Here is a 72,089-nt window from a genome sequence, read left to right on the forward strand (position 1 = left end):
GCTGAGCAGTGGTTTAACACGCTAAATCTATGTGCCCCTAACTGAGCTGAGCGTAATATGCGTGCTGATAGTCAAATGAGGCTTAAACCAGCGTACCCTGTTTGCGCGGAGCTGCGCACCACGCAAACACGCTAACCGACGGGCAACGTTGAGCAAGCCGTATTAAAACAGCCTTTACACAGACACACCCCTCAGCTTGTCTAGACAGTCATAAAAAATAAAAAGTAGTGGCCAGGTTCGAACCCAGGATACTATACACCATAGTCAAGGTACTGAACTACTAAGCCATGACAGCAGTACCTATAAATGCAAAAATAACTAATATATAGGAATGAATACAAACTGGAGCATGACAATGCAGGTTTAGTGAAGTTGATACAATTTCAAATTGGCCAATCACAGATATGTGCGGGAAAAACGGACTATATAAGCCCCATAGGCAGGAATACACAGCATAAACGATTGTAGAACTGACTTGCAGCCAGAATGACAGTAGTAGGTGAGGGTAGTTCGAGCACTGAGGTGGGGCATTGAGGAGTCCAGGTACATGGTCTGGCTCCTAGTCCACAATCATGAGGCCCAACTCATGCAGGGCCAGGTCCTGTGGTGAGCATATAGGGCTGAGGCGTGGGACCGGTTGGCTCATGATCTCACCAGTGCCACAGGCATTCCAAGGACTGGTGAGTAGGTCCATCACCGCCATGCGGACCTGAAGAGACGCAAGCAGGACCAATTGAACCTTTGGATCCAGGAGGCCCGGCAAATGCCCAATGCCCCACTACTGAGTAAGTTACATTTAATTATGTATGTAAGAAATTAAACTAGCTGATATTATGGAGATGTGTATTCCAATATTACTTCATTTATATTACAGCTGCAGATGTCCGTTCTGCGAACCGCAGAGCCTATGGCGATAGGCTGGTGTGGTTGCGCCACCAGGCAGGTCAGTAATCCACTACCAGTAACTGTAAAGAAATATAAAAATATGACAGTCAGCAAAAGAGTGCAGTGTAGTCACTAAGTAATAAAATGTGCAAGTAACAGTGTGAAAGTGTTTGCAAGTATTGCTTGATTACAAAAGTGTGTTGCAGTCTGTAATCCAAACAGAAAAATGAAAATGTCTGACATAAATTCTGAAATAAAAATGCCCCACCTGTAAGAAAATAGTACACAACCTGCAGCAGGCTGAAAAGTATAGCTGCAGAAGATGATGAAATCACATGTGTGAAATATATCCCTGTTGAAATACTGAAACATGACAGAAGTGAGACTGCTGGAAAGGATTGCAATAACTACAGGTAAAACATGTCAATAAAGCCTAGAAGTAAGTACCATCCTGAATAGTAAAATGAAAACAAGTGAGAGAGTGTGAGAAAGTGCCATGAATCCAGCAATACAGTAGTAATAACCCCTGAATTAAGTATACTTCAGTCAGTACAGAATGAAACGCATGTGAGAATCAAAACCAAACAGCGAAATCTGCTCAAAGTGTTGCTGCATCTGGAATGTGTATCCCAAAATCTGGATATGTTGCTCTCAGTCTGCAATATGCAGATATTATGATTGTCTGATATACCAAACATCCACACTTGACTATAGCTATATAAAGCAAATGTAGCAGGATGATGTAGCTGAACAAAGCTAGATATTAGTGTGTATGAAGAACAATAAAATGTATATTGATGTTGCAGTAACAGTCCTATCACCAAGTTGAAATAGTTATCATATAGAAAACTGTAGTTAGAACAGTAGTGTCTATATATGTGCAGTTATTAGAAATGTACAGCATATGTATTGGTATTCGAAGGTGTTAATATTATTTTCTTCACCCCACCCTATAACCACATATAACCCATTCCACGTGAAAATGCTATGTGCAATCACAATTAACACCCCTGGACATTTGTCCTGTTGGGTCATATATATTTGCATGTCTGTTGATGCATCTGCCCTGTTCATACATCCAAACCTGATGGCCTGTTGCCATCAATCAACCCTGCATGTTGTTGGACTGTGTATTGCTGTTCAAATTATGCATGTGTTATGCTCGCTGTTCAATGGTGTGAATATCTGGGTGTTTGGTTAATGGGAATACTAATGCATGCTGTTACAACTAATTGTGAATGGTATTATATGTCACTAACCCAAACTGTCATGACATAATGCAAAACATAGGACAACAGGGAAGGCGGGTTCCAGCGGACCCACCTCTCCCACCTCAGCTGGTGAGTGCACCTGGCACTAGTGCCCAGTCTGGACCCTCCTCCGGTGGCCCTGTGCCACCTGCGGGTGGAAGCGCTGCAGGGGATGGGGATCGCCCCCCCCTGCAAGTGTGGCCGGAGGAGAACCACCACTCACCCTCCGTAGCGTCCGGACTGTGGTGCGTAGGGAGATCCGGGACTCTGTTCTCGAGCCCCTACGCCAGCTTGAGGCACAGGTGGCACAACTTACGGGCATGCCTGTTGCCCGGCCTACACAACCCCCAGCACAGCCCCATCCTGGGCAGTGAAGGAACAGTGGCAACTGCCTATGGGTGGGGATATCAGTTCCACTGTTGCCATCTGTGGGCTCATGGGCTCTGGATATCCAAACCTCCGTCTCCGTCAATTGTGTAACCCCCCCACACATGTCATACACCGCCCCTGTATGCGTCTTGTTTGTCTTGTCTGTTTACCTACCCAACCTACCTCCCCAGCTATACCGACTTCCTTCACCTGACATACCACTCTCACCTGAAAAAATAAATAAATAAAAAAGGGCACTCTGTACCCACAAAAAAATTACGCCCCATACATAGCTGCCCATTCCGCACACATGTCTGCTGGACATGGAAACTATCAATTACAATTGGCTGTACAACAAGTATTATTGTTGTCCTGACACCTCTCTCAGGGGTGGAAGGTTTCAAATGTCACACCAAATTACATACATATGCACAGCTGTTGCTGATGAAGAAATGGGCAGCTATGGGCCTTACCTACATCCCTCCTGCACATCCCAAGCTTGTTTCCCTACTGTCTTACCCTCTTTGTGACCCCTTTTTCACCACTTTCCTGTCTCCCCATTTTCATTTCTTTCAAAGAAAATAGCGCGGGTGTGCACCAGAGTAAGCACTGTTAAGCGGTTGTGGCGGGTGTGTGCGCGGAGCTAACCGCCAGTGCACATGCGTGAGCTCCGCGCAAACCAGCGCTAACCCGGTTACAACTGCTTAAAAGTGCCTTAGTCACTTTGATTGACAGGTCCTGTAGTTAGTTCAAAAGCAAAATAAAATCCCACTGTTAGTTCCGAACCCAGGAAACAGTAGTCTGTATGACCTACCACTAAGCCATGACTCTTATACAAGAACATTGTGCTAAAATAAATATAACATGTAATAGTAGGGATGAATGTAAAGGGAATATAGGATGTGTAGTACACAAAGCATGTCATTTAGAATTACTGTGAAAACTACTGGATTCCCATAATAGTAGTGTGTGAACAGAAACAGCCATGCTAGTTGGTAGCTTGTAGGTAATAATGTCAGTTAATGTACATATATAAATGTATGTATATTTACATATATATATATATATATATATATATATATATATAGATATAAATATATATCTATATATAGCTGTAGGTGTCATTGTGCATACACACATACTACAGGGAACAGGAGTGAGGAATGGAAAAATGTGAATCTACAACACAGCCTGAATCATGAGAGAGATACTAACCTTTACACTCACAGAACAGTGTCCACAGCATGCCAGCATGGTCCCCACCCTTACAATCTGAAAGGGCAACGCCTATCTCACATACCCTTTTATAGCACTGTCCTGAAATCACAGTGAGAACTGCAATCAGTACACAACTGGCTGCATGCAATTAGCAAATGCTGGCTTACAATTGGTGCAGAGGCCATCACATGGACCTATGCAGATACCTGCAAAAGTATCCTGTACTAACACTCCACACATGCGATACATTCATTGCACTGTCTGGAAGCAGACAGAGGGAGAGAGACAAACCGAGACAGAGAGAAAAAAAAAAAAAACACGCTACACACTGTGACTCTAAGCTGTCAGCAGTGACAGTAGCAGCAGGAAGCTGAAGCAGTGGTAATGCAACTAGCGGCGACAAACACAGGTAATGCAAAGTAGCAGGTTAATAGTCTGCATACTGTGAACCCTCCAAATGTGTCATAGGTCTGTATCTATAGGTATGTCCATGTGATATGTTGTGTGTACGTAGTTACACCAAAAGGGGATGACTATACATTACATGTCAATCAGTGTTAGGCCATGATCCTGGCAGCAGTTGTCTGTTCGTTGCCCTCAGCAATGGCTGTAGTGACTGCTTTAAAAGGTCATCCAGGTTCAAAAGGCAGGATCAGCCCATCACAAAGGCAAACTGGCTGGGAACAAGTGTCTGCAGGTACCCGATATCACTGCATATGCATCCCATACTGAATAATTCCATAGCTTAGCAGACCAGGCCGGTTATGCATATGATGTGGTAGTTCCCAGGGTCAGTAGAGGTGCCTCCTTAGTGGTGTGGGACCACTGTTGCTGTATGCCAGTGTCCATGTACATATCCTGTAGTACGGCCAAGAGTAATTATCAGTCTTATATGCGGTTGTATGTCCTCTTGGAGTGCATGTAGCACACATCCAGGGATACCAGCAGGTCACAGTGATGCTGTGAGTTCTGCTTTGCTGAGGGCGGCCCTCACCTGGACATGTGAGATGATAGGGAGGTTACATACAGCTGTGATAAGTATTTCAACTGGTGGGGGAGAAGGAGGGGGGATACATGCATCGAACCTGTCTGCAAGAATGTTGCCAATATCTGTGTGTTTGGTGAATGTTAAATAGGTGTGTATTAATGCAGAGCATATCTGAGGCATTTGGTCCATATGTGTAACATAACTGAAGAAGGCCTTGTGGTTATCCATAGTGTTTGTGGCCATTTCCCTCCCAGAGTAGGTCATGGCCATTGTTATGAGAGACCGTAGCATAGTACTAGTGCTGACTACAGATGCCTTCCCTTAATGTGAATCTGCTCTGTCCTGCAGTAGCCTCCTGCTATTGTTATACAATCTGCCTCTGTCTGGGGTCCACCGGACAGGATGCCTAACCTTTGTGCATAGGGTCTGGGTTAGAAATGTGTGTGCAAGTTCCATGCAATCTGTGGCATGTCCATGGTAAGCATTTGCAAAGGGGTAAGCAGTGTGGGTTGTGGCTTCCACTGGCCCAGTGTGCTGCATGGATACCATCTCAGTCCTAACAAGTGAATAACTGTCTAATCACATACATATCAAAGTAGTCTACTGTGCTGGTGGTGGTGGTGGGATATGCATATCCAGGCCGAGTAACTTGTGTCCACATCACACTAGTGGATGGCATCCCACATACAGTACCTTGGGATGAACCCCCAGAGTGAGGTTGTGCATTGGACCTGTCAGTGTGTGCTGACCGATGGGGCATGCTACTATGTTGTGTGGAATGTGGCAGGTATTGTTGCACAGGTGTTGGCTGAGCACTGATATCTGGCCATGTACTTGTATATCCACCACGACACACACACATGCAACATATGGGAGTAGTAGTATATCACTACACATGAGTATCATGTATAGTATGTGTGCCATATATTGCTGACATAGTCTGCTGATATCCTGTTTGTGTTCTCTTCCAGGGAGATGGCGCATCAGCGTAATCCCGCCTACTCTGCAGTGGAAGATGGGGAGATACACCAGAGCCTGGTGCAGGAGTATGACATACTGTTTTTCCGCACCAGTCAGAATCAGCAGGAGAGGGCTGCACTGTGGCAAGACCTTGTCCATAGGGTAAATGACATTGGCACGCATAATAGGACATATGAGCAGGTACGACATCACTGCAGTGATTTAATCAGAAGTGTCCGTCAGCGTGCGTCGGATATCCACAGGCAACAGGTTGCCACAGGAGGTGGGGTGGTCACACATCCCCCCTCACCAGACGGGAGGGGTTACTCCTAAGTGTTGTGGCTCCAGCCCAGGAACAGCAACAGCAGTACACCTGCATCATGATGGAGGCTGGATCCACACAGCAGCACGACATGGAGCATGCAGGTAATATGCCATATGTACACTTGACTGTTCTGTACACTGGTAGTTTATGCATGTGTAAGGTGTGTCCGTGGTATGTATCTGTCATCATGGTATGTAATTGTGCATGTGTGATACTGGCAATATCAGCAGCTGACGTGTGAAAGGCAACTGGTGTACTACTGCACTGTATCATATGCAGTATCAATGGCACAGTTGTGCCCACTGACATTAATCTCATCATTTCTGCAGGTCCCTCCGGGGTTACAGCAAGGCAGGCCATCCATGCTGGTGAGTGTGTTTAACAATACCTATAATAGTCCTGATAGTGCTAGTAACACTAGTGTAACTTAGTAGTGCTCTGTGTGTATACTGCGGGGTGTGCATGTGTGCAGGTGTGCCTGTGCCCATGTGTGCATGTGTGCATGTGTGCAGGTGTGCCTGTGTCCACGTGTGCATGTGTGCATGTGTGCCTGTGTCCACGTGTGCATGTGTGCATGTGTGCCTGTGTCCACATGTGCATTTGTGCATGTGTCCATGTGTGCATGTGACCACGTGTGCATGTGTGCATGTGTCCATGTGTGCATGTGTGCATGTGTCCACGTGTGCATGTGTCCACGTGTGCATGTCTGCATGTGTGCATGTGTGCCTGTGTGCATGTGTGCATGTGTGCCTGTGTGCATGTGTCCACTTGTGCATGTCTGCATGTGTGCCTGTGTCCATGTCTGCATGTGTGCCTGTGTCCATGTGTGCATGTGTCCATGTGTGCATGTGTGCATGTGTGCATAAGTGCATCACTGGTAACAATGTATGGACACTGTAAACTGTGTTTCCTGTCTTCCTCCCACAGGTTCTGGTGCTGCTCTGGTGTCCTGCAGCAGGGAACCTGAATCTGGTGCCACAGGTACTGGTAATGATGATATCTGTGTAATGGTACAGGAAGGTGTGTCAGGGTCCGCCATTGGTCAGCCAATTGACAGTACACAGCTGTCAACCCCATCATTGCGCACAGTCATCCTGCCAGTACATCCTTTGTCACCATTGTCCCTAGGTGATGGACAGGATACAGTGGGCATTGACCAGGGTAATGTGGTACCTGTGGCACATGCATCCCCACACAGCAGCCATGGGCAGGGTCCTGCGATGGTACCACACAGAGAGTTGCCCATGGGTTCTCGTGGGAGCATCCGTGGGCATACTGCCTCTGGCAGATGTGCCCAAAGAGGTCTGTCAACCTCAGCTATGTTTCAGGCTGTCATGCAGGCACAGTCGCGTATGGAAAGGTATACCAGACAGGGTCTGAGGGAGCTGAGAGCATGTCGCACAGCCATGACTGACAGTATGCGTGACATCGCGGATGCTATCCGTAATTTCACCAATGTCATAGACAGACGTTGTGGGGACATATTACAGCAGTTCCACAACCAAATGTCCATGAGCCAGGGCAATGGTGGGCGTTTGCGGCGTCGACATGGCCGTATGCCAGCAACAGCAGCAGCTGGCAGTCGGCGCGGACAACAACAGGCCCGCGCATGCCCCCATAGTGCCAGCAGCAACCCCAGCAATGCTGGATCTGTGCTGTCATCGGAACGCCCCAGGAGACCACGTGCACATGGCTCTGGACAGTCCCAACAGGGACCTGTGTCCCATCAACACACTCCCACTTCTGATGACAGTACCCAGTCTGGCTTAGTACTGGATACGGCCCGTAGCACCCCTGCCAGGCACAGGTACCGTGTCCGTGCCCACAGACACTGATCTGTATGACCTGCCAGGTGCAGTCTGTGGCTGTCCACACACCCCTGTATATGGCAGCCATGAGGTGGAACTGTGTGCGTGCATACACACCTGCAAAATGTTAACACCTAGGGCGACCACATACACGCACACACTGCACCAACAGTGCCCCACCCTGTACTGCTGCCCCTCACCAACACACATACACACACATGTCAATTGGTGGTATCAGTAGCAGACTCAGGCATACCTAATTCACACCCTGTGCATATGATGACAATGTGCCACCTCCTGCAATCTCCAACATCATTGCGGGAACAGGTAAACATGTTGCTGATGCACAGGGTGACTACATAGAAGTGTATTAGTAGTATCATGTTGGTAACAGTACAGTGTGCTGATATGACTGTGTGTATATCCCAGCATGCCTGATGCAGTAACCGTATGAATATCCTGAATTGTCATCTGCACCCATAGTACGTACCAAAGTGTAACAGCTGCACATAATTGCATGCCGGTGGTAAGGATGTCAACAAGTAGCCGCATACATGGGTAGCACAGGGGGGAAGCTAATGCAAGTAGTGATATGCAATGGTGGACATGTACAGTAATGGTGTCAAGTTGCCCACAATGACTATGCAATGTGGATGTTTGCGCATGTTGATATGTGTGCAGTACCAATGTAATCCAAATCACAATTAACTATGACATAATATCATTTTTACCATGGGCATCTGCGCTGTGTATTCCTGGGTACATGTTGATAGTGCCTACATATTTGCATTGTTACTAACTGTTAGTGTTACCCCTTCTTTGTTGTACAATGCACTACTTCCAGCCCTGCTTACTGTAGCTTTGTTTGCATGCATGTTCGCTTGGGGTTCCCTGGAACACTGCTTCCACCTGCAATGCAGAGTTACAGTGCTTCTGTGGACTCCTAGTGACATCTGCATAGCGTACGATATGTATGTCAAGTTTACACATGACAGAATGTCACTGTCTGTCCTGTTCGCATGTACGTTGCCTGTGACACATTGCACATGTCTTACCTGGCATTTACCCATGTGTGCAGTCATATATGCCAGTGCTATGAAACAGTAGCAGTACACCCACACATACACACCTTCAGTATGTTGTTCCCCATTGGCCCTATGTGTTGGTACTCACCACGGCAATCACACTACTAGGGTAGCATGTGCAAAGGTAACCTGTGAATCACCTCTGTGGTCCAGTTGTGGTTTATGTGAGTCATGTGGCAATGTCACAGCTGCCACATGTATGCAGTCAGCCATCACCCTTGGCCAGGAACGTACAACACATGTGTGGGATGCCACCACACAGCCAATCTGGGGACTGAGCTCTCTGAACCCAGTAATGCCATACCCTGTCAGGTGGCATGTCATATTACAGTGACTACAATACAAGTCAGACATAGACACGCACTGACAGCATGCTGAACACACTGGGGCATACGTGGGGACTCAGAATAGCATCCTGCCTGAGCATCACACACCTCCGCAGCTGGCACACAAGCATATGTTCCGTTGGAACAGAGCACATGCCACACATGGCACACACATCCCGTGTGCCACACACTCACAGCCTGTAGGGCTACACAACACACCTGCTACAGACATGTCAGGTACCTGTCTTGGGTGCTGCACTGGGGTCCCACTCAACAGGCTGTACTTGGTGAAGGTCACAGTGATATGCCTCAGGGGCACTATGGTCCACCACAGAACACATGCATACAGGTCAGTCAGAGGCATGGACACATATGACTCACTCATTGACCATGCCACTATGGCTGCCCTGAGACATACCTCCCTGGACTACATGATAGGGAACATAGAATGGATCTCTCAGCATGTGGCACGGGCCAGTATGAGCCTGATCTTGGTTGCCAACATACCCTCACCAGGTATGCTACCACTATATGTAGGAAGGGTGTTGTATGTCTACATTCTGCTCAGTCTCCAATGTCATTCATAGGGTATCCGCTGGCTGTCAACGTGTGCTTACATGCTAGGGAAGCCACAATGATGTGCAAGGGTCATCTTGCACGTGACACCCATGGCCCGATGTATATTGGCAAAGCTCCTTGATACACACATACTGCTGTATGCTGCAGGACACGGATTACATAGCCACCTCCGCGGGTATCACACAGGTTAGGACACTAACAGTGCTGCTACACAACACCAGCAGTGTACACCGCAAGATGCATGCACTGGACACTGTCCTCAGCACGGTGAACTGCAATGTCTGTGCAGTACCAGAGTCCTGATTCATGGCTCACAGGTGTTACCCATCACTGACAGGTTATGCCCCATACCATGCCTGTCGTCCCCTACACATGTAACACACATGGACAGGGGGGTGGTATCCCAAGGCACCACAGATACACACACCTCCAGGTTGTTGGCACAGCACAAAGCATCAGGGCCTAATCATGTGCAGCTAACAGTGTGTCGGACTGCCATCTGGTTCATAGCCTGGCACACACAACCCTCCCATACACAGGAAGACCACCTATCCTCCATAACAACACTGGCAATATGACAGTCTCAAGAACTGTCTTTATATGGCTGGACTGCATCCAGCCAAACATTGTGCATGAGCATTACTGTAGCTACAACACACTAGTTGAAGGGTTCACAGCATATGGTCACTGAATTGCAGTGGAATGTCATGTTACCACTCCCACAACAGGTGGGAACATGCAGCACCTGTACATCGACTACATGTAGACTATATGGCCCAGACCAGATGTGTATCCCCTGCTGTAGGTATTTTACCATATACACCCACACTGTATAGACACATACCACGTGCGGCCCCTGCACAGTAAGACACAATCATATTGGTATACATTGCAAATACCATTTATCCACTCGAGGCATGTGTCAGACATGGTAACTACTGCAGGTCACAGGTATTTATGTGTATGGGTCACACACATACATCATGTGTGCAATGCCATTGCTGGTTTAGGCAATGGCATGCATTGTTATGTACAAAGACCCAAACAAGGTCATAATGTGTGACACAACCACACGTGGCAGTTGTGGGTTACCAAAACATACCTATCTGTACTCTGACAATGGTAATAGACCCAGTAGCAGAGCGCACTATTGGCATTACTGGCCAACTAGCCCTGTTTGTCTGTGCTGATAGTGTGGTGACATCCCCTGTGTTTACTGGGGGAATATGCAGCATCTGGTGTATTGTAGTATTTGCCAAAAGGATCTGTTCTCTCACACTTGCATTTACACACACTCTACTACCCCCCCACACACACACACATGCACACTCACCATTTGCAGGATTCATACCCCTACCTAACTAAGTCACGACACATGAGAGAGACGCATTAGCGAAGCGCACTATTCGGATTACTAGATAGTTCCTTTTCTCTGGCTGTACTTATAGGGTGCTGACATCATCAGTATTTTGAAAGGGTAATGTGCATCAGGTAGTGTGATCTCCTGATTGCCAAAACTAACATGTTTTTCATACGGAAATGCACACACACAAACTCCCCACATCTAAGCACACACACACTTGCCACTTGCAGATTTTAAACCCCTACCGAAATATGTTATGGCACTTGAGAGTGACGCTGTAGCAGGTTGCACTATTCTGAGTACTGGCAGATGTCTCTTCTCCAGCTGTATGTATAGGGTGCTGTCATCATCACTGTTTGGAAAGGGTAATGTGCATCATGTAGTGTGATCTCAAAAAAGCACATGTTTTTCATACAGAATTGCACACACACAGAGTCCCCACATCCAAACATGCCATTTACAGGTTTCAAACTCCTACCTAACTAAATTATGACACTCGGGAGAGACGCATTAGCAGAGTGCGCTATTCAAATTACTGGAAGGTTTCCCTTCTCCTGCTGTACTTATAGGGTGCTGACATCATTAGTGTTTAGAAAAGGGAATGTGCATCCTGTCATGTGTTCTCCTAGTTGCCAAAAGGGATAGTTCCTTCATACAGACTTGTACAAACACTAGCCCCCTCCACACACACTGAGCATTTGCAGGATTCAAACCCCTACCTAACTATGTTATGACACTCGAGATGGACACATTAGTAGAGCATGCTATTCGCATTACTGGGAGGTTTCCCTTCTCCTGCTGTACTTATAGGGTGCTGACATCATCTGTGTTTAGAAAGGGGAATGTGCATCCTTTAGTGTGTTCTCCCAGTTGCCAAAAGGTACATTTCCCTCACACAAAATTGCACACACACTAACCCCCCTCATCCAAACACACACACTTGCCATTTGCAGGATTCAAACCACTACCTAACTATGTTATGACACTCGAGACGGATGCATTAGCAGAGTGCGCTATTTGTATTACTGGGAGGCTTCCCTTCTCCTGCTGTACTTATAGGGTACTGACATCATCTGTGTTTAGAAAGGGGAATGTGCATCCTGTAGTGTGTTCTCCCAGTTGCCAAAAGGGACATTTCCCTCACACAAAATTGCACACACACTAACCCCCCTCATCCAAACACACACACATACCATTTGCAGAATTCAAACCACTACCTAACTATGTTATGACACTCGAGACGGACGCATTAGCAGAGTGCGCTATTCACATTATTGGGAGGTGTTTCTTCTCCTGCTATACTTATAGGGTGCTGACATCATCTGTGTTTAGAAAGGGGAATGTGCATCCTGTAGTGTGTTCTCCCAGTTGCCAAAAGGGACATTTCCCTCCCACAAAATTGCACACACACTAACCCCCCTCATCCAAACACACACACTTGCTATTTGCAGGATTCAAACCACTACCTAACTATGTTATGACACTCGAGATGGAAGCATTAGCAGAACACGCTATTTGCATTACTGGGAGGCTTTTCTTCTCCTGCTGTACTTATAGGGTGCTGACATCATCAGTGTTTAGAAAGGGGAATGTGCATCCTGTAGTGTGTTCTCCTAGATGGCAAAAGGGATATTTCTTTCATACAGTCTTGAACACACACTAACCCCCTCCACACACACTGAGCATTTACAGGATTTAAACCCCTACCTAACTATGTTATGACACTCGAGATGGACGCATTAGCGGAGTGCGCTATTCGCATTACTGGGAGGATTCTCTTCTCCTGCTGTACTTATAGGGTGCTGACATCATCAGTGTTTAGAAAGGGGAATGTGCATCCTGTAGTGTGTTTTCCCAGTTGCCAAAAGGGACATTTCCCTCTCACAGCCTTTCACACACACAAACCCCACTCACCCTGAGCATTTGCAGGATTCAAACCCCTACCTAACTACATTATGACACGTGAGGGAGACGCATTAGCAGAGCGCACTATCCCAATTACTGGGCATCTGCTCTGCACCTGCAGTATTTATAGGGTGCTGACATCTTTATTTCTACAGAGGTATGTACATGTAGTACTACCTGTCAGGTGGGGGATAGCATATATATGCATTTGCAGCCACCTACGTCAGGGTCAGATATGCACATCGCACTGGCAGGTTATGTTCTATACCATGCTTTGTGACCACAGGACCTGTAACACACAACACAACCAGTCCAGAACACCACACCCATATCCAGGACACACACTTAGCTTCCCTGGGAACAGTGCCGGGATATGCAGGTGTTCACATACACCATTCCAGTTGTTAACATCAGGTACAGGCATATTGTGTGTGAGAACTACTCAGGCCTCTACCACTTTACCCTACAGCCACTACAATTTGTGGGTCCATGTGCTATGGCAGAACCACACACCACAGCCACATGGGGGAATACATATTGCACCTGTCCATCTGCAACGTGGGTACTCACTGTTCCACACCAGAGGTAGACCACCATTGTTGATATCTGACCATACCCACCTTTCCCTGGACATCCATATCCCATCTCCACCCCCAGGCAAGGTTGTCACTGCACACGAACTGTATTTAGCACAAGCAAACTCTACACTTGGGAAGACTGGGGTGGACGACTTCAGAGGACCCATGCTGGGGGACTATACTGGCCACTCAGCATAATCCTTGACAATTGCATTCTATGAGCATGTGTTTGGTTTGCATTGATCATGCTATCCCACATATACCCATGACTGCTCCACAATAAGACACCTGTCAGCTGTACACCAGCCATATATGCGCCATACAACAGACAGAGTGAGCTAATACATTGCAGAGCTGTAGCCCACAGAGGGAGGACATCTGTGAACAGTTCTGGCACGGCACTTCATTCACACATAATCATTACAACACAGTGTTGACAGTGGAATTGTCCAGAGAATGCAGATAGGGCTCCCCTCAGTCTGTTATTGATGGACACCTACTGTCAGAGATCCTCAGCAACCCTCTCCCAGCACACACCGACAACATGGCTGTGGCTTAGCACATTCAATCCCTGGGACCTCCACGGTGCCCCAGCTTGACAGAGGCACAGCTCACTAGCCTCACATGTTGCCTTCTGTGACCTACTTTACAGTGGCACAGTAGTCTACTGTACTGGGGATGCAGATCCCAAGCACACTCTGGCTGAGCTGTCATTCCCTAGGGCAACAAGCCTAGTATTGACCTCTACACCCATATGTTCAATTGTCGGATGCACAATATTTTTTGTGCCATTCTACTGTTTGCAGGTCTTTATTGCCATAGCATTCCCTGTTCCTATGACCAACTTGTGTATCTGTGGAAGATGTTTGCATATGACGGCGATCCACTATATCACTTATGTCTCTGTAGTCATTTACTGTGTGCACTGGGCAGATTGCTGTGTTGTGGTTGGTTCCTGGACTGACACGTACAAATACCAGATATGTGTGGCCAACTGCTAAACGGAGATATGGCCTAAGTGTGTGAGCATGCCCAGTTCAGCCTTTCCATGGCATGTTGTCTGACATATGCCTCATTTATCAAAGTGTGCGAGCATGCCCAGTGTGAGCTTTAAATATGTTGCACTCTGAAGTCCACCACATATTTGGGTGTGTGTGAACTTCAACAATATCTCATGTTTATGGTTGTGTGTTGGGTGTCATGTTGTGTACTAACTGGCCAACTGCTTCGTGTCTGCCACAACAGGGATTATACTGTGCCTGCAGGGATTGCATGTGATACTTTGCAGACAGTTCTCAATATACTTTCATAATGACCTAACACTGTAGTACCGTATAGTGTACTGGTTCAGTACTTTCACTGTGGTGGACAGTATCCTGGGCTTTAGTCCTATGACTGCTTGACATCTTCATAGTGAGCACAATAGACTGTGTAGGGGCCAGTTGTGCACATATGACCATGTTGCATTATGTTCAGATATGGACTACCTACACCAGGCTCGTCCAACATTGCTAGTGTATTCCACAACATGGGTGGACAATGGAAAACACTAGCGATGTTCCCTAGGCCATTTCTGATGCTAGTCACAGGGTGTGTTTGTCCTTCGACACACATTGTAACTGGAGTTTGCCATGACATATGTCATGGTTAGTATAATGTGCCTCCGTCTACCTCTGACATAACAGTGATACCCAGGGTTAGCCTACCATCTCCCTTCCACTCATCAGGATTCCTCTTGAGGGGTGTCGATAAGTGACTCTCTGGCTGACCTGTACCAGGAGTTTACTGAAGAGTGGGGGTGCCTTCTGTGTTATGGATCATTCTGTACAGCTTGTCCTATGTATGTCAGTGCTGGGGTTCAGGTCTCTCATGTGCATAGCTCACTGCCATTCAGATTGTACAAGGTGCAGCATGTTCATTGATTCCAGGTTGGACATGGCTTCATACATCAGGCACAGCTTGCCTGTAGCTGGGCAGTATGGCAGAGTGTGGGGCTGCAGTTTGTTTACTCAGGCAATACATGGCATCTGTTCATGCTCTTTGCTACTCCTGGTGGGGTACTGTTGTGGACTTTTCAGTTGATGGAGGTGTCTGCTGCGGTATATCCCACAGGGGCTATTGTAGTCAATTGTGACGCTGATGGAGGATGACTGCAGAGCCACAGTGACTTCCCCTTATCTACATCTGCCAACCTTCATGTTTAGGTGGGTATATAGTATATGTTTCTGCGAACACTACAGACACATGTTTGTCCAGTGCAGGATATCTATCACCTTTTGTACCCAGGTCTCACATTACATGTTAGGTACGTCATGGGTTAACACCTGTGTGGTAATTTGTGGGCACTTCCTGTATATCCACGGTGGTTGTCTATACACAGTTCTGCAATTAGCTTGCTGACATGGCTATGGCTCCAGTTGTCTGTTTGTAGGTGGCCCTTTTGTGGGTTGCTTGTGTCAGCTGGGGGTCGGATATAGTGGGCTGTTTGTACTCCTCTGCATACATGTTCAGTCACAGTCCCTCCATGTTGGCCTATACCAATGGGACATATATACAGAACGGGAGGGGGTGGCCAAGACCAGGCCTTGTGGGATGCCACTCATATCTGCTTTGTAGTCTGACATGGATGCGGCATGTCTGACCATGTCAGTTCTGTCCTTGGTCTGGTTTGCAACCCCTCTACTGACATAGGGGTATATATTTAAGCTGGTGAACATATCCATACTGAACTCGTACGGTGTTGTCTAGAAGCATGTGCACAGTCCAGCTACGCTGTGTGGACCACATTGCCCTCATCAATGATCTTAATGACTGCTTCAAATGGGTCAAACATGTTTAGCGGCAGGATCTGCAGTTACGACAGCCACACTGTGTAGGATCCAGTATCAGTAGGTCCACAATAGCCTTCTGTCTGCGGTACACACTGATCCTTTCCATAGCTGTGCAGAACAAGCTTGTCAGGATCCTGGGGTGGTAGTTTGCAGTATCCATTCAGGCAACACCTTTGTTGTGATGGACCACTGTTGTTGTACACTGCTCTTTGGGTACATATCCTGTGGTAAGTCTGACATTGGGCAGTAGTGTGATTTGGCATTCCATTATTCTTGAAGTCCATGTTGGCCTCAGCCCAGGACACCATCACATACCTTTGCTGCTGTGTGTTCTGCTTTGCAGATGATGGCTGTTACCTCAGCATCTGCAATGTCAGGGGACCAGCAGTCTGATGGGATAGATATTTTGCACTCTGGGGGGGGTTGTTTGCACTGCACCTGACAGGTTGTATGTTAGCAATATGTGTGTGTGTTTGGTATGTTGTTTGTAATATCTGTGTGATTTGGAGCATATCTGTGGATGCCCAACATAGTTCCTACCATCAGTTGGGTAAGCCTTGTGATTATCCTTAGTGTCCTGTACATTTTGTATCTTCATAGGTTCATGGGTTCATACTAGGCTATACACCCTAGGGCATTAGTAACCCTAGCCAGAGTGTGTGTGTGTGTCTTTCGCCACCCCTTGCTATGTTCTATTATGGCCATTTATGAATTTCTTCACTGTGCCTCTGTCTGGTCGTGACACAGTGAAGACCCCCAGTATAAATGTACAATCATCCATCCACTTGGCAATATTCCTGTTGAGGTGTGTCAGTGAGGGGCTCTGCCTAACATAGATTGGGATCCTGTTTCTGGGTGTGGGGAGCCTCTGGGTTATGTATCTGTCCCTCCAGCACATCTTATTTCATTATGTGTTGAGGCTGACATCTGTCACTCTCACAGCTCCAATGGCTTTGATTTCCTGTGGTGGAGCATGTCCATTACTCCTGTGTTGGACATGGCCTTGTACAACAGACATACAATGCCGCTGTGTAGGCAGTCTGTGACTGCATTCAGCTGTGGTGTCTACAGCCAGCCAGCATATGACATATATTTCACACCCTTTATCCTGTTGGTGGGGTAACTATGAGGTCTTCCGAACCGCTGCAGGTGTCACGTACGGTACATCCCATATGAGTCATTGTACTAGATTATGGGTCTGATAAGGGAACAGTACAGTGGCACAGTGACCTCTGTTGATGTAGATGTGAATCCTTTCATGATACGGTGTCCAATATCGACAATCTTCCTAGCCACATTGGCATTGTGAGTGTCACATGACAGATTACTGTCGACTTGTGTCCCTAGGTCCCTGATTACTCCTTGCATACATAATGGTTTGCCACCTATGTGGTAATTTGTGTGTACCTTGTCTGGTATTTGGTGGGACATTCATACTGTCCAGTGTCATCAGGATGTCTGGGTGGAGTTCTTGTGTGTGAGAATGTGGTCTGTCGCATGCTACAGACTGTACAGCAGTTTGGACTACACTTAGGTGCACATGGGTGGTCTCCGCTGCGTTGTGCATTGTCAGTTACCTGGCCATATGGGAGTCTGTGCTGCATATGGATACTCCCCCTCCTTTGATGTTTTGGTGCAGGTGTTGGGGCCATAACACATGGTATGTGGTACAACCTAGTAGTGCTGGTGTGCTATCACTAGGCTTGCAGCAGGCTTCTGTCACTGCACAGACATCGATGTTCTCCATAATGGGAAGTGCCTCAGGGGCATGCATATTGCAGTTTACACATCTGGCATTGGTCAGCATTACCCTTATGATTCCTACCACTTATGTTTTCTAAGGTGGTGGGTAGTCTATTTGGCCTTGCCTACATACGGCTCTATGGAGGTGGCAAAGGCCTTATCCAGTATCCAGACGCACAGGGGTAACAGGTGCAAGCCATCCCTGGAACAGCAGCATGGCTTGTCATGCTTGACATCTCAAGCAGACAGACATTAGACCCTCTTGGTCTGACAGCTGTAACTGTGCCAGCTGTTAAACATGATCATTCTGTGTTTGTACTGTGGCATCATTCTTGGTGAGGGTTGGATGCTGCACACAGCCAGTGTCATACCGGCCTGGGGTACATACTCAGAGGGATCATCCATGTCTCTTTTCATGTTGATCAGGGAGGTACATCTCAGGTCATTCACACTAGCATGGACATTGAGTGCATCATATTTCTGCTTGCTTTGGGGTGACCTGCGTACTTGTGTTATGTGGCATTTTGTGGCAGCCTACAGGCAGCTTACTCTACCCTTTCCCTTGTTCAGTCTGGTGAGTGGGACAGCAGTGTGTCTGCCTATACAGACACCTATTACAACTGTATCAGGCATGTTGTTTCTCCTTCTGGCCTGTGACTGTTTGGCACACCAGCTTTGTGTACTATTCGTTGCATGTGCTATGTTTGGAGGTTGTGGTTGCTTGTGATCTGCTTTGGAGGCTTCTGTTGGTGTGGTGTGTTTGTAATTAAGGCCTCCAGGAATATTTTTCTGTGTTTATGTGTTTGGTTTACAGTTGTGGTAGGTCTATGTGGGACTGGGTATGTGGTGTATGTGGTTACCTTCTCCTCTTGACTAGTTTTGACAGTACTGAGTTGGCAGAGCTCAACCTCTGGTTTGGATACATGGTTGCATCTATCACATATATTTGTATTTATTGGGGGGTGTTGTGGTTGTCTGTGTACTTGGGACAGGTGTCACATTGCCTCTAGATTCACAGATTCTACTTGTTGTGGCTGGACTTAGTGGATTGTATGTGTGGACATATGTTATTGCCATACTACTGGTCAGTGATTACTTCCCTTTTTATGTTTGCTCTATCATGTGGTAGCTTCCTCATTCTCTTGCATGGTTTGGTAATGGCTGGAGTCCAGCATGCCAGATGTCTGCGTGTATGGCATTGTGTCTTGTTGTTATTTGTGATTGCATACTCCAAGCATTCCTGGCTGTGTTCATGGAATGCCTGTATAACATGTTCTGTGGTGTGTCCCATATTCTGCACTTGCACAGGGCCTTTCGTGGATTCAACATCAGTTTGGAGGGCTGCAACCTATGCTTTACACATGTTTTTCACTGTGGTATTCTGGCCAGGGACTGGGGTCGGGATGTGTATATCCAGTGTGATTACTCTATGGTCTGGTCTTACCGGTGAGGGATACACTTCTCATCTTGCCATCCAGTACAAATGTTGCTGATTATCACATCCAGTATGCTTACCCCTCTTGTGGGAGTGGTACATTGTTCCTGGGCATTTTGGTTTATGAATTCTGGGAACTTTTCTCCTACTGTGCTGGTGCTAGTATAATGCTCCTGGTGCATGTCTGGGTATTTTCAGTCAAGCAATATAATGTGGTTTGGGGGGCTAGATATATTCATGTATTCCAACATAGGCCAGGTGCAGTTCCTGGTATTAGGACAGTAGTCTGCAGCAGGCTATATACTGGGAGGCAGTTTTAGCCATTGGTATTTGACCATGGCCAATCCATGCTGCTTCTTGTTGTGGTACCAACATGGGAATTGGTTATCCTTGACATTTATTGCTAGTCACCCTCCTTTTGTAGCTTGTTCCATGTTTTGTGGCTGTACAGCACAGTATGAGGTGTGACCTGGTAGTGTTAGGGTGCTGATGTGAGCCTTGACCCAGTTCTCTATTACAGGACTGGTATCTATATTCTCCATACTGTGTGCGTTTACACTGCACACATCTTGCTGTTTAGACTTCTGGCATTGGGTAGCATTACATCTAGGTTCCTATCCCTTGTGGTACCTATGAAGGTGGGTTTGTGTTTTGAGACTTACCTATTCAGGGCATGCTGTGGGTACTGACAGCCTTTGCCAGTATCCATGGGGCATGGCATGATAGGTGCATGCCATCCCTAGCAGGTGGTGCATCATGTCATGCTGCGCATGTCTTCCCAGCCTGAAACACATTGGCTCCCCTTTGACTAACTGCATTACTTCAGCCAGTTATTGCACTTGATCATCCCATCATCATTTTGTGGCTTCATGCTTGGTGAGGGTGGATGTTAGTCAGGGTGCTCAGGTGTGCATATAGTACATGGTGTTACATTACTTAACACATGGCATTCATGCCTAAGGTGGTGCTGCAGGGCTGCCTCTGTCGGATGTGCATATTACACTTCCCTGTACATGTTTGTGAGCAGGTCATGTCATTTTAGGCATCCATGTTATTATTTGAGTGAGTCAGAGGGAGTATCCTTCCCAGGGTTCCTACTGAGCCAGTGTATATGCTATGCGTTGCCTCTTTGCCAAGGCCAGGGCATACTGGGCACGCCTCCTTCTGCCTACTGGGGCAGGCTCAGGTTGTTCCTCCTCCGAGTCACGCTCTGCCTGTGATGGCCTTGGCAATGGTGGGGGGCTGTTTGGCCCAGCCCTATGCTGGTCCTGCTGCAGCTGTTTTCGCAAGATCATATTATGTAGCATAGCACATACCATGACAATTTGGGTACATGTAGTTGGTGTGTACTGCAAGGCTCCACCAGATGTGTCCAGACACCAGAACCGTGACTTGAGCAGCCCAAACACACACTCTATTACATTACGTGTTTGTGCATGTGCCTCATTATGGCGTTCCTGTTCAGGTGTGTGTGCATTTCTGATGGGTGTCATCAGCCACGGCTCCAGTGCATAACCTGCATCCCCCACTAGGTGTCCGTGTGGGATGTCCCCATTGGCAAATGTCTGGTACAGCTACGTCAAATGCCAGATGTGGGAATCTTGGTAACTCCCAGGGCAGCCAGCACACACATTCATTATTATGCCCTGGGCATCACACACGACCTGGCAGTTGATGGAGGGGCATCCCTTGCGGTTAATGTAGGCCCTGCCCCGCTCACCAGCTGGTGCTTTGATGCGTATGTGCGTGCAGTCTATTGCACCCACTACCTCAGGGTATTCCTCTATTTGCTGGAAGAGACGCATATTGCTGGCCAATACCTCACGGGCATTGGGGAAATATACATGATCACCTACATGTGCTGACATGGCATCCAGGAACTGGTGCAGTACCCTGGAGGCTGATGCCTGTGATATCCCCATCATATCACCAGTTGGTCTCTGGAAGGTACCTGTTGCTAGTATTCTTAGGCCAACACATACCTTGGTTTCCACTGGGATGGGTTCCCCTCTGTTGGTTCTGTGTGTGAGGCGTGGCCTGCACAGTTCAACAATTTGCTGCAGGAGCTCTCTGTCCACTCTATAGCGCTCTACTATCTCCAGCTCATGTAACCCGTGGTAGGTGACCCTGGGCCTGTACACTCTTCTCCGTCTCCTCACTGTGGGTTGTCTGGCACCATCTGCATTGTCACCACCCTCAGCAAGTCGCCTATGTCTCATTATGACAGCTATGGCAGCCCTAACATTTCTGCTCTGAGTGAAGCTTTTCAGTTTTCACTTCTATTAGCTTACTCCTGTCTTGCAGTGTCTCTTAAGAGAAACATCCTGCACTACTGTTTGCAGAGTTTTAAGTGCTGGGCTGGGCTACTATTCTGCCTGTGTAATTGCCTGCTTCTAATTGTTTTCACCTGCTAGCTTCAGCAGTTATCCCTGCTAGCTTCCTATTAATTCTGTTGCTTCCTTTTTCCTTTCTGTTTCCTCAGGGGGGAGCAACATGCATACCAGCAGAAACACGCTTACAGTGGCTTACACGAGTGCACACGGTTCAGAATCTGCTTATTCGGGTTAAAACGCGCGCACACCCGCGCAAACACTTTTACACGTCTGCCAACAGCCTCCAACATGCTCAGCCTGCCCTACACGCGCGCACACCAGCACAAACTGTGTTAAACATCTCCCAACATGCTCCCACATGCTCAGTCTGCCTTACACGCGTGCACACTGTCCTACTCACGCTTCATGGCGCGCACACGTGCCATGCATGCCCAGCAAGAAACTTTGGTGTAAGTAACAGTGTACACCTTCCATTTCTTGACTTTCCCTGACTTATCTAGTGGCACACCTCTTTCCATGATCTGTGTCTGTCATCTGTCATGTTACACTGACCTCCAATGAACTGCATTTCTTTCTACCATTCCCCCCTGTGATGTCACCTATCTCCTACTCTATTCCTCCCCCTTATGTATCTCTTACACTACTCAGACTGTGCTCATTTGCTATGTTACTGTGAGATTCAGTATCCTAACCCTCATTTACATGAGATTGCCTACTAATGCTTAGTTACATGTCTTAGACTCAGCTTCCCCCCTTAGCAACCACTACACGGTGGCCATGTTGTTTTTGGTCTGCTGCTCCCTGCATTGTCACTCCATGTATTGCATGAAACCCACATTTGTGGGTTTATAACCTTCTTTTTTATGGTTTTATACAGCGCAGCCCATTTTCGCGGGGCTGCGCTGGGTTTAAACATCGGCGATTGCCAAAAAAAAAAATTATATTTTTAATATTTTTGCATCAGGTTACCTTGCCAATGGCCACATATTTGGCCATTGGCATGCTGCCTGAGACATATGCACCCTTTATTTGGAGCTGACATGGCTCCGTTGTGGAATTTGCAGAAACGTACTCAGTTGTCAACTGAGTACATTTCTGCAGCTAAAACGTCTCTTACACGAACTGGTTTCTGCTTTGTGGATCGCTAATATACCTCATTTGCATACCTTTCGGCTGCAAGTGAGGTATTTAGCATGTCCACGCCCTGTCCGTGTAAGAGACGTTTTAGCTGGTCTCTTACACGGAGTTTAGGGCTGTTCCTGGATTGTGAGGCTTGCATGGAGTGCTGCACGTCTCTTACACTCCGTGCAAGCCTTCGTGAATCCTGCCCAACATTTAAACCAATTTACTGTACTGTTTGTGAAGCCCATTTCCTTGAGTCTAGAAAACAATATGGGATGTGAAACTCTACAGAATGCAATGGACAAGGCTAGAAATAGGGATGTAATCATTTCATCTTTATTTGGTACTTCATGAGCACAGTTTATAAAAGTTAGCAATGTTGTTTCTGTGATTTGGCCTGGTCTAAATCCAGGCTGTGCTGTGGAAAGTAATTTGTTCTCTGTTACCTAGTCAACCAAATGTAGGTGAAAACATTTTTAATATGTTTCCCCTATTCCTCATACATCACAAATGATAGCAGTCAATAATGTCAAACATTGAAGTTTCATTCTACTTATTTCTCAGAAAATGCATTCTGAGAAAAGGCCTGGTATTCTATTAACTCTTTAAGTGGATTACAGTAATATATAGGACGAATTCCTGGTGTGGTCTAGCGGTTCCCTCCAGCTTTGTCTGGAAGTCTGGAGCATGGCACTTATAAGTCACAGACCATTACAGCCAATAATGGCAGACAGTAGAGCTGCATACATCTTTACATTCCTAAGATGCTGTGTGCTTCAAAACCCATGTGATGTTAGCTTTGAAAGTGGAGTAAAGTATATCTTAGGAGTGTTCCCGATGTCTAGTACTCTTCCTATATATCTTTTGTAACGCAAAACATGTTGTTCTACTAACCTTTGAAATGACTTAGTTAAATTTAACAGGCCCTGGTGTCTTGTGTCTCTCAACCTAGTAATGCCGTATTTGCTCATTAGCCAAGGTAAGTTTAGAGTGACAATCACCCCACACACACACACACACACACACACACACACACACACACACACACACATATGCATTCACTGTATATTGAGCAGAAACACACCCACCCAATTGTTCTCAGGGACATATTCACCCATTCACCCTGAAACACATGCACACACGTCTACCCTACGTATCCCATAACTAATCCCCCTACTATGACCGAAGAGTTATACACACACTCACACACACACACACACACACACACACACACACACACACACACACACACACACACACACACACACACACACACACACAATACCACTCATACCTCTGTAGTATACATTCATATGTGCAGCCACATACATACATGTGTGTGCATCGCCCTCCATACCATTACCTGTCCACGAAACTCCCTGGTACTTACATCTAACTCAGTCTCTCTCATTGATGTAATGGATGAATGTGAACTTTTGGCCAGTTTAATTACTGTGGCTTGTAGTAGTGATTTACACAGCCAAATGGTTCTAAGAATCATTTGGCTGTGTCAACCACTGACTGCAGGCATTTTTGGGGGAGAACACCTAAGTAATAATCATGCACAAACAACCAAACCAAAAACACCTCCAGAGGATGCCTTAATAGGCAAAAATAGTAAAATGAAAAAAAAAATAGTAAAATGAAAAAAATGCTTCCACCACAACGAAAAGTTCACTGAGAAATTCTGTTAAAATGTAGGCTTTAATAAAATGAAGAAATAAAAAGCACAAATTGTGCTGTTCTTAATTAGGCTTCTCTCTTTCAAAATAGGTTTAAAAGGAACTACTCTGTTGAGCCCTGGAAATAAATTAGCTCTGAGGTTCATGATCCATTTGCTTTCTTCCTTTTCAGTTTTGTTGACAATGTCTCCTCCACGAAATGGAGGCTTAAGGAAGGCATGCATCTGATTGCTGTATGTGATTGGTTGAACAATTAAGGATCTTTATTTAACAGCAGTAAGTCAGGTCTACACACTAGGATCTGATGAATGTTTTTTAACTGAAAGCGCTTATCCTGTTTGACCTACAACTTGAACAGCACAATTTGTGCTTTTTATTTCTTCATTTTATTAAAGCCTACATTTTAACAGAATTTCTCAGTGAACTTTTCATTGTGGTGGAAGCCTTTTTTTCATTTTGCTAAGTAATAATCATGCACCACTCCCTCAGAATGTTTTATTAGCATTTGCTGGATGCCAGAAAAACAATCCACAGGGATGCTGAAAATCTTTGACATAAGCATGCCTGTAGGTCTGTCTCAGAATCAAAAATAGTTACAGCCAGAGGTAAAAAGGATTTACCACTGGCAATAACATTTTTGAATCATGGTCTTTTTTTTTTTATTTTGCCAGTGATGATGTTAGCATTTCTTATGCACTGCTTAAATTTTACTGCATCACAAACACCTATACATTTTTTGTAGCATATCACTAGTTCACTTGCTGTCACAGGTAGTATACTGTACATTTATGGTGGACGAACATTCATGTGAGCAACGTGTCAATCTTACATACACAAACGCATCCACACATACTCAGACATACACATAGAAACACAGACACACACACACACACACACACACACACACACACACACACACACACACACACACACACACACACACACACACACACACACACACACACACACACACAAACACACACACACACACACACACATACCACACACTTCAATTTATGTTTCCAGCATATATGTAGGTATAGCTATAGATCCATAAGATAGAATGCAGTGGGTATATTATTTAATGAGAATAATGGTGACTGCAAGGAACAGTTTCCATCTAACTCTTTAATTTAAGAATGACAATTAAGGGAACACCATGACATAACTGCATTACTCTTTCTACATATTGTTATTTATTTATTTATTTAAAAAATATCCTTTCTGCCAAAACCATCAGGTGAGTTGTCCTCTCCATGTGGTTTGGATTCTTTATTTTTTCCTATTATCTGTCCTGTTCTATATTTAATTGATGTCTTTGTACATCTATGTCTGTAAACTGTTGTAGTATATTTCCCTATAGCTGAACCACTGGTCTGCCTTGACCTTCAAGTTTATAGTGTGGTTTTGTTGGTCTCCTTATTGTATAAGAACATCATCTTAGGGCAACAACCACTGCCCCTGACCATCTTCCATTGGAATACATCAAACACACTGCAGATAGCCTTGCATATGTTGTCTCAATTCTAATAAACCACTTCATCCAAGAAAAATATGTTCCCCCCCTTATGGAAAAAATCCTGCATAATACATCTCGATAAAGGTGGCTCGTCATCTGAGTTCATAAACTATAGACCAATCACCATACTCTCACCTTGATCCCAAATCTTTAGAAGATGTTTTCATTCTCAACTTACTGCATATATCACTTCTCATAACCTCCTCTCTCCCTCACAGCCTGACTTCAGACTCAGTCACAGTACAACCTCTGCTCTTCTAAGGTTGACCAATATAGTAAATCACAGTAGAAATTCAGGTCTCCTAACCTCAGCCCTTTTTCCTGGCTCTGTCCACAGCATGCAACACAGTCAATTCATCAGGTTTGCCTAACTAAACTCTTTTCCTGTGGGCGCTCACCCTTCTCACTTAACTGGTTTCTTAGTTGCCTCACTAATAGATCACAACCAGTGAAATGGCAAGATGATTTCTCCTCTTTCCTTCTTATACCTGTTGGAATCCAACAAGGCTCCATCTGAGGATGACTACTGTTTAACGTATTTATCAACAACCTGAGTACAGCAGCCAAAGAGGCCACCGCAGTACAATATGCCAATGACTCCACCCTAATATGTGCTGATAGGACACTTCCCATGATTCAAACAATCATTCAGAAATCCTTCTCCTCCATAGAAGCTTGGCTTGTCAATTCACAACTTTTCCTGAATACAAAAAAAAAAAAAAAAAAAAACTAGTACTGTTCATCCCTAACTCCTTCTCATCTAACAAGACCAATACAGAACTGGTATCACACATCAAACTTCTAAGTGTGATTATAGATGACCAGCTAAAATTTGATCTCCACTTTTAGCAAGCCATAAAGAAGAAATACCAAAAGCTAGGCTGCCTCTACAGAATAAAACCCTACCTTATTGACTCTAGTAAACAAAACCTAAAATTTTGTTTTTACTCCCTGCTCCCTACTCTATTATACACCTTCCCTATCCTAACCAATCCCATCTCCTTTCTATCAGCCAAACTACAACAATGGTCCAATAAAGTAGTCAAATTTGCAACCAACCAATAATATATTTCACATACTGCCTCTCTCTAAAACAACTAAACTGGCTTGAATTAAATAATTCTGTATTGTACTCACAATTAATTATAGCTTTCAAACTACTACACACCCCTGAAAAATTCACATCTCTTCACTTTATCATGCAGCCTTACATCACTAAGAGACCTTTTTGCTCTGCTGACAAATCATTGCTCTCTATAACTAAACCTAACATCAAAGCAGGATAATCCCTGTATTCACACTGCATTGCTAGTAGCTAGAATTCCACCCCCTCTTCTTATGAATAGTCTGCAACCTGAAAGACTTTAAATGGTAATTGAAGCAACATTTGATACCTATACGGATCTGCATCTGCACCACTTATGGTTAAACAGGTACTAATATAACTATATGAATTTGTGCCAAAACTCAGTATACTATTATCACAACTATAGCCTTCTCTATCATCTCATCCCTTCATACCTCTCAACTGTACAGATGTTTGCAGAATGTCCAGATTTTTGACTCATCTGTGATCCGTTTTTTTCACAAATTTGGGGTTTTCTGGCAAATTAGTAGCAAATAATTAAAGATTGAAGTTAGAAAATAATGACAGACATTTTAGTTTTAGCCTTCATACCCTTCAGAAAATTCATGCTAATGCAAAACATGTTATTCTATCAACTTTTTAAGTTTGTAAGAGCAATATTTAAACATTGTCCCTATCGTTGTGCCTTTGTCTCACTTTTATTTATGGCTCTGTCCAGATGTCTTGCTCCAAGAGGTTGAGAGGTATGCAGCTCTTTTATTTTCCTTGTGCCTCCTCCCTTCCTTCATTTTTTGGACTGTTCCAACTCTTCATCTTAAAAAAAAAAAAAAAATATATATATATATATATATATATATATATATATATATATATATAAAACCCATGTGACTGTTATTTTTAATCGAAACTGATTGTAAATGATGAAACTGTTGTCAAAGATGTCTGAGAAATGGAACTGTTGCTCATGGATGAAACTGCCTGCAAATGATGAAACTGCAAATTCTGCACGATATCTATACAATAGAGATTTTGTCCTCTGGCCTCCATTGAAAAAAGACACTGCTAAGTTGGACTTTCTTGGTAAACAAATGCCAATAAATAAATAAACAAATGCACAAAATGAATGCTATCAGTAATATATTATTATCTGTAATATATTTATACTAGAACATGTATTCCATTGGATCATCTTATATGGTTTTACCATTCCCTGTGACCCTCTGATAGTATGATCATCCTGTGATTAATGAAGCATTCATAAATCACAACTTTTCCCAGATTATTAATGAACAAACAAGGCAATATATATATATATATATATATATATATATATATATATATATATATATATATATATATAGAGGAAATAAATCACTATTAGACTATCTGCTCAGAATCTCACCACTGAAATCCCTAACTACATCTGTTCTTTCTTATCTGTTATGTGACCATACTCTTATTGTATCAACTTTCACAGCCAGCTACAGTTCCCGTACTAGACCATATCTTACCTTCTGTTAGCTTATAGTATTTAGCCAGCTAAAACTGCTGTATGGTTTAACTATCACTAGTCTTCCGTTATAGAAGAAGCAGATGTGAATATCGCTTAGCAGTATCTCATAAATGTACTCTTGCTCCTCTAAAATAAAAATGTATCTTACACAAAACATCATAACCACCATGTTGGTCGACAAATTAATAATGACTTAAAGAAAGATAAGCTTGAAAAAGATATAGATAGATGGATAGATAGATAGATAGATAGATAGATAGATAGATAGATAGATAGATAGATAGATAGATAGATAGATAGAGCAGACAAATCCTGAAACAAACTGCCAAGCATACTGTGGGCTTAGACACAAATACAGAATTAAATCAACCACACAAAAAAGATAACTTTGCCAAAGAAGCACTAGAGATAATCACTAATACCCACTTACTTGGAAGTATCATCATAAGCTTGCAAGTGAATCCACGTGCAACCGAATTATTTCTAAGTTCTGAACAGTAACACCATAACAGATGCACAAGACTTACAAATCTCTTTGCAACACATTTTGCAATACATGCAAACCAGTCATGTGTTTTTGCTAATCTATAAAAAAGCAATGAAAGGAAGCATTGAAGTATTAGTGTTCTGTATGTCACCAACAGCATCCTTGAAAATATGAAATGCGGTAGCTTAACAGAACCCATGTTTGCAGAATGAAGTACATTTTTCTCAGAGGTTTATGCAACATTATTCTAAATGTGTTCCCAGTTATGGATTGAATCATATTAGACAACTGCAGTTTGAAAAGCTATCAAATAAATGGAGCATTTGTGTATCTCACTAGTCCTCTGTCTTGTCTCCAAATCATCTGCTACAAGTTCTACATAATGATCCGTTATTATCACTTTTCATCAACAATATTCCCAGAGCTTCATATTCAGCAAAATTTCGCCTTTGTGCAGAGGTTTAGTTGCAAAAGGACTCCTCGTTCATACAAAAAAATGTAACATTAACATTCTAAAGAGCATATTGGTTTTGCAACATTAAAGTTTAATGTTTGCGTGTTTGAAAGTATTTCTGTTGTATAGGGAAAGCATGTGTAGTTTCTGTACCCACCCCAGATGACTAGCATCTTGCAAAACTGAACCATTTTTTTAAAAATATTTAGGCTTAAAATGTTTTTATTTTACAGACTGGGCTCAACTCTTGTTATATATTATTTGTGGATGTTGATGGCATTTAATAGTAATGTAATAGAAGTGCATGTATGTAAAGCATGCAAATCTCTATGTGCAATCTTGTTGCAAGTGTAGAGTTTAAACAGAGATAAATTAGAATATTTGTTAGATTAAATATGAGCTGGGCACCAGCAAAGGCAATAATATATAGTGGCCTAGGAATTCATGCATATGCACAGTATTTAGACAACCCTGCCAAGGTAAAGTTTATTCGGGGAAATGTAGGGTAACAACTAGTGCAGAGAGAAGAAATAAAAACTCATTTCATTGGTTCAGAAGCATACCTCTTAACCTCTTAGCACCAGAAATCTGGACAAAGCCTAAAATAATGGGGGGGGGGGGATTAGGGACACTCTTTAAATATCGATCTTATAAACATATAAAGTTTCTAGAATAACAGCATTTATGTTACCATGCATTTTCTGAACTACATGAAGTCTGAAACTCAAATGTATGCTATTATTAAGTGACATCAAGCCTCCAAGATTTGCCAGAAAATCACAAATTTTATGAGCAATAGACCTAAAATATGGGACAAAAATCTGGTCAGTCAAGAGATATGTTTAGAAATAATATTCAGTGAAACACATTAAAATATCATAAGGGAAGAATTAATATTTGTTTTATTAGTATAATATACGTATGAGCACTCTCAAATGCTTACTTTTCTGGAGTGTGAGTAGGTTTATTGGCCAGTTATAGTTTGGTGGGTTAAGCCAAAATCAGTACGAAAAAGGCGTATAACCACCATAGAACAGGCCAAAATCAGTACAAAAAGGGCGTATAACCACCACAGAACAGTAGAAGAAGTAGGAGCAGCAAGGTAGCAACATTTTACGTCAGAGAAACCTATCCTGCTCATGGATTTCAATGTGCTATCATCAGGGATGGCAACACAATGTTTAGTGTAGGCCAGCTTATTGCCAGTATGAAACAAAGGTTAACAGAGAATATGACAGCATGACTCTGGGATCTATATACATGTTTTGCCAACATCATTTTTGTCTTCATGGTCATAATACAAAAGATTATGATTGTGTCTCTGACCAAAAACAGATTGCTATGTTTAAGACAACTTGGGAGTGGAGACTTACTCAGATGTCACTTTACTATCTGATAAAGGAATTGCATGATATAGTTGTTCCACTAGACACCTTCTTGGTAAAGTTTACTGAGCAGTAAAGTCTGTATATTACTTTACTGGATTTAACATAGATTTATCCTGTTTCTAAGTGACTGTTACAAGAGCCTTATTCTGTGTCAAGCAGTGAATGAATACTGTGTACAGGATTGAAACTGGATGACATCTGGAAAATTTCTACATGGAATTTCCTGTGCTGTGGTTGGTTGTGTCGGTTCCTGGACCATTATCAGTATGCAAGAGAAACGCAAGAGAAATTCTGGCATGGAAACAAACTGAGGAACTGGAGCTGATAGTATCACTGTTCACCATTTTATTGTCTGGCTCAGGTAGAGTTTTCAATATTTTTTAATGTATAGTATGTGAAAAGTGATGGGCAGGATTCACGAAGGCTTGCACGGAGTGTAAGAGATGTGTAAGACTCCATGCAAGCCTCGCGATCCAGGAACAGCCCGAAACTCCGTGTAAGAGACCAGCTAAAACGTCTCTTACATGGACTGGGCGTGGATATGCTAAATACCTCACTTGCAGCAAAAAGGCATGCAAATGAGGTAGAGTAGCGATCCACGAAGCAGAAAGCAGCCCGTGTAAGAACCGTTTTAGCTGCAGAAATGTACTCAGTTTACAACTGAGTACGTTTCTGCAAAAATCACAATGGAGCCATGTCAGCTCCAAATAAAGGGTGCATATGTGTCAGGCAGCATGCCAATGGCCAAATATGTGGCCATTGGCAAGGTACCCCGATGCAAATATGAAAAATAATTTTTATTTTTTTTGGCGATCGCCGATGTTTAAACGCAGCGCAGCCCCACGCAAACGGGTTGCGCTGTATAAAACATAAAAATGAAGGTTATAAACCCACAGATGTGGATTTTATGCAATACATGGATTTACAATACAGGGACCAGCAGACCAAAAACAACATGGCCACCGTTTAGTGGTTGCTAAGGGGGGAAGCTGAGTCTAAGAGATGTAACTAAGCATTAGTAGGCAATCTGATGTAAATGAGTGTTAGGATACTGAATTCCACTGTCACATAGCAAATGAGCACATTCTGAGTAGTGTAAGAGATACATAAGGGGAGGAATAGAGTAGGAGATAGGTGACATCACAGGGGGAATAGTAGAAAGAAATGCAGTTCATTGGAGGTCAGTGTTACATGACAGATGTCAGACACATATCATGGAAAGAGGAGTGCCACAAGATAAGCATGGGAAAGTCAAGAAATGAAAGGTGTACACTGTTGCTTACACCAAAGTTTCTTGCTGGGCGTGCATGCGCACGTGTGCACGCCATGAGGCGCGGGTATGGCAGTGTGCGAGCGTGTAAGGCAGACTGAGCATATGGGAGCATGTTGGCAGACTTCTAAGACTGTTTGCGCTGGTGTGCGCGTTTTAACCCGAATAAGCAGATTCTGAACCGTGTAAGCATGGGTGCGTGCATGTAAGCCACTGTGAGCGTGTTTCTGCTGGTATGCGCATTGCTCCCCCCTGAGGAAACAGAAAGGAAAAAGGAAGCAACAGAATTAGTAGGAAGCTAACAGGGAATACTGCTGGAGCTAGCAGGTGAAAACAATTAGAAGCAGGCAATTACACAGGCAGAATAGTAGCTCAGCCAAGCACTTAAAACTCTGCAAACAGCAGTGCAAGATGTTTCTCTCAAGAGACACTGCAAGACAGGAGTAAGCTATTAGAAGTGAAAACTGAAAAAGCTGAACTCAGAGCAGAAATGCTAGGGGCTGCCATAGCTATCATAAGGAGACATAGGTGACTTGCTGAGGGTGGTGACAATGCAGATGGTGCCAGACTACCCACAGTGAGGAGACGGAGAAGAGTGTACAGGCCCAGGGTCACCTACCATGGGTTACATGAGCTGGAGATAGTAGAGCGCTATAGAGTGGACAGAGACCTCCTGCAGCAAATTGTCGAGCTGTGCAGGCCACGCCTCACACACAGAACCAACAGAGGGGAACCTATCCCAGTGGAAACCAAGGTATGTGTTGGCCTAAGAATACTAGCAACAGGTACCTTCCAGAGACCAACTGGTGATATGATGGGGATATCACAGGCATCAGCCTCCAGGGTACTGCACCAGTTCCTGGATGCCATGTCAGCACATGTCGGTGATCATGTATATTTCCCCAATGCCCATGAGGTATTGGCCAGCAGTATGCGTCTCTTCCAGCAAATAGCGGAATACCCTGAGGTAGTGGGTGCAATAGACTGCACGCATATGCATCAAAGCATCAGCCGGTGAGAGGGTAGGGCCTACATTAACCGCAAGGGCTTCCCTCCATCAACTGCCAGGTCATGTGTGATGCCCAGGGCATAATAATGAATGTGTGTGCTGGCTGCCCTGGGAGCTACCATGATTCCCATATCTGGCATTTGACGCAGCTGTACCAGACATTTGCCAATGGGGACATCCCACATGGACACCTAGTGGGGGATGCAGGTTATGCACTGGAGCCGTGGCTGATGACACCCATGAGAAACGCACACACACCTGAACAGGAACGCCATAATGAGGCACACGCACAAACACGTAATGTAATAGAGCGTGTGTTTGGGCTGCTCAAGTCACGGTTCCGGTGTCTGGACACATTTGGTGGAGCCTTGCAGTACTCACCAACTACATGTACCCAAATTGTCATGGTATGTGCTATGCTACATAATATGATCTTGTGAAAACAGCTGCAGCAGGACCAGCATAGGGCCGGGCCAAACAGCCCCCACCATTGCCAAGGCCATCACAGGCAGAGCGTGACTCGGAGGAGGAACAACCTGAGCCTGCCCCAGTAGGCAGAAGGAGGCGTGCCCAGTATGCCCTGGCCTTGGCAAAGAGGCAACGCATAGCACATATACTGGCTCAGTAGGAACCCTGGGAATGATGCCCCTCTCTGACTCACTCATATAATAACATAGATACCTAAAATGACATAACCTGCTCTCAAACATGTACAGGGAGTGTAATATGTGCATCCGACAGAGGCAGCCCTGCAGCACCACCTGAGGCATGAATGCCATGTGTTAAGTAATGTAACACCATGTAGTATATTCACACTTGAGGACCCTGACTAACATCCTACCCTCACCAAGCATGATGCCACAATATGACGATGGGATGATCAATTGCAATAATTGGCTGAAGTATTGCAGTTAGTCCAAGGGGATCCAATGTGTGCCAGACTGGGATGACATGCTGAGAATGACATGATGCTCCACCTGCTAGGGGTGGTGTGCACCTATCAGTCCAGGCCACATGGATACTGGCAAAGGCTGCCATTACCCACAGCGTGCCCTGAATAGGTAAGGGTCAAAACACAAACCCACCTCCAGAGGTATCACAAGGGATAAGAACCTAGATGTAATGCTACCCAATGCCAGAAGTCTAAACAGCAAGGTGCATGCAGTGTAAACCCACCCGGTATGGAGAATGTTGATATCTGTCCTGTAACAGAAAACTGGGTCAAGGCTCACAACAGCACCCTAACACTACCAGGTTACACCTCATACTGTGCTGTACAGCCTCAAAACATGGAACAAGCTACAAAAGGAGGGTGACTAGCAATAATTGTCAAGGATAACCACACCCCCATGTTGGTACCACAACAAGAAGCAGCATGGACTAGCCATGGTCAAGTAACAGTGGCTAAAACTGCTTCCCAGTTTATAGCCTGCTACAGACTACTGTCCTAACACCAGGAACTGCACCTGGCCTATGTTGGAATACATGAATATATCAAGCCCCCCAAACCACATTATATTGGGTGACTGAAAATACCCAGACATAGACTGGGAGCATTATACTAGCTCCAGCACTGTAGGAGAAAAGTTCCTAGAATCCATAAACCAAAATGCCCAGGAACAACGTACCACTCCCACAAGAGGGGTAAGCATACTGGATGTGATAATCAGCAACATGGGTACTGGATGGCAAGATGAGAAGTGTAGCCCTCACTGGTAAGACCAGACCATGGAGTAATCACACTTGATATACATATCCTGACCACAGTCCCTGGCCAGAAAACCACAGTGAAAAACATGTGCAAAGCAAAAGTTGCACTCCTCCAAACTGATGTGGAATCCATTAAAGGCCCTGTGCAGGTGCAAAATATGGGCCACACCTCAGAACCTGTTATACAGGCATTCCATGAACACAGCCAGGAATGCTTGGATTATGCAATCACAAATAACAACAAGACACAATGCCATACACGCAGGCATCTGGCATGCTGGACTCCAGCCATTACCAAACCATGCAAGAGAATGAGGAAGCTACTACATGATAGAGCAAACATAAAAAGGGAAGTAATCACTGATCAGTAGTATGGCAATAAAATACGTCCACACATACAATCCACTAAGGCCAGCTACAACAAGTTGAATCTGTGAATCCTGAGGCAATGTTATACCTGCCCCAAGTACACAGACAACCCTCATCTCCCCCCAAGAAATACAAATATATGTGAGAGATGCAACCATTTATCCAAACCGGAGGCTGAGCTCCCTCAACTCAGTACTGTCAAACCTAGTCAGGAGGAGAAGGTAACCACACACACCACAAACCCAGTCCCACATAGACCTATCACAACTGCAAACCAAAGACATAAACACAGAAAAACATTCCCGGAGGCCCTAATTACAAACACAACACACCAACAGAGACCTCCAAAGCAGACCCCCAAGCAACCACAACCTCCAAACATAGCACATGCAACACATAGTACACAAAGCTGGTGTGCCAAACAGTCACAGGCCAGAAGGAGAAACAACATGCCTGATACAGTTGTAATAGGTGACTCCATAGTCAGACACACTGCTGTCCCGCTCACCAAACTGAACAAGGGAAAGGGTACAGTATGCTGCCTGTAGGCTGCTACAATACGCCACATAACACAAGTACGCAGGTCACCCCAAAGCAAGTAGAAATATGATGCAGTCATTGTCCATGCTGGTGTGAATGACCTGAGATGTACCTCCCTGGACTACATGAAAAGAGACATAGATGAGCTTTCTGAGTATGTACTCCAGGCCGGTATGACACTGACCATTTGCAGCATCCTACCCTCACCAAGAATGATGCCACAGTACAAACACAAAATGATCAGCTTTAACAAGTGGCACAATTACTGCTGTCATTCCAAGAGGATCTAATGTCTGTCTGCTTGGGATGTCATGCTTGACAAGCCATGCTGCTGTTCCAGGGATGGCTTGCACCTGTTACCCCTGGATATTGGATAAGGCTTTTGCCACCTCCATAGAGTCTTACGTAGGCAAGGCTGAAAAGACTAACCCACCACCCTAGAAAACATAAGTGGTAAGAAACATAAGGGTAATGCTGACCAATGCCAGATGTGTAAACCTCAATATGCATGCTCCTGAGGCCCTCCCCAGTATGGAGAACATCGATGTCTGTGCAGTGACAGAAACCTGCTGCAAGCCTCCTGACAGCACACCAGCACTACCAGGTTATACCTCATATCATGCGTTATGGCCCCAAAACCTGGATCAAAACAAAAGGAAGGGGAGTATCCATATTCAGCACAGACACCCATACGTCCAGGTAACTGACAATGCACGAAGCATCGGAGACCACCCATGTGCACCTAACTGTAGGCAAAACTGCTGTACAGTCGGTAGCATGCTACAGACCACACTCTCACACACAGGAACCCCACCCAGCCATCCTGAAGACACTGGACAGTATGAATGTCCCACCAAATACCAAACAAGGTACTCACAAATTACCACATAGGTGGTAAACCATTATGTATGGAAGGAGTAATCAGGGACCTAGGGACACAAGTGGACAGTAACCTGTTATGTGACACTCACATTGCCAATCTGGCTAGGAAGACTGTCTATATTGGACACCATATCATGAAAGGATTCACATCTATGTCAGTAGAGGTCATTGTGCCCCTGTACTGTTCTCTTATCAGACCCATAATCTAGTACAATGCCTCATTTGGGATGTACCTTACCTGACACCTGCAGCAGTTAGAAAGACCTCAAAGGTACCTCACCAAGAGGATAAAGGGTCTCAAATATATGTCATATGCTGCCTGGATGTAGACACCCCAGCTGAATGCAGTCACATACTGCCTACACAGAGGCGTTGTATGCCTGTTGTACAAGGCCATGTCCAACACAGGAGTAATGGACATGCTCCACCCCAGAAAACCCAAAGCCATCGGAGCTGTGAGAGTGAGAGATGTCATCCTCAACACATAATGAAATAGGATGTGCTGGAGGGACAGATACATAACCCAGAGGCTCCCTACACCCTGGAACAGAATCCCACTCCATGTTAGGCAGAGTCCCTCACTGACACTCTTCAACAGGAATCTTGCCAAGTGGATGGATGATCATAGATGTACACTGGGGGTCTTCACTGTGTCACGTCCAGACAGAGGCACAGTAAAGTAAATCATAAATGGCCATAATATTCACATAGCATGGGGTGGCGAAAGCCACACACACTCTGGCTAGGCTTATAAATGCCCTAGGGTGGATAGCCTAGTATGAACCTATGAACCTATGAAAATACAAATTGTACAGGACACTAAGGATAATCACAAGGCTGTCTCAACTGATGGTAGGAACCTTGTTGGGAATTCATGGATATGCTCTGAATCACTCATATATTACAAACAACATACCAAACACACACACATATTGCCAACATGCAACCTGACAGGTGCAGTGCAAACAACCCCCTCCCACCCCCAGAATGCAAAATATCTATCCCAGCAGACTGCTGGCCCCCTGACATTGCAGATGCTGAGGTAACAGCCAGCATCTACAAAGCAAAACACACAGCAGCAATGGTATGAGATGGTGTCCTGGGCTGAGTCCAACATGGACTCCAAGAAGAATGGAATGCCAAATCACACTACTGCTCAATGTCAGCCTTACCACAGGATATGTACCCAAAGAGCAGTGTACAACAACAGTGGTCCTTCCCAACAAAGGTGTTGCCTGAATGGATACTGCAAACTACCACCCCAGAATCCTGACAAGCTTGGTCTGCACAGCTATGGAAAGGATCAGCATGTACCACAGACATAAAGATATTGGGGACCTACTGACAGCAGACCCTACCCATTGTGGCTTTCTTAAGTGCAGATGCTGCCCCTTAAACATGTTTGACTCATTTGAAACAGTCATTAAGGTCATTGATGAGGGCAATGTGGTCCACACAGCATAGCTGGACCTTGCAAAGGCTTCCATACAATACCCCACGTGTTCATTATAGATAGGCTCACCAGCTTAAATATAAACCCCTATGTCAGTAGAGGGGTTGCAAACCAGACCAAGGACAGAACTGACATGGTCAGACATGCTGCAGCTATGTCAGACTACAAACCAGATATAACTGCAGCCCACAAGGCTTGGTCCTGGGACCTCCCTCATTTGGTATATATGTCCCATAGGTACAGGCCAACATGGAAGGACTGTGTCTGAACATGTTTGCAGAGGACTACAAACTGGCCACCATATCTGACCCTCCAGCTGACACAAGCATCCCACAAAAGGGCCACATAGAAACAGACAACTGGTGCCATAGCCATGTCAGCAAGCTAATTGCAGAAAAGTGTATAGTCAACCCCCGTGGATATACAGTAAGTGCCCACCAATCACCACATAGGTGTTAACCCATTATGTACTTAACATGTAATGAGAGACCTGGGGACACAAGGTGATAGATATCCTGCATTGGACAAACATGTGGCTGTAGTGTTTACAGAAACATACCATATACCCACCTAATCATGAAGGTTGTCAGATCTAGATAAGGGGAGGTCATTGTGGCTCTGCAGTCATCCTTCATCAGCATTACAATTGACTACAATAGCCCCTGTGGGATGTACCTCAGTAGACACCTCCATCAACTGTAAAGTCCCCAACAGTACCTCACCAGGAATATCAAAGAGCTTGAACAGATGCCATGTGTTGCCTGATTAAACAAACTGCAGCTCCACACACTGCCATACTGCCCACCAAGAGGCAAGCTGTGCCTGATGTATAAAGCCATGTCCAAGCTGGAATCAATGAACATGCTGCACCTTGTACAATCTGAATGGCAGTGAGCTATTCACATGAGAGACCTGAACCCCAGCACTGACATACATAGGACAAGCTGTACTGCATGATCCATAACACAGAAGCCACTCCCACTCATGAGTAAACTCCCAGTACAGGTTATCCATAGAGTTACTCATCGAGTCTCCTCAAGAGGAATCTTGATGAGTGGATGGGAGATCGGAGGTTTACCCTGGGTATCACTGTTATGTTACAGGTAGACGGAGGCACAGTATACTAACCATGACATATGTCATGGCAAACTCCACTTACAATGTGTGTCGAAGGACAAACACACTCTCCGACTAGCATTAGAAATGGCCTAGGGCACATCGCTAGTGTTTGCCAATGTACACCTATGTTGTGGAATACACTACCAATGTTGGACAAGCCTGGTTTAAGTAGTTCATATCTGAACATAATGCAGCATGGTCAGATGTGCACAACTGGCCCCTAACCAGGCTGTTGTGCTCACTATGGAAATGTAAAGCAGTGATAGGACTAAAGCCCAGGATACTGTCCACCACAGTGAAAGTACTGAACCAGTACACTATACGGTACTACAGTGTTAGGTCAGTATAAAAGGATGTTGATAATTGTATGCAAAGTATCCCATGCAAACCCTGCAGTCACAGTATAATCCCTGTTGTGTTCACACACAAAGCAGTTGGACAGTAACTACACAACATGACACACAACACACAACCATAAATGGGAGATATTGTTGAATTTCACACTCATCCACAAATGTGGTGGGCTGCAGAGTTCAACATATGGAAAGCTCACACTGGGCATGCTCGCACACTTTGATAAATGAGACATATGTCAGACAACATGCCATGGGAAGGCTGAACTGGGCATGCTCACACACTTAGGCCAAATCTCAGTTTAGCAGTTGGCCACACATATCTGGTATTTGTACGTGTTATTCCAGGAACCAACCACATTACAGCAATCTGCCCAGTGCACACAGTTAAATGACTACAGAGACATATGAGATATAGTGGATCCCTCCCATATGCAAACATCTTCCACAGATACACAAGTTGTTCATACAAACAGGGAATGCTATGGCAATAAAGACCTGCAAACAGTCTATCAGCAACAAATAATGTGCATCTGACAATTAAACATATGGGTGTAGAGGTCAACACTAGGCTGTTTGCCCTAGGGAATGACAGCTTAGCCAGAGTGTGCTTGGCGTCTGCCTCCCCAGTACAGTAGGCTACTGTGCCACTGTAAAGTAGGTCACATAAGGCACCGTGTGAGGCTAGTGTGCTGTGCCTCTGTCAAGCAGGGACACAGTGCAGATCCCAGGGTTTGAATTTGCTAAGCCACATCCATGTTGTTGGTGTGTGCTGGAAGAGGGTTGCTGAGGACCTCTAACAGTAAGTGGGCATCAATAACAGACTGAGGGGAGCCTTATCTGCATTGTCTGGACAATTTCACTGTCAACACTGTGTCGTGATGATTATGAGGGATTGAAGTGATGTGACTGTACTGTTCAGAGATGTCCTCCCTCTGTGGGCTACTGCTCTGCAATGTATTAGCTCACTCTGTCTGTTGGACAGCTCATATATGGCTGGTGTACACCTGACAGGTGTCCTGTTGTGGAGCAGTCATGGGTATATTTGGGATAACATGATCAATGCAAACCTTCCACATGCTCATAGAATGCAATTGTCAAGGATTATGCAGAGTGGCCTGTATACTCCCCCAGCATGGGTCCTTTGAAGTCTTCCACCCCAGTCTTCACAAGTGTAAAGTCTGCTTTTGATAAATACAGTTTGTTTGCAGTGACAACCTTGTCTGGGGGTGTGGATGGGATATGGATGTCCAGGGAAAGGTGGGTATGGTCAGATATCAACAATGGTGGTCTACCTCTGGTGTGGAACAGTGAGTACCCATGTTGCAGATGGTCAGGTGCAATATGTATTCCCCCTTGTGGTTGTGGTGAGTGGTCCTGCCGTAGCACATGGACACACAAATTGTAGTGGCTGTAGGGTAATGTTGCAGAGGCCTGAGTAGTTCCCACACACAATATGCCTGTACCTGACATTAACAACTGGAATGGTGTATGTGAACACCTGCTTATCCTGGCACTGTTCCCAGGGAAGCAAAGTGTGTGTCCTGGATGTGGGAGGGGTGGTCTGGACTGGTTGTGTTGTGTGTTACAGGTCCTGTGGTCATGAAGCATGGTATAGAACATAACCTGCCAGTGCGATGTGCATATCTGACCCTGAAGTAGGTGGCTGCAAATGCATATATATGCTATCCCCCACCTGACAGGTAGTACTAGAAGTAAATACCTCTGTAGAAATAATGATGTCAGCACCCTATGAATACTGCTGGTGCAGAAAAGGTGCCCAGTAAATCAGGATAGTGCGCTCTGCTAATGCGTCTCCCTCAAGTGTCATAATATAGATAGGTAGGGGTTTGAATCCTGCAAATGCTCAGTGTGTGTGGGTGAGCGGGGTTGTTGTGTGTGCAAGTCTGTGTGAGGGAAATGTCCCTTTTGGCAACTGGGAAAACACACTACAGGATGCACATTCCCCTTTCTAAATACTGATGATGTCAGCACCCTATAAGTACAGCAGGAGAAGAGATACCTCCCAGTAATGCGACTAGCGCACTCCGCTAATGCGTCCGTCTTGCGTGTCTGAACATAGTGAGGTAGGGGTTTGAATCCTGCAAATGCCCAGTGTGTGTGGAGGGGGGTTAGTGTGTATGAAAGAAATGTCCCTTTTGGCAACTAGGAGAACACACTACAGGATGCACATTCCCCTTTCTAAACACTGATGATGTCAGCACCCTATAAGTACAGCCGGAGAAGGGAAGCTTTCCAGTAATTCAAATAGCGCACTCTGCTAATGTGTCTCTGAAGTGTCATAACATAGTTAGGTAGGAGTTTAAATCCTGCAAATGGCAAGTGTGTGCGTTTGAATGAGGGGAGTTTGTGTGTGTGCAATTCTGTATGAAAAATATGTGCTTTTTGGCAATTAGGAGAACACACTACATGATGCACATTACCCTTTCCAAACACTGATGATGTCAGCACCCTATAAGTACAGCCGGAGAAGAACCTCCCAATAATTCGAATAGCGCACTCCGCTAATGCGTCTCTCTCAAGTGTCATAACATAGTTAGGTAGGGGTATGAATCCTGCAAGTGTGTGTGGTGTGTGGTGTGTGGTGTGTGGTGTGTGGTGGGGGGGAGGGATAGTAGGGTGTGTGTAATTGCAAGTGTGAGAGAACAGTTCCTTTCGGCAACTACTACAATACACCAGATGCTGCATATTCCCCCAGTAAACACAGGTGATGTCACCACACTATAAGTACAGCCAAACAGGGCAAATTGCCCAGTAATGCAAATAGTGCGCTCCGCTACTGGGTCTCTTACTACTGTCAAAGCACAGTTAGGTATGTTTTGGTAACCCACAACTGCCACATGTGTTTGTGTCACATAAAATGCCCATGTGTGGGTTGTTGTTCATAGCAATGCATGACATTGCTTAAACCAGCAATGGCAATGCACACATGATGTATGTGTGTGCCACATACACATATAGTTCCCATGTCTGACACGTGCCTCAAGTGTATAAATGGTATTTGCACTGCATAACATTATGACTGTGTCTTACTGTGCATGGGCTGCATGCGGTATGTGTATATACAGTGTGAGTTGTATATGGTATCATCCTAACAGCGGTGGATACACATCTGGTCTGGGCCATATAGTCTACCTGTAGTCGATGAACAGGTGCTGCATGTTCCCACCTGTTGTGGGAGTGGTAACATGTTGTTCCACTGCAATTCAGTGACTACATGCTAGGAACCTTTCAGCTAGTGTGTTGTAGCTACAGTAATGCTCACACACAATGTTCAGCTGGATGCAGTCCAGACATATAAAGACATATGTAGAGATCGTCATATTCCCAGTGTTGTTAGGGAGGACAAGTGGGTTTCCTGTGTATGGGAGGGTTGTGTGTGCCAGGCTATGAACCAGAAGACAGTCCAACACACTGTTAGCTGCACATGGATAGGCCCTGATGCTTTGTGCTGTGCCAACAACCTGGAGGTGTGTGTATCTGTGGTGCCTTGAGATACCTCCCCCCTGTTCATGTGTGGTACATGTGTAGGGGACGACAGGCATGGTATGAGGTATAACCTGGCAGTGATGTGTTGCACCTGTGAGCCGTGAATCAGGAATCTGTTACTGCACAGATATTGCAGTTTACCATGCTGAGGACAGTGTCCAGTGCATGCATCTTGCGGTGTACACTGCTGGTGTTGTGTAGCATTACTGTTAGTGTCCTATCCCGTGTGATACCCGTGGAGGTGGCTATATAATCTGAGCCCTGCATCAAAAGGCACTATGTGTGTATCAAGAGGCTTCGCCAATATACAATGGCCCATGGGTGACACGTGCAAGCTGCCCCTCGCAAATCATTGTGGCTTCCCTAGCATGTAAGCACACCCTGACTGCCATTGGATACCCTATGAATGACATTGGAGATTGAGCAAAATGTAGACATAGAACACCCTTCCTACATATTGTGGTAGCATACCTGGTGAGGGTATGATGGCAACCAAGGTCAGGCTCATACCAGCCTGTGCCACATGCTGAGAGAGTCCTTCTATGTTCCCTATCATGTAGTCCAGGGAGGTACGTCTCAGGTCATCCATAGTGGCATGGACAATGACTGAGTCATATGTGTCCATGCCTCTGACTGACCTGTATGCATGTGTTATGTGGTGGACCATAGTGCCCCACGGGCATATCACTGTGACCTTCACCATGTACAGCCTGTTGAGCGGGACCCCACTGCACCAGCCAAGAGAGGTACCTGACACATCTGTAGCAGGTGTGTTGTGTAGCCCTACAGGCTGTGAGTGTTTGGCACACAGGATGTGTGTGCCATGTGTGGCATGTGCTCTGTTCTGACATAATGTATGCCTGTGTGCCAGCTGCAGAGGTGTGTGATGCACAGGCAGGATGCTATTCTGAGGCTCCAAGTATGCCCCAGTGTGTTCATGTGTTTGGATTGCTGTCAGTGCAGGTCTATGTCAGACTGGTATTGTAGTCACTGTAGTATGTCATGCCACCTGACAGGGTATGCCAGTTCTGGGTTCAGAGTGCTCAGTCCCCAGATTGGCTATGTGGTTGCATCTCACACATGTGTTGTACGTTCCTGGCCAGGGGAGAGGGTTGACTGCATACATGTGGCAGCTGTGACATTGCCACATGACTCACATATTCCACAACTGGACCATAGAGGTGATTCACAAGTTACCTTTGCACATGCTACCATAGTAGTGTGATTGCCATGGTGATTACCAACACATAGGGCCAATGGGGAACAACATACTGAAGGTGAGTATGTGTGGGTGTACTGCTTCTGATTTCATAGCGCTGGCATTTATGACTGCACACGTGGGCAAATGCCAGGTAAGTCATATGCAATGTGTCACAGGCAATGTACATGTGAACAGGACAGACAGTGACATTCTGTCAAGTGAGACATTGACATACGTATAGTAAGCTATGCAGATGTCACTAGGAATCCACAGAAGCTCTGTAAATCTGCATTGCAGGTGAAATCAGTGTTCCAGGGAACCTCAAGCAAACATGCATGCAAACAAAGCTACAGCAAGCAGGGCTGGAAGTAGTCCATTGTACAACAAAGAAGGGGTACCACTTCCAGTAGGTAACAGTGCAAATATGCAGGCACTATAAACATGTACCCAGGAATGCACAGCTCAGATGTCCATGGTAAAACTGAAATTATTTAAAATGTAATTTAATTTAAATTAAATTGTTACTGTACACATATCAACATGCGCAAACATCCACATTGCATAGTCGTTGTGGGCAACATGCCACCATTAGTGTACATGTCCATCATTGCGTATCACTACTTGCATTGCCTTCTCCCCTGTGCTACCTATGTATGTGGGTATCTGTTGACATCCTTACCACCAGTACGCAAACATGTGCAGCTGTTACACTATGGTACTTACTATGGGTGTAGATAACAATTCAGGACAGTCATACAGTTACTGCATCAGGCATGCTGGGATATACACACAATCATATCAGCACACTGTACTGTTACCAACATGATACTATTATTACACGTCTATGTAGTCACCCTGTGCATCAGCAACATGTTAACCTGTTCCTGCACTGATGTTAGAGATTGCAGGAGGTGGCACAGTTTCATCATATGCACAGGGTGTGAATTAGGTATGCCTGAGTCTGCCACTGATACCACCAATTGACATGTATGTGTATGTGTGTTGGTGAGGGACAGCAGTACAGGGTGGGGCACTGTTGATGCAGTGTGTATATGTGGTAGCCCTAGGTGTTAACATTTCGCATGTGTTTATGCATGCACACAGTTCCACCTCATGGCTGCCATATACTGGAGTTTGTGGACAGCCACAGACTGCACCTGCCAGGTCATACAGATCAGTGTCTGTGGCCATGGACACGGTACCTGTGCCTGGCAGGGGTGCTACGGACCGTATCCCATACTAAGCCAGACTGGATACTGTCATCAGAAGCGGGTGTTCATTGACTGGACACAGGTCCCTGTTGGGACTGTCCAGAGCCATGTGCACGTGGTCTCCTGGGGCGGTCTGATGACAGCACAGACCCAGCATTGCTGGGGCTGCTGTTGGCACTATGGGGGCATCCGCTGGGCCTGTTGTTGTCTGCGCCAACTGCCAGCTGCTGCTGTAGCTGGCATACGGCCACGTCGATGCCGCAACCGTCCACCATTGCCCTGGCTCATGGACATGTAGTTGTGGAACTGCTGTAATATGTCCCCACAACGTCTGTCTATGACATCGGTGAAATTACGGATAGCATCCGCAATGTCACGCATACTGTCAGTCATGGATGTGCGACATGATCTCAGCTCCCTCAGACTCTGTCTGGTGTACCTTTCCATACATGACTGTGCCTGCATGACAGCCCAAAACATAGCTGAGGTTGACAGACCTCTTTGGGCACGTCTGCCAGAGGCAGTACACCCACGGATGCTCCCACGAGAACCCATGGGCAACTGTCTGTGTGGTACCATCTCAGGACCCTGCCCATGGCTGCTGTGTGGGGAAGCATGTGCCACAGATACCACATTACCCTGGTCAATGCCCACTGTATCCTGTCCATCACCTAGGGACATTGGTGACATAGGATGTACTGGCAGGATGACTGTGCACAATGATGGGGTTGACAGCTGTGTACTGTAAATTGGCTGACCAATGACGGACCCTGACACACCTTCCTGTGCCATTACACAGATATCATCATTATCAGTACCTGTGGCACCAGATTTAGGTTCCCTGCTGCAGGACACCAGAGCAGCACCAGCACCTGTGGGAGGAAGACAGGAAACACAGTTTACAATGTCTACACAATGTTGCCAGTGATGCACACATGCACACGTGCACACGTGGACACATGCACACATGCACACATGCACATGTGGACACACGCACACATGCACACATGCACGCATGCACACATGCACACGTGCACACATGCACACGTGGACACACGCACACATGCAGACATGCACACATGCCCACATGCACACATGCACACACGTGGACACACGCACACATGCACACATGCACACCCCGCAGTATACACACAGAGCACTACTGAGTTACACTATTATTACTAGCACAATCAAGACTATTATAGGTATTGTTAATACACACTCACCAGCATGGATGGGCTGCCTTGCTGTAACACTGGAGGGACCTGCAGAAATGAGGGGATTAATGTCAGTGGGCACAACTGTGCCATTGATACTGTGTATGATACAGTTCAGTAGTACAACAGTTGCCTTTCACATGTCAGCTGCTGATATTGGCAATATCACACCTGCACAGTTACATACTATGTTGACAGCTACATACCAAGGACACACCTTACACATGCATAAACTAACACTGTACAGAACAGTCAAGTGTACATATGGCATATTACCTGCACGCTCCATGTCGTGTTGCTGTGTGGCTCCAGCCTCCATCATAATGCAGGTGTGTTGCTGTTGTTGTTCCTGGGCTGGAGCCACAACACTTAGGAGTAGCCCCTCCAGTCTGGTGAGGGGGGATGTGTGGCCACCCCACCTCCTGTGGCGACCTGTTGCCTGTGGATATCTGACGCACGCTGATGGACATTTCTGATTAAATCACTGCAGTGATGTCGTACCTGCTCATATGTCCTATTATGCGTGCCAATGTCATTTACCCTATGGACAAGGTTTTGCCACAGTGCAGCCCTCTCCTGCTGATTCTGGCTGGTGAGGGAAAACAGTATGTCATAATCCCGCACCAGGCTCTGGTGTATCTCTTCATCTTCTGCAGCAGAGTAGGCAGGATTTCGCTGACACGCCATGTCCCTGAAAGAGAACACAAACAGGATATCAGCAAACTATGACAGCAACAGATGGCACACATACTATACATGATACTCAACTGTAGTGATATACTACTACTCCCATATGTAGCATGTGTGTCTCTTGGTGGATACACATGTACATGGCCAGATATCAGTGCTCAGCCGACACCTGTGCAACAATACCTGCCACATTCCATACAACATAGTACCAAGCCCCATCAGTCAGCACACTGAGACAGGTCCAATGCACCACCTCATTCTGGGGGTTCATAACAAGGTACTGTATGTGGAACGTCATCCACTAGTGTGATCTGGACACAAACTAATCGGCCTGGATATACATATCCCACCACCACCACCAGCACAGTAGACTACTTTGAAATATATGTGAATAGACAGATTTTCACTTGTTAGGACTGAGATGGTATCCATGCAGCCCACTGGGCCAGTGGAAGCCACAACCCACAATGCTGACCCCTTTGCAAATGCTTCCCACGGACATCCCCAAGAATGCATGGAACATGCACACACAATTCTAACCCAGACCCTATGCACAAAGGTTAAGCATCCTGTCTGGTGGACCCCAGCCAAAGACAAATTGTATAATGATAGAAGGAGGCTACTGCAAGACAGAACAGAATCACATAAAGGGATGGCATCTGTGGTCAGCACTAGTAAAAAGCTAAGTTCTCTCATAACAACATCCAAGGCCAACTCTGAGAGGAAAATGGCCAAGGACACTAAAGATAACCACAAGGCCTTCTTCAGTTTTGTTAGAAATATGGACCAAAAGCCTCAGATATGCTCAGAGTTAGTACACAACTACATAAAATTAAATGAACCCACAGATATTGGCAACATTCTGGCAGACAGGTTCAGTGCAAATATCCCCCCCTCCCTCTCCCCCAAAAGAAGAAATACTTATCACAGCTGAATGTGACCTCCCTGTCATCTCAGATGTCCAGGTGAGGGCCGCCGTCAGCAAAGCAGAACACACAGCATCAATGGGACCTGATGGTATCCCTGGATGTGTGCTACATGAACTCCAAGAGGAGCTACAACCGCATATAAAAATGATATTTCACCTTAGCCTTACTGCGGGATATGTACCTGAACACTGGCGTACAGCAACAGTGGTCCCACTCCACAAAGGAGGCACCTCTACAGACCCTGGGAACTACAGCCCCATAAGCTTAACCAGCCTGGTCTGCAAAGCTATGGAAAGATTCATTATGGGACTCATATACAGCGACATTGGGGACCTACAGACACTTGATCCCACCCAGTTTGGCTTTGTGAAGGGCTGATCCTGCCTTTTGAACTTGGTTGACTTTTTCAAAACAGTCACTACAGCCATTGATGAGGGCAAAGCAGTCCATACAGCCTACCTGGACTTGCCTAAGGCCTTCAACACAATACCCCACTCAGGCATCATAGACAAGCTCATCAGCTTAAATGTTAATACATATGTCACATGATGGGTTGCAAACTGGTTAAACAACAGAATCCATAAAGTCAAACTTGCGGGAGCCATGTCAGACTCAAAGCAAGTCACAAGTGGTATCCCACAGGGCTCTGTCCTAGAACCCCTCTTGTTTGGCATTTACTTCTCAGATGTGAAAGCAAACATGGGCGGGTCGTGGATGACAAAGTTCCCAGATGACTGCAAACTAGGCGCCATAGTCGATACACCAGCTGACACACACATCCTACAGACAGGCCTCACTGAAACGGACAACTGGTGCCAGAATCATGGCCTAACACTGAATGGCATGAAATGTATAGTCATCCCCTTTGGGTAAAACAACGTACACACAACTTATCACATAGACATACATATAGATACATACCAATAACACATATGGAGGGTTCACAGTATGTAGACTATTAAATTGTTACTTTACATTACCTGTGTTTGTCACAGCTGATTGTGTTACCGTTTGTATAGATTCCTGCTGCTGCTAGCCCAGCTTGATACTGTCACTGACAGCTTCAACTTAGTTTTTCTTAAGTGTAGTTTTTGTTTTTGTTTTTATTTTCTTTTTTTTTTCTTTTTCTCTCTCTCTCTCTCTGCCTCCAGACAGTGCAATGAAAGTATTGCATGTGTGGACTGGGAGTACAGGATGCTTTTGTAGGTGTCTGCATATGTCCATGTGATGGCCTCTGCACCAATTGTTAGCCAGCATTTGCTGATTGCATGCAGCCAGTTGTGTACTGATTGCAGTTCTCACTGTGATTTCAGGACAGTGCTATAAAAGGGTATGTGAGACAGGCGTTGCCCTTTCAGATTGTAAGGGCGGGGACCATGCTGGTATGCTGTGGACACTGTTCTGTGAGTGTAAAGGTTAGTATCTCTCTCATAATTCAGGCTGTGTTGTAGATTAACATTTCTCCATTCATCTCTCCTGTTTCCTGTACTAAGTGTGTATGTAAACTGACACCTACAACTACTACTACTACTGTTAATATGGGTGTGTGTGCTTTCCTGTGGGACTTGTGGTGTGTGGCTTGCAAGGTGCTACAGTGACATTATTACCTACTAGCTACCAACTAGCATGGCTGTTTCTGTTCACACACTACTATTATAGAAATCCACTAGATTTGACAGTAAATATACATGACATGCTTTGTGTACTACACATCCTACATTCCCTTCACATTTATTCCTACTATTACATGGTATATTTATTGTAGCACAATGTTCTTATATAACAGTCATGGCTTAGTGGTAGGTCATGCAGACTACTGTTTCCAAGGTCCTGGGTTCGGGACTGACAGTGGAATTTTATTTTGCTTTTGAACTGACTACAGGACCTGTCATTCAGAGTGACTAAGGCACTTTTAAGCAGTTGTAACCAGGTTAGCACTGGTTTGCACGGAGCTCACGCATGTGCACTGGTGTTCAGCTCCGCGCACACCCGCTTACAACTGCTTAAAAGTGCTTACTCTTGCGCACACCCGCGCCAATTTCTTTGAAAGAAATGAAAATGGGGAGACAGGATAGTGGTGAAAAAGGGGTCACAAAGAGGGTAAGACAGTAGGGAAACAAGCTTGGGTTTTGCAGGAGGGATGTAGGTAAGGCCCATAGCTGCCCATTTCTTCATCAGCAACAGCTGTGCATATGTATGTAATTTGGTGTGACATTTGAAACCTTCCACCCCTGAGAGAGGTGTAAGGACAACAATAATACTTGTTGTACAGCCAATTGTAATTGACAGTTTCCATGTCCAGCAGACATGTGTGCGAAATGGGCAGCTATGTATGGGGTGTAATTTTTTTGTGGGTACAGAGTGCCCTTTTTTTTTTTTTTTTCAGGTGAGAGTGGTTTGTCAGGTAAAGGAAGTCAGTATAGCTGGGGAGGTAGGTTGGGTAGGTCAACAGACAAGACAAACAAGATGCATACAGGGGCGGTGTATGACACGTGTGGGGGGGTTACACAATTGACGGGGACGGATGTTTGTATATCCAGAGCCCATGAGCCCACAGATGGCAACAGTGGAACTGATATCCCCACCCATGAGCAGTTGCCAATGTGCCTTCACTGCCCAGGATGGGGCTGTGCTGGGGGCTGTGTAGGCCGGGCAACAGGCATGCCTGTTAGTTGTGCCACCTGTGCCTCAAGCTGGCGTAGGGGCCCAAGAACAGATTCCTGGATCTCCCTATGCACCACAGTCCGGACGCTACGGAGGGTGAATGGTGATTCTCCTCCGGCCACACTTGCAGAGGGGGGACGAGCCCCATCCCCTGCAGTGCTTCCACCTGCAGGTGGCACAGGGCCACTGGAGGAGGGTCCAGACTGGGCACTACTGCCAGGTGCACTCGCCAGCTGAGGTGGGAGAGGTGGGTCCGCTGGAACCCGCCTTCCCTGTCATCCTATGTTTTGCATTATATCATGACAGTTTGGGTTAGTAACATACAATACCATTCGCAATTAATTCTAACAGCATGCATTAGTATTCCCATTAACCAAACACCCAGATATTCACACCATTGAACAGCGAGCATAACACATGCATAATTTGAACAGCAATACACAGTCCAACAACATGCAGGGTTGATTGATGGCAACAGGCCATCAGGTTTGGATGTATGAACAGGGAAGATGCATCAACGTACATGCAAATATGTATGACTCAACAGGACAAATGTCCAGGGGTGTTAATTGTGATTGCACATACCAATTTCACGTGGAATGGATTATATGTGGTTATAGGGTAGGGTGAAGAAAATATAATTAACACCTTCAAATACCAATACATATGCTGTACATTTCTAATAGCTGCAGATATATACACAATACAGTTTTACCTACAGTTTCCTATGTGATAACTACTTCAAGTTGGTGATAGGAATGTTACTGCTACATCAATATACATTTCCATTTTTATTCATACACGTTCATATCTGGCTCTGTTCAGCTACATCATCCTGCTACATTTGCTTTATATAGCTATAGACAGCTGTGGATGTTTGGTATTTCAGACAATCATACTATCTGCATATTGCAGACTGAGAGCAACATATCCAGATTTTGGGATACACATTCCAGCTGCAGTAACATTTTCAACACATTTTGCTGTTTGGTTCTGCTTGTCATATTCATTTCATTCTGTACTGACTGCAGTATACTTTATTCAGGAGTTATTACTACTTTATTGGTGGATTCATAACTCTTTCTCACACTCTCTCACTTGTTTTATTTTTACAATTCAGGATGGTACTTACTTCTAGGCTTTATTGACATGTTTTACCTGTAGTTATTACAATCCTTTCCAACAGTCTCACTTCTGTCATGTTTCAGTATTTCAACAGGGATATATTTCACACATGTGTTTTGCTCATCTTCTGCAGCTGTACTTTTCAGCCTGCTGCAGGTTGTGTACTATTATATTACAGGTGGGGCATCTTTATTTCAGACTTTATTTCAGACATTTTCATTTTTCTGTTTGGATTACAGACTGCAACACACTTTTGTAATCAAGCAATACTTGCAAACACTCTTACACTGTTACTTGCACATTTTATTACTTAGTGACTACACTGCACTCTTTTGCTAACTGTCATACTTTTATATTTATTTACAGTTACAGGGAGAGGATTACTGACCTGCCTGGTGGCGCAACCGCACCAGCCTATTACCATAGGCTCTGTGGTTCACAGAACGGACACCTGCAGCTGTAATATAAATTAAGTAGTATTGGAATACACATCTCCATAATATCAGCTAGGTTAATTTATTACATACATAATTAGATGTAACTTACTCAGTAGTGGGGCGTTGGGCATTTGCCATGCCTCCTGGATCCAAAGGTTCAGTTGGTCCTGCTTGCATCTCTTCAGGTCCGCATGGTGGTGATGGACCTGCTCACCAGTCCTTGGAATCCCTGTGGCACTGGTGAGATCATGAGCCAACCGGTCCCATGCCTCAGCCCTATATGCTCCCCACAGGACCTGGCCCTGCATGAGTTGGGCCTCATGATTGCGGACAAGGAGCCAAACCATATATCTGGACTCCTCAACGCCCCACCTCTGTGCTCAGAAGCAACTACCCTCACCTACTCCTGACATTCTGGCTGCAAGTTAGTTCTACAATCGGTTATGCTGTGTATTCCTGCCTATGGGGCTTATATATGCTGTTGTTTCCACACTTATCTGTGATTGGCCATTTTGGAATTGTATCAGCTTCACAAAACCTGCTTTGTCATGCTCCTCTTTCTATTCATTCCTATATATTTGCTATTACTGCATTTCTAAGTATAGCTGTCATGGCTTAGTGGTTCAGTACCTTGACTATGGTGCATGGTATCCTGGGTTCGAACCTGGCCACTGCTTTTTATATTTTATGACTGTCTAGACAGGCTAGGAGGTGTGTCTGTGTAAAGGCAGTTTTGTTACAGCTTGCTCAATGTTGCCCGTCAGTTAGCTTGTTGGCGCGGTGTGCAGCTCCGCGCAAACTGGTTACGCTGGTTTACTCTTCGTTTGGCTGTAAGCACGCATATTACGCTCAGCTCAGCTAGGGGCACACAGTTTCAGCGTGTTAAACCACGGCTCACCTACGGGCACTCATTTTGCACCTGTTGAACCACTGCTCACCTACGGGCACTCATTTTGCACCTGTTAAACCACTGCTCACCTTCGGGCACTCATTTTACACCTGTCAAACCACTGCTCACCTACGGCCAGATGCACTCAACTTGTTAAACTGTAGCTCAGCTATAGGCACATCTGGCATTCTTTATTATTTTGTTATCTCACATTTCTTCAAAATAAATGGCCTATTTCATTACATTTTACATAAAATATAATTTTATATGTGTACATATATGTCAGGGACTTGTTTCGTGCTTATTTCACTAAAAATAAAAATTGATGTTGTGGGGGCTCGAACCATGACTGCCTGCTCTTCAGCCAACGTTTCTACCGCTACGCTATTGCTTTTTGGCTTACTTTGCATAGTTAGTTCTTATATGCTTTTCCACTTACTGCTAACTGTGGCTAAGCTACAGGCACACCCGCGCAAACGAGTGCACTCACGGGCAAACATCTTTACAATTTAAAAAATATATAACATGTTCATTTATATATTTTATGTTCATAGTCTGTGGGGGCATGTGTTGTGTTGTATTTATTCACATTTCCATGGACTCTGTCTTGGGGGTTTACTTTACGCACTTTTACTCTTCTGGGGGCGTGTCCGCTTGCAGGGCTCAGCCTACGTACATGCCCCCTACTGTCTTCCACGGACCGTGTAAGCCTTAGGTGTGATTCAGCATGCCTTCATGCATATGCATGACATGCTGACATCACACCGTTTAACTGCAGCCTCCGTGTAAGCCTTGTAACTCTTACACGGAGGCTTCGTGAATCCTGCCCGATGTCTTTACATTAGATGCGAAAGGGCAGGACTTATTTGACAGAGCCTGCTAGAAAGCTAATCTTCTATAATTATTCTGCATTCCACTTTAAGATTTTTTTCATCTTTGGTTGAAATGTTTATTTTTTTTATTTTTTTATTTATTTATTGATTGGTTAAGTGATTGATTTAACTTTGTTAACAGTGTAATGAATAGGTCCAAAGTCTATTTTTAGCCATGACTCAAGTCAAGAGACAATACCAATTTTCAAAACAACATCTGCAGATGGATTGTTTGTTTGTTCATCAAGTGAGTGGATTGATCAGTTCATCCTTAACATTCATTCTTTTCTGTGCTCTGGAGTTGTTCAGATGTTGAGGGTGCCATCTGAATTTCCAGATATTTCCTTGCTGAAGTCAGATATGACACTTTTGTAAAACTACAGTCCAGTTGTCCCTGTGTTATAGCACATGTAATTCTCTATTATACCTCTTAGTCCAGGGTTAGCAGGAAACATGTATAACAGTATAATTCAGTGTTCTGCCCTTATGATGGCTACAAGAATTACAGTGAGCAAGGCATCATAGAAGTCATGCAGTTTTGAGTGTTGGTTTCCTGGGCAGAAACGTTTTCCTTTGTAATTGTAGATGAAAACAAAATATTTAACCATCATATTGGTTAGTATCTTCTATATTAGCCCCATTTTCATTGACTGCCCATTATCTTTCTCATTGCTTTTATAATATTTTTTTCCAATCTTTAGTTAAAATTCTACTGGTATAGATGGAGCCATGGTTCAAAGGTGAATAATAGGATGATTACAGTGATGTTAAGCCAAAATTTGCATTTTTTCATTCGATAACATTTTAGAGCTCCATATCTGAAATGGCTTTACTTTGACAATGCTTCTTAACTTCAGATTATTAACCTGGCTATTTTTGAAGTTTTGTTTGTTATGCATTCAACATAGATCTGACATTATTAAGTTCATTACTGCCCTGAAGAAAGTAATTCTGTTTATATCAATTCAAACAGCATGTGTGAAAAATGTTCCTTGTTTTTTTTGCATGTCGTTATGCCAACACATTTCAAATTAATTACGTTGGATAAATGGCAGTATTATATTTTACTTATGCAAAGCCAAATGATGTACAAACTTGATTGAAAATAGGTTTAATTGTGTCTGTGCAGCTGTTTGAAATATATTACTAGAAAAAGAGACTGATTTACATATTTAAACATGAAGGAATATGTCAGGTTTGACATGAAGCCATTTGGGTGTATGCTGTTGAAATCAATTTTTCAGGCTTTTCTGAATATAGTATATTGCTGGATATTTATGATTGGCAATCCTGTATATAATTTGCTGAAAAATATAAGTAAAATAGCTGTGCCTAATTCTGCTGTAACAGAACTCTGACATAAGTTTGTAGAATGTTAAGCAGGCCTCAATTTATATTCAAATTATTGCCATAGGATCACCTGCTGTGGCTAAAATATCAGTAGTTTAATGCTTACTGTCACACTGCTACTTTAAACCTGAATTAACTGAAGGTGTTAAACTTACAGCATTTTAATACCATAAAATATAAACTTCAGGATTCAGTAACCACTGCTGTGTTGTTTTATGTAAATGTGCAGAAAGCAATACTGAACTGGTGTTTTTAATCTCCTAGCTTATTAAACAGTTCATTGGCTAGTGACCTCCAAGCTTATCAACCCCCTCCCAGCCAATAATCCCAGTCCTTCATCGCTGATGTAGAGGTTGACCAGAAATGGTCATCATTAAAGTAGCCAGTATGTTTGGTTCATGATTTTACTACTTTCAGCACTAGCATTCCCATGTACACTCAGCTGAGTACGGGGATAGGAGATATGCAATGAGCTTACCATGGAGATCGACTTACTTCTCCAAGGGGTTATTCCTTCATGAAGCCTTGTCCCCTGCAGTAGAAGACTGTGAGAGTTTCCTCACTCAGTCTTTGGCAGGGAAGTTGCCCTTTCCCTCTGTGTCCCTAAGTACACATAATCCTTCTACCCACTAAGAGAGGTCAGCATCCCTGCATCTTTAATCCCCTCTTTCTCTCTGTCTGGCTGCTAATCAATCCCTGGTCAACAAGTCACAGTCAAGTCTCCAAATCTCTCTGCCACAGAGTCAGTCACCAAGCTGGCTTGTTTTATTGTTGATATATTTCTGTATAGTTGTGGCGCCCCTGCACTGGGCAAGTAATCAAGGAGCCTCAATCCTCACCACTAGCACCAGTGAGAGATGCACACATTAGGAGGATGACAAGTACACACACAGTAAATTACAATTTCCCTTAAGAGCACACAGAGATCACAGTCAGTCTGGGATTGATTTCTGCCTCTTTCTCCAGATCCCCAATAAGACTCCCCACTGGCACAGCTATAGGGTTAAGATCTCAGTGGAGTGGTCAAGCCAAAACCTCTAGCATCCTCTCTGTCCAACCAGTGCTTTGTGTCCCTGCCCAAGTAGCTGATACACACACACACACACACACACACACACACACACACACACACACACACACACACGTGCACTTTGAGATTTCATCTATATACAAATAGAAAGACAGTCCTGGGGAAGGCTGGCACAGGTTTACTAGCCATGCCCCCCTTCTGCCCAAACTATAAGGTAGTTATTACTGCCACCAACCACTACTTATCAGCTTTTCTAAGGCCCTTACAAAAGGTGCCCAATCCTACTGTGTAATGTTACTGTTATCTAAATGGAAAGTGTGACCAAGACCAGGGCTATTTACGAGTCACCTGTACAGTGTCACCATATACATATATAAGTACTCTAAGAGCTTAAATACCTGTAAACAGACTAGCCACAATTAAAAGGTTTAATATATTTAATAATAAATAATAAAAGAACAAGTCAGTACTTAACACATTAACCACAGAGTTCAGAATCACAGGAAATATTTTAAAACAGCATTGCAGGACAGTTTCAAATAAATACAGAAAACATCTAAACTAATCTTTACTATATTCCTATCTATAGCTAAAATAAATTACTGTACCCTTGTTACTCACTATTAGCAAGGCAAATGCAGATGATGATGATGAGTGGATGTTCTGCTAGGTCCAAGACAAGATACAAAATGCAAAGTCTGTCTCTGAGAAAGTTCTTAAATTACTATCAGACATTACTGCTGGGTCAACTTTGGATGGTATCACTCTTCAACACCTGCCTTCAGTTCCCAAGCTAACATAAACTTAACAAAATTTTAGCATTTCCTGTGTGAGAAGTACATATCTCTCTAATGTTTGCTCAGAACTTGAAGTCATAAAATGATTAAACAATTTTATGTTTTGAAACCTAGTAATTATTTCTGTTTCAGGACAATAGGAAAACCTCTAGCTCTAGACATTGTGTCCGCTTGCTGCACTGAAACTGAGATAACACAATCATAAAACACTTTACTTTTTAAACTTATTTTCTTTAAGTTTTGCAAACTAACTCTGTATGTTCCACCTTTTACTATTAAAACATACATTTGCACAGGTATGTATATACATTTCTGTTCTTTCCCAGTAGGGTACACTGTTGAAGCTCAGTGCATAACATGGAGTTCTCTTACATTTGTAAGACAAGCATATGAATCATATTAATATTCACAAATGATATATGATTATTTACAAAATTCAAGATAGCTGGGCTGGCGGTGTCACAATATAATATTTATCATTACATTGCCCAAACCATCTGGTGTAACATCATTATAGTTCATACTTTTTCTTTCACTCTGATGGAGCAAGCCCTTATTCAAAAGTTTCTCTCTTAGGTTCTGCCCTTTTATCAATTATGACCCTGAAAATGCTGCATAGACCTTTTTATTCTCCAATGCAATAATCCTTTATGTTCTATTCTGGTATTTCTAGTAGCTGGATATTATATCTGTTACAGATTGGACTGAAAAGCATGCAACTTAAATTTATCAGCGATTAACCCATTTACTACTAATAATTTCCAAGAGGACTATCCTCAAACTGACTGCTTTTGGAGATTGTGTTCCATGTATATAAATGCACATATTTCTTGTTTGCTTGACCCACAAAAAAACCAAAAAACAGGAAAAATGGCTATTCACTGTAAACAAACTAGAATAGCTTCAGGGTCCAAAGGATAAATCCACATAGCAGCAACATTAAGAGTGTTCTATTAAGTGCTTTTCATCCTGCAATATGCTAGAACTTCTTCAGATAAAATAATGCACATTGATGCTACACTTAAAAACTTATTTTACATTTACCATGTGTTCTTGCTGAGCCAATTATAGCTACCTTTTCTACTCACAGGTTGAATTAACTCCTTAGTACCCTTTCTTTACAATACATACAATGTATTACAAAAACATTTACTTTGTACACATAAAAGTGTTGTATAAAAATCTTATGTAAAAAAACTTTGTATAAGAGATTAAGTTATCTAGTTAAACTTTTTAATTTTAAAATACATAAAAGTGAGCCAATTTCATTTAATCCAGGATATGAACATACATTTCTATGTAACTGCCAAAGGAGTTCAAGTCTCTCTAACATAAGGGTATCTAGTCCTCCTCAAGTATCCACTATAACTTGGTCAGTGGCCCTAAATTTGAACCTATGTTCTGTATGTTCAATAATATGCCCAGCCAACTTCTCCAAAGCCAACTTCATGCTACTCAAGTCAGAAGTGACAAACTTCATGACACCCATGCAGACGGGAACTGAAAGTTCAACTGCTGAATCCTACACTGAGGCACTGTACGAGCACATCCACTCATGCATGAATCATGCCATCCCAAATAGAACCAAAATGCTCTCATCCAAAAAAAGGAAGCCAATCTGGTGGTCCCCTGCCATAAACAAACTTTACAACAAAAGGAAGAAACTTTTGCAGAAAAGAGGAAAATCCCAGGATGCAAAAACTCCTTACTAGCCTCAGTAAGAAACTGAGATGCCTCATAAAATCCTCCAAAGCTAGTTACGAAAATAAAATTGCCAAAGATTCCAAAGACAACCACAAAGCATTCTATAACTGTGTCAAGAATCTAAATGGCAATGCTCAGATCTGCTCTGAGCTAAAACAGAATGGCATTAAATATACTGATCCAAAGGATATTGCCAATATCCTGGCAGATCGATTCAGTGCCAACTTCACCTCCCCTCTCACCCCTAAATGGCCCATCTCAATACGGAAGATTGCCAAATTCCAGTAATAACGGCCACACAGGTACAAAATGCACTCTCTAAAGCCAAGAATACAGCATCCATGGGACCAGATGACATCCCGTGCTGTGTACTACATGAACTACAATATGAACTGGCACCTCACCTAAGTGTCATGTTTAATCATAGCCTCACCTCAGGTTTTGTGCCCACTGAGTGGCACAGAGCTACAGTTATCCCAATCCACAAGGGGATCCACCTTGGATCCCAGAAACTACCGTCCCATCAGTCTGACAAGCCTTATCTGCAAGGCCATGGAGCATATTATCATGGAACTTATAAACAAAGACATTGGCAACCTTCAAACACTGGACCCCACCCAGTTTGGGTTTGTGAAGGGCCGATCTTGTCTCCTGAACCTGATTGACTTCTTTGAATCAGTCTCCAGAGCAATGGACAAGGGTAAGGTGGTCCACACAGCCTATCTAGACCTTGCCAAGGCCTTTGACACCATCCCCCACTCTGGAATCATAGATAAACTTACTAAGTTGGGCATTAATCCCTATGTCACCCAATGGGTTGCTAAATGGCTTACTGATAGAAGCCACACTGTAAAAGTAGCCAACTCCAAATCCAGCTCCAGACAAGTGACAAGTGGAGTACCTCAGGGTTCAGTCCTGGGGCCGCTCTTGTTTGGCATCTACTTCTCTGAAGTACAGGTCAACACTAAGGGACTCTGGCTAACAAAGTTTGCAGATGACTGCAAACTGGGAGCCATTATTGAATCCCCAAATGATGTGGATACTCTACAAAAGGGCCTTACAGAAACAGATGCTTGGTGCCAGAGCCATGGGCTCAAGCTCAATGCCAAGAAATGTATTGTTATCCCTTTGGGAAAAAACATGTATCCATGAATTACCATATAGGTGGCAGTACACTAAACACAGAAAGTGTGATAAGAGACTTAGGGACACAGGTGGACAGTGGTCTCACCTTCGATAACCACATCGCCACAACAGTCAGGAAATCCTTCTATGTGGCACACCTCATCACAAAGGGCTTTTCATCCAGGAAAAAGGAGGTCATTGTCCCACTGTACTCATCCCTCATTAGACCCATTATAGAATACAACGCCCCATTTGGTATGTACCTCTCAAGACATCTGCAACAACTGGAAAGGCCTCAGAAATACCTCACTAAAAGAATCACAGGCCTAAAGCAGATGCCCTATGCTGACCGCCTTAAAAAACTCCAGCTATACTCTGTCTCATATCGTCTACTCAGAGGCGATCTCTGCTTAACATACAAGGCCATGTCAAACCCAGAGCTGTTGGACATGCTACACTTAAAGAAACCCCAATCCCTCAGAGCTACATGCTCCAGGGATCTAAACCTTGTCATCACAATAAACAAAACATGCTGGAGGGATAGGTTCCTGACCCAGAGACTGCCCAGACTCTGGAATAGATTGCCCATACATGTCAAGCAGAGTGCTTCTTTGGACCTCTTTAAGAGGAACCTTGACGATTGGATGGGAGAAAGGAAATTCACCCCAGAGATCACGTCAGTCGCCCTGCTAGACAGGGGTCCAGGAAAGTAAATAATGTGGGAAGAAATAGCCAGGGAATTGTTATGGCTAGGCATGTATAGGCCCTAGGGCTGATAGCCTAGTACCAACATATGAACCTATGAACCTATAATGCATTTTCTTGTTTTCTCCTATTTATGCTGTAAAGGTGTTCGTAAACTTGCTCTTTGAGTTTATTGTCAATTTTCCCCAATATAAAACACTGGGCATTGCTGACATTGGGCTACATAGACAATCATTTTAGATTGACAATCAAATCTCTTTGTTGTATTGTACTTAATATCCCTTATGTAATATGACTGACCTATTTCCATGTGCTTACAATAATTGCACATGCCACATCTGTACATAACTAGATTTGTGTGTAGACATATGCTTTGTTTTTCAAACATACTTTTGATGCTTCTACCTCTTTTAAATATAATTTGTGGTAACATTGTGAGTTTATGTGCAATAGATGTATCACCCTTTAACAGATTCCAATTTTTATAAATTGAATTTTTAAGATCCCATGCTTTCAAACTATATGGAGACAAAAGACAGCTGCTTTCTATGTATTCATCTGATATTTGGTTGGAATGAAAATGAAGGAAATATTGATTACATTATTTAATTTTTTTGTTCTCAAACATGTGCACTGTCTTTTGACAAGCCATATCAATGATTGTTAACACTGATAGAGAAAATGCTCTAACTAATTATTTTCTTTGTATAAATGGGATATTTGGTTTGCAGTTATATTAACTCATTACAGCTGACTGATGCCTCCAGGTGTTTCTACAGTTATATCCTACTGATGCCTCTAGACATCAAATATTGCTTGTTCATATTTGCGTTAGTAATACCAAAACCATGGTACAGACGTATTATTTCTTTTTTGACACTTACACAATGGCAAACACAACTGTAATGAAAGTGGACATATGTTTAGTGCAGATAAAGAGATATAAATTGTTGTTTTTGTAATACCTGTTTATATTGTTTATATTACCTGGTTTCAAATATCTTGACAACCAAGTAGCACAGACGGAGCTGCTTGGCCTCAAGTGGAAGCCATCAGCTGGATAAACAAAATACTGCTCTCAGTATATGTATAACTAGAGTACTGCTGAGATATTGTAAGTTGTTTACAAAATATTACAAATGTAGGAGTTACTGTGCTTGCTGTGACTTATAAAATCCTTTTTAAGACCTAAAACGTAAAGAGTATCATCACTATAAAAATGGTTTGTGCTGAACAGTTTGCCATTAACACTTCTTTAGTTACCCCTATGGTTCCAGAGATATGAATATTTGTTTGAAATGTGAGGACATAATTTGATTCTATCAAAAAGCTTTGGTTCTGCTCACTGGAAGTTATACTGCAAACTGACAGAGCTTCATTGGAGGGAATGAATTAAAATACATGATATTTTCCATAATGTATTTCAGCCTGCAGCTTTCAAATACTTGCTGTAGACCAAAGCATGTGTATATAACTTTAGAAGCATTTCCAGATGTAGGCAAGTGCATATAAATAGTGAGCACATGCAGGCAGCAGTAACATTTTGAGAGAACAGCCAGAGTGTTAACATGCATGTGCAATAGTCACTCTGTTTGTAAGTTTATTTAAGTTTAAATTACTAATCCTTAATCATGATGTGTTTCTAGATAATAAAGCTGCTTAAACCAAACCCACAACTGTTCATCTGTTTTATCCTGACCAGGCGATTGACATGATGTCAGAACTGGGACTGAGAGTACTTCTTCAAGCAATGAGGTGCAGAGTTGACAGTGAAGGTATATTGAGCAGGTTGGGTGATACAGTGCTCAGACAATCAAAAAAGGGCCAGAGACGAACTTCAGGTAACCGAAACTCGCACCAATGATTTATGTTACAAAGAAAATTATAAGGAGCAATTGTAAAGCACAAAACACATTATTAAACAAATGAGTAGCACAAAACGTATTAGTAATGAAACAAAAGGCACAAAACACATTGTTGATTAAATGAAGTGTTTGAAACCAGGATATTTGATAAAATTATCATAAATACTTCTATGGGAGGTTCAGACTTACCTCCAATTTGCATAAACAGCATGTTTAAAGTAAAATGAGCACAATAAAAGTTTAATGGGCATGGTAAGAGGTCAAATAGGCATAACGAGTACAATAAAAGGGCAAATAAGCTTAGAAAAGCAAGGTGACTGCATGTTTTTAGTAAACAACCATGTTTTGGCATATGCTACTATTTTGCATTGACCAAAGCCATTGAAAACATAACTAGAGTTGTTCAAAGAATCTCAGAGTGTGCAAAGTGTTTGCCATGTGTGCTTTATTACAGTGGAATTATTTCAAATAGTTTACTGTGTGCAAAGTGTAGTAATTTTGCAAAGTGTAGTCAAAGTACAGCTATTTTGAAATGTTTATTGTGCTGTGTACATGTATTCACAGAGTGCCACCATTTCAAAGTCTTTCTTACACTGTACAGAGTTATGTCACAAAGTACAGCCATTTTGAAAAGTTTCTTATACTGTATACAGTTCATTTGCAAATGCAGTCATTTCAAATAGTTTTTTGTGCTGTGTACAGTTAATTCACAAAGTACAGTAATTTCAAAGTACTGCACTGATAAAGGGTGGTTTTGCAAAATACAGTGATTTTAAAGTGCTCTTGTGCTACAGATACTTATTTAGCAAAGTGCAGTTGTTTCAAAGTATCTGTTATGCTATTGGGCATAGTTACAAGTTTAGCATCATTTTCTGGCATATATATGTGTGTGTAGGTTCATACATAATTTCAAGCACCATTACTACTGTGTGTTGATATGGCAGAGGTATTTCGCAGACCGGATTCACTTGTGTTTGATCATAATATTGCAGAGAATTGGAGAGTAGTTGAGCAGGAATATGACATTTTCATACAGGCAGCTTTTTCTGACAGAGATGCACATACAAGGGCATTTATTTTGCTTAACATAGCAGGGTCAGAATCCATTGAAAGAGTGCATTCATTTCTGTATGCACCAGCAGTATATGCAGGAGAAGGGGAAAACTGCCAAATAGTTGTACACATTGAATCAAGAGAGGGCCCTGAGTGCTTGAACCATAAATTTAGAAAAATTAGTAACCCTCAGACAAATGCTACATTGGAGAGGCATTTATTTTATACAAGAGGCCAAAAGAATTACTGCCTTGAGAAATGAAGCTAAAATGTGCAGATTTGGTGATTTGAAATATGAGTTGATAAAGGACAGGCTTGTGTGTGGTGTTAATAATGCTGCAATGAGAAAGATTTTGCTTTGTGGCAGTAATTTGACATTGAACAAAGCTATAGATATTTGTCAGATTCATGACATTACAGAAAGGCAGACAAGTATGCCTGCAAGTGATAAGAGCATGGTTTCAACAGTCTCTAGAGCAAGTGTAGACACCATGCAGCATGTGGCTAGCAGAAACAGGCCTAAGCACATGGCAGCTGCAGCCCTTGCAGGTTTTCCAAGGAGAACCTGTAACTTTCTAGCAATTTTTAAGACTAACTTAGCAAAATGGACATGCTCAGTGCAGTATAAGGATGAGTCAGCAAAACCCAAGTCAAGTTTTATTGTTAACTGTCATAATTGTGGTGCCAAACATGAGTCTAAAAGAGAGAAGTCCTTAGCATTTGGTCAGCAATGCTACAAGTGTAAAAAATGGAACCACTTTCAAAAGTTTTGTAAATCAAGCAAGCCTCATTCAGTTATTAAGAATGGTCACTCAAAAAAGCAATTTGATCATGTAGAAAGTTGAAACCCTAATTTCTATGTAGATGATGTATTAGTGGTCAATGAAGAGGTTAATGCAGTAGATTTGTTGGCAATGAACAAAGTATTTTGTACTGTCCTAATCAATGGTAAACCCACAGAGCTTAAAGTAGACACTGGTTCAAAGTGTAATATTATGTCAGCAGAAACATTTCCTAGAGTAAGAGCTGATCAGAAACTTAATTTGGCAAATTATGCAAAGCTTGTTGCTTATGAAGGTAAAGAGATTCAAACCAAAGGCTCAGTTGTGCCTTCATGCTATTCAGCTGGGAACAGTTACAGCTTGCAATTCTATGTAGTCAGAAGACCTGTGTAGTCATTATTTGGTCTCAGAGACACTTTAAGAATGAAACTGCTTTCTTTTACTAAAGAAGTCCACCATGTAAGCACATGTCCTAGTTCCAGCTTTACCAATGCTATTTTCTCAGAGCATGCTGATGTTTTTGATGAAAAGCTAGGCAAACTTCCAGTTGTGTATTCCATGAAAGTAGACCCAGATGTCAGTACAGTGGTCAGACCAGTAAGAAGAGTTCTGATAGCTATGCAGGACAAAGTCAAGGCCTAGTTAGATAAGATGGTGCAGCAAGTTTTGATTTGTCCAGTCATAGAACCTTCTGAGTGGGTGTCTTCCATGGTAGTTATTCATAAGAAAAGCCCAGATGAAATCAGAATATGCATTGACCTAAGAGACTTGAACAAAGCATTAAAGAGGCCTCACCATCCTATGGGTACAGCTGAAGAGGTTGCCATCCTCATGCCAAGTGCCACAGTTTTTTTTTCTTTCTTGGATGCAAAGAGTTCATTTTGGCAAGTAATGCTTGATCACAAATCTTCACTACTGACTACATTCAGTACTCCATTTGGTAGATACAGATTTCTCAGAATGCCTTTTGGAATAAATTTTCCCAGTGAAGTCTTTAAGTGTGCAATGGAGAAAATTTTTTGGGGTTATCCATGTGCTATAGTAGAATATGATTTACAAATTGAAGGCAATGGAGAATCAGAGCATGACAGACACCTCAAGAAAGTTCTGGACAGAACATGTGAAGTAAACTTGAAGCTCAATCCTCTGAAATGTAAATATGGGCTACCAAAAGTTACTTATGTAGGTCATTGATTTACCAGTACAGGCTTACGACTAGACCCTTCCAAACAAGCAGCCATTTTTCAGATGACAGCTCCAGACAATGTCCAAGCCTTACAGCAGTTTCTTGATATGGTTAACTATTTGGGCAAGTTTATACTTGACTTTAGTGAGTTATCATCACCTATAAGAGGGCTGGCATGCAAAAATGTTGTCTGGTCATGGTTGGAACAGCACCAGAGAGCATTTAATAATCTCAAACAGCAAATTGCCAATCCACCTTCATTGAGAAACTATGATGTCCACAAACCAGTAATTCTTTCTTGTAATGCTTCAAAGTTTTGTTTTGGTGCAGTTATTCCTCAAGGGGCAGACCAGCTGCTTTTACATCTAGAACTCTTACTCAAACTGAAATGCAGCATGCTCAAATTGAGAAGGAGCTTTAGGCAATTGTGTTCACATGTCCAAAGTTCCTTGATTATATTTATGTCCGAGCTATCCAGATCGAGACTGATCATCAACCACTAGTCACTATTTTAAAAAAGCCTATGCATACAGCTCCAGCAAGCCTACAAAGAATGATGCTCAGATTACAAAAATACAACTTCAAAATGATGTATACAAAAGGCAAACTTCTTTATCTGGCTGATACCTTATCCAGATCACCCCAAAATACCACAGAACAGCTTGATGCAGAGAATTTTGACTTTGATGTCATGGACGTACCTAATTTTTCTACCATGAGACTTGATGAGCTAAGAGATCATGCAAAGATTGATCCAATTTTGCAAAAGCTCATCCACTTCATCAATGTTGGATGGCCATCAAAGCAATATTGTGTACCACCAGAAGTGTAAGCTTATTTTCCTTATAGAGATGAGATGCTGATGGAGGATGGCATCATTTTCAAAGGTCCTAAAGTTATTGATCCTATTTTCTTACAACATGAATGCATTCAGATTTTGCACTGTGGCCCCCCAGGGTCTGAAGCTACCAAAAAAAGGGTGAGAGGACTAGTATTTTGGCCTTCTCTGTCAAAAGACATTGATAAAGTGCTTTCATCTTGTTCAGTATGCAATAGTACTAAATCTCATTTGCAAAAATATCCGCTTCAGCTAAGCCAGATTCCTGAACTACCTTGGTCAGCAATAGCCACTGACATATTTGAGTGGAACAATCAGCATTACTTAGTGTTGGTAGACTCTTATTTGAACTGGTTTGAGATTAATTTGCTACCCATCCTAACATCCAGTACTGTTATTACTAAATTGAAACATCATTTCTCAGTCCATGGCAGTCCATACAAAATTATTTATGACAACAGTACCCAGTTTGCCAGTCAATTATTTCAGAAATTTGCAAGAGTAGGACTTTATCCATATTACTAGCAGTCAGGAATACCCACATTCAAATGACCTGGCTGAATGTGCAGTATAGAGTGCAAATCAATGACTAGAGAGGTCAAAGTGTGACAATACTGATATCTTCTTGAATCTACTTAATCTCAGAAATATACCCTGTGACAACCTACTTGGCTCGCCTGTTCAGAGACTTCTATCTAGGCAAAGCAGAACAACCTTGCTTATCAGTTTTAGTTTGTTGGTGCCTAATTCTAAAAACAACAGAGCAATTAACGCCCAACTATTGAAAAAGCATTCCTTTCAGAAGTCCAGCTATGATAAAAGGAGAGGATTTCTTCATCCATTGAAAGAAGGAGAGACAGTGAAGATGAAAATGCCAAAAGGCTTTGATCAAATTGGTCAATTGAGCAGTATATGTGCTGAGCTGAGATCCTACTTAGTAGAATCTAAGGGTATAGAACACAGGAGAAACCGCAGGTTTCTTATTCCAGAGTCGAAATCAATATTGCAGCATTGTACCTGTGATAGAGTCTAGATCTCAGAGCAACCCTGACAATGTTCCTGTTGAAAAACATGTCTCAGTGCCTATTCCAAATCCTGATGATGTCCCAGATGTCACTAAAGTTGGACATTCCTTAAAGACAGTCCCCATTGCTAGATCCTATTCCAATTTTGTATGTTACATGATCAGGTCATTTTTCTAGACCTAGTGTAAAATACACAGCAACCTAGACATGATTGTTTTATTTGTGTTTAGTTTTGCATGATTACATGTCAAATTAATAGTTCTGTATAATCGCATATCAAAGGATCACTTCTGTACAATTGCACGTCAATGAATGCTGTCATTTTAGTGTATGACATTTTTCAAAGAGGGAGGATGTAAAACATAGTGTGTGTTGTAACTTTAAGTAGCATTTCCAAGTGTAGGCATGTGCAGGCAGCAGTGCATTTTGAAAGGACAGCCAGAGTGTTAACATGTATGAGTGCAGTAGTCAGTCTGTTTATAAGTTTATTTAAGTTTAAAGTACTAAGCCTTAATCCTGATGTGTTTGTATATAATAAAGCTGCTTGAACCAAACTCACAACAGTTTGTCTGTTTTATCCTGACTGGATGAGCTACACTTGTTCACCTCTACTAGTCATTTCATATCAATGACAGTTTAATAGTTACCCTGTAACTGCCTCTTGTTTACATTCTTACCCTGAATATCCCCAAGCATAGTACATTTCTGTACACACCTCTGACAGTCAATTGTGAGCAAAGTGAAAAAATAATAGCCCCGGTAGTATATTTGAACACTGTATTTTCATACACAGAATCTGTTTTCCATAAAGCCATAGCAATGATTGTTTAGCAGAGATTATGTAAATGCCCTCTGCTTTCATGTACAGCCTACCATTTGTTATGGACATATTTGATGTTTGGGATGAAAGTGAAAGAAATAATAGCCACAATAATGTATTTAACTTGTAGCTGTCAAACATACACACAGCCCTCTGAAAAGTTATATCAATGATCATCTAATTATGATCATGCAGTTGCCTTTTGCATTCATACAAAGCTTGTCTTCTCCCATAGATATCCATTTTCAGTAAGAATACAGTTCTTAAATTTAGTTTCAATAAAATATAATTAAATAATGCACACTAAAATGGAATTACTCTTGTTTTCAGACATGTATACATTGATGCTAAAAGATATATCAGCATTCATTTAACAGTGATTATGCAACTGTCATTTGCTTTCAGATACAGTCTGCCCATCCCCCCCCAAAAAACATACTTCATTTGTCCACATTTAATGCTCGGTTTTAAAGAAAATAAAAGAGGTGATGACCACATTAATGTTTTTCAACTTGCTGCTCTTATTCTATATTCCCCCACTCACCTTAATAAGTACATCAATAAAATATCAGTGCTCTGGACAGTGTGCACCATTATAAATGTTGAAAGGTAAACCTGATTTTGCATTCTTTTTTTATGTTACAATGATCCCTGAATATTTGTAGTGCATTTTCCCACTACTGTCGATATAAAAAGAGATTGAGGGATAAGCAGTGAGCAGCTGAATGATCTGAATAACTGGCCTTCATAGTTACCTCTAATCGTGACAGTATATGAGATGGCTAACTATTTACTGTTACTATGTAATGGGGAAAATGTGAGGTTGCAATGCAATGTCATGTCCATATCTTGTTTATCTTCATACATTCTTAGGAAATGAAATGAAATAATTTTAGAGGTAAAACCGATTGTCTGAAAATAATTTAATGCTCCTTGAGCCTAGGACTGTGGGCTGATTTTTATTTTGAAATATTTGTAATAATTTTAAAATAAAAGAAAATATATTTAAAATGTTATCTCAAGTCCCACAAGCCTGGCATTTTCCATTACACAAAAATAAATAAGTATTTGCTCCTAAAGTGTTAAATAATATATGGTAAAACAATGAAGTTATCATGTTGTCTGTTTGGGAAGGTTAAGTCAAATTATAATTGCACTTCTATTCAACTCAGTCAACATTATCTCACCAGAAATTGGGATCTGACTTTGGCAATGTAGCTCATAAATATCCCCAGTGACTTCTCCAGTTACTGTAATACAAACTGAGTGAAGACATATTAGGAAAATTCAGAAAATGTAGAATACTGGCTGAATGGTCAGAATAATGAGTGGGCTTATATAGGATGGGGAATTGATAGTCAAAGAAGCATGAGAGGCAAAAACAAAACAACTAAGTAATACAATTTCATTTTGTTTTATCTGATGCATCTACATATTGAATGAACAATCTTCGGATCATAAGCTTCTTTCATATTTGTTTTTGAGATATCTACAAAAGCACAAAAATCAAAACCAATACAGCCAAAGTATGGGACAGTGTGATAAATGCAAGTGAAAAAAACTACACAAATACGCTGTAAGCCAGACACAAAAGAAGACACACTACTGTAGCATGATAAATTAAGTTTAGTACTTTCATTCTTTTATTCGCAAGAATATCAACACTAGATCAAAACCAAATTGCACTTAAAAGCTATAGCAAAGTTGCATAATTGTCAGCTGATGCACCAGGCAGTCACGACTGATGTTAAAAGAAATTCTCGTTATAAACTTGAAATAAAATATGAGTGTGTGCATGACTACTCAATAGCAAACTAGTCATCAAAACATATATTAAAATTATTCTGTAAATTTATAAATATAGTATAATTTTTGAACTTTAAAAACACTTCATATTAATCATTTCATTTAAGTCTGGAAACTTGTCTGCATTTAAAAACATTTGTGCAAACACTTTCTTACATTCTAACTCAGTATTGTGATTGCCACCAAAAGGCTTCATATCAGTGTTTTTCAAAGTATAAAAAACAAACTTCCTAAAGTCCATGCAACTATCAGCATGTTTGGCCAAAGCATTAGCAAAATCTTTGATTTTTATGGCCAAGTTATGTTCATAAATTTGCAACGAGACCTTATGACTTGTTTGCCCACATAAAACCTCTCACAGGAATATCACATTGCTGGGTAAAACACTCCATCAGAATTGCAAGTGAATCTTTCTTTAACAGACAGCTCTTTACCATAATGTCTAAATGAGACACTTAATTCCCTCATGAACAAATCTACAATATTTATAATTTCTATATTTATAGGTACAGTGATGCTGTTTGTTCTTTTGTACAAAAATTGGGTCTATATCAGAACACCGAAAGTTCACATTTTCGAATGTTCTTACATCGACCCCTAATCAGCGAACACTGACAACATCGAACATTCAGAACAGCAAATTTTTTCCTTTCAAAACACATACACACAACACAAGCACACCAAACAAACAGCAATCCACACACATACACCCAAAATCTTACAGCTAACCCTACACTAAACTGTACAAACACCACTAACTATCCACTTACCTTAACCCAAAACCTAACCATAAGGTCCGTCACTATCGCACACTCACCTCACCTGCGCCCTAACCCTAACTCACCTAACCCGCCCTAACCCTCACGTCCACACAATCGCACACATACTTCCCTCGCGCCCTAGCCCTAACTCACCTAACCCATGCCCAGTCGCACACTTACCTGAACCCAACCCGTAACTTTCCACCACAGCAATGAAAATAGCAAAACGACAGAAATGGACAACCAAATTCTTTCCCTGGAAAAAAATTGGTTATCTCTCATTTTGCTATTTTCAGCGTTCGCCGAATAGGGGTCGATGTAAGAACATTCGAAAGTATGAACTTTCGATGTTCTGATATAGACCCACAAAAATTAGCTTATGACCAATGCCTTCCAGTAAGTCACTGTTACTGTGGATAATTTTCCAATTATCATTTATAATATCTAATTTATGTAATGAAATAGGCTTGGGAAAAGCCTCATAAAACTCTTACTTTTCAGTGAAGGATTTGCCAGGTTGGAAAAGACCTGTTTCAAAACAGAATAAAAATTTCCATTT

This window comes from Protopterus annectens, chromosome 1.part0 (assembly GCF_019279795.1).
Source record: "Protopterus annectens isolate FY-2018-M chromosome 1.part0, PAN1.0, whole genome shotgun sequence".
NCBI lineage: Eukaryota > Metazoa > Chordata > Ceratodontiformes > Protopteridae > Protopterus > Protopterus annectens.